General features: G+C 43.5%; 2 protein-coding genes and 1 pseudogene across 2 annotated transcripts; 2 read left to right on the top strand and 1 right to left on the bottom strand.

The window, feature by feature from the left end:
* Nucleotides 1-42844: 42844 nt before the first annotated feature.
* Nucleotides 42845-44358, bottom strand: LOC123440916 (glucan endo-1,3-beta-glucosidase GII-like). The gene is made up of 2 exons (XM_045117457.1): nucleotides 44250-44358; nucleotides 42845-44061 (listed from the first exon to the last, which is right to left on the bottom strand). Exons 1-2 carry the CDS (start codon nucleotides 44320-44322, stop codon nucleotides 43124-43126), a joined length of 1011 nt encoding a protein of 336 aa, XP_044973392.1. The 5' UTR covers nucleotides 44323-44358; the 3' UTR covers nucleotides 42845-43123.
* Nucleotides 44359-45598: 1240 nt separating this feature from the next.
* LOC123442158 lies at nucleotides 45599-47898 on the top strand (annotated as a pseudogene).
* Nucleotides 47899-51360: 3462 nt separating this feature from the next.
* LOC123445461 (lichenase-2-like) lies at nucleotides 51361-58498 on the top strand. Its single transcript, XM_045122444.1, has 2 exons — nucleotides 51361-51548; nucleotides 57446-58498. Exons 1-2 carry the CDS (start codon nucleotides 51497-51499, stop codon nucleotides 58387-58389), a joined length of 996 nt encoding a protein of 331 aa, XP_044978379.1. The 5' UTR covers nucleotides 51361-51496; the 3' UTR covers nucleotides 58390-58498.
* The last annotated feature ends 13591 nt before the right edge of the window (nucleotides 58499-72089 follow it).

Here is a 72089-nt window from a genome sequence, read left to right as displayed (position 1 = left end):
CGATCCAGTGAAGGATTGTCACAAGTACCTGCACAAACACAAAGAGCTTGCACCCAACGCTATGAAGGGGTTGTCAATCCCTTATAGATTGTTTGCAAAGTGAGAACTGAAAGCAAAAAGAAACAGAGCAAAGTAAAAGCGAAAGTGGAAACGATAGTCGTGAATAGACCCGGGGGCCGTAGTGTTCACTAGTGGCTTCTCTCATAAAAGCAAGTAGACGGTGGGTGAACGAATTACAATCGAGCAATTGATAGAACCGCGCAAAGTCATGACGTTATCTAAGGCAATGATTATATCTATAGGCATCACGTCCAAAACAAGTAGACCGATACTTTCTGCATCTACTACTATTACTCCACACATCGACCGCTATCCAGCATGCATCTAGTGTATTAAGTCCAAAAGAACAAAGTAACGCCTTAAGCAAGATGACATGATGTAGATGGACAATCTTATACCTACGATAAAAGCCCATCTTGTTACCCTTGATGGCAACAACACGATGCGTGCCTTGCTGCCCCTTCTGTCACTGGGAAAGGTCACCACACGGTATGAAACCGAAACCAAGCACTTCTCCCATTGCAAGAATCATAGATCTAGTTGGCCAAACAAAACCCAAGACTCGGAGAGACTTACAGGGATATCAAATCATGCATATAAGAAATCATCAAAGACTCAAATATATATCATAGATAATCTGATCACAAATCCACAATTCATCGGATCTCGACAAACACACCGCCAAAGAGGATTACATCGGATAGATCTCCATGAAGATCATGGAGAACTTTGTATTGAAGATCCAAGAGAGAGAAGAAGCCATCTAGCTACTAACTACGGACCCGTAGGTCTGAAGTGAACTACTCACGAGTCATTGGAGAGGCGATGATGTTGATGTAGAAGCCCTCCAACTCCAAAGTCCCCTCTGGCAGGGCACCGGGAAGGGTCTCCAGATGAGATCTCGCGGAAACGGAAGCTTGCGGCGGTGGAAAAGTGTTTTCGTGGATGCCCTGATTTTTTTCTAGATTTTAGGGATATATAGGCGAAAGAGCTAGGCAGGGGGGCTCCAGGGAGGCCACAAGCCTGGTAGGCGCCGCCCCCTGGTGGCGGCTACAGGGCTTGTGGGCCCCGTGTGGCTCTCCTGCCTTGGCCCTCAAGTCCCGTGATCTTCTTCCGTTCTGGAAAAATTTATTTCGGGGATTTTATTCCGTTTGGACTCCGTTCCAAAATCAGATCTGAAAAGAGTCAAAAACACAGAAAAAACAGGAACTGACACTTGGCACTGAATTAATAATTTAGTCCCAAAAAAGATATAAAAGGTACGTAAAACATCCAAAGTTGACAAGATAACAACATGAAACCATAAAAAATTATAGATACGTTTGAGACGTATCATCTCTCAATCATGGAAACACGCATAGCTTTCAAAGTTTCATCCATGTTGATTTTGGGAGAAGCACATCTAACTTTCAAAGCATCAACATCACTAGACATTCTATCAACGCTCTTAGCCAAATCGTCAATTTTGAGTAGTTTTTCCTCTATGGACGCATTGAAAATCTTTTGAGAGTTGATAAACTCTTTGATATTACTCACTAGATCAGAGGGTAAGCTGTTCTAATTTCCATGAGTATTGTTGTAGGAGTTGCCAAAATTACTAGAGGAGTTAATAGGAAAGGGCCTAGGAACATAGTTTCCAAAGCATTGTTGTTGCCAAAGTTATTCCTACCAACAAAATTAACGTCCAAGCTAGCGTTGCTACTCTCAATCAAAGAAGACAAGGGCATATAATTAGGATCCAAAGGAGCACTTCTACCAGCAACCAAATTCATTAACTCGTCCATCTTAGCACTCAACGAGTTAATTTCCTCTATAGCATGTACCTTCTTACTAGTAGGTGTCCTTTCAGTGTGCCACTGAGAGTAGTTTGTCATGATGTTGTCTAGGAGCTTTGTGGCTTCCCCTAACGTGATTTCCATGAACGTTCCACCTGAGGATGAGTCCAAGATATTTCTAGAAGCAAAATTCAAGCCAGCGTAAAAGATTTGTATAATCATCCAAAGACTCAAGCCATGAGCGGGACAATTTCTGATCATTAATTTCATTCTCTCCCAAGATTGTGCAACATGTTCATTACCAAGTTGCTTGAAATTCATGATATCATTACAGAGAGAGATGATCTTAGCCGATGGAAAATACTTGGATATATAAGCATCTTTGCAGTTATCTCAAGAATCGATACTATTTTTGGGCAAAGAAGAAAACCAAGTTTTTGCACGATCTCGCAACGAGAAAGGAAAACGCTTCAATTTAATCACGTCATTATCCACATCTCTCTTCTTCTGCATATCACAAATCTCAATGAAGGTATTTAGATGGGATGCGGCATCTTCAATAGGAAGGCCAGAGAATTCCTCTTTCATAACAAGATTCAGCAAAGCAGCATTGATTTCGTATGACTCCGCACTAGTGGTGGGAGCAATCGGAGTACTAATAAAATCATTATTATTAGTATTCGAGAAGTCACAAAGTTTGGTGTTTTCATTCATGGTGACTTCAGCAAGCAAACAAGCACACAAGCAAACAAAGAGCAGGTGAGAAAAAGGGCGAACGAAAAGGCAAACGAAAAAAGGCAAATTGGTGAAGTGGGGGAGAGGAAAACGAGAGGCAACTAGAAAACAAAGTAAATGCAAGAGATGAGTTTGCGACACCTACTTGGATGAGTTCTTTACTTGATCTTCCTCCCCAGCAACGGCGCTAGAAATCCTTCTGCTACTTCTCAAACAACAGCGCCAGAAATTGACACGTTGACGGAGACTGGGCTTGCGTTGGTTTTTTCTCTTGATAAGGAAAGGGTGATGCAGCACAGAAGCAGTAAGTATTTCCCTCAGTTTGAGAAGCAAGGTATCGATCCAGAAGGAGGGTCTCGTCAAGTCCAGAGTACCTGCGCAAACACAAACAAGCTTGCACCCAACGCTTCAAAGGGGTTGTCAATCCCTTCAAGATTGTTTGCAAAGTGAGATGTGAAGGCGGAAAGTGCAACGAAGTAAAAGTGTAAAGCTGGAAATATGGTGTGGAGTAGACCCGGAGGCCATAGTGTTCACTAGAGGCTTCTCTCAAAATAGCAAATATCATGGTGGGTGAACAAATTACTGCCGAGGAATTGATAGAACCGCGCAAAGTCATGACGATATCTAAGGCAATGATCATACATATAGGCATCACGTCCGAGACAAGTAGACCGATACTTTCTGCATCTACTACTATTACTCCACACATCGACCGCTATCTAGCATGCATCTAGTGTATTGAGTTCATGACGAACAGAGTAACGCCTTAAGCAAGATGACATGATGTAGAGGGATAATCTCAAACCAATGATGAAAACCCCATCTTTTTACCCTTGATGGCAACAACAAGATGCGTGCCTCGCTACCCCTTCTATCACTGGGTGAGGTCACCGCACGGTTTGAACCCAAAACCAAGCACTTCTCCCATTGCAAGAATCATAGATCTAGTTGGCCAGACAAAACCCACAACTGGAAGAGAATTACAAGGATGTGAAATCATATATAAGAGAGATCAGAAGAAACTCAAATAAGATTCATAGATAATCTGATCATAAATCCACAATTCATTGGATCTCGACAAACACACCGCAAAAGAAGATTACATCGGATAGATCTCCATGAAGATCATGGAGAACTTTGCATTGAAGATCCAAGAGAGAGAAGAAGCCATCTAGTTACTAGCTATGGACCCGTAGGTCTATGGTGAACTACTCACGCATCATCGGAGAGGTCATGGTGTTGATGAAGAAGCCCTCCGTATCCGAATCACCCCTCCGGCAGGGCACCAGAACATGCCCTAGATGGGATCTTGCGGAGACAGAAGCTTGCGGCGGCGGAAAAGTACTTTCGATGATCTCCTGATTTTTTTGGGATTTTTAGGGAATATATAGGCGTAACCCCTAGGGCATAGGGCCTCCAGGGGGGCACAAGCCTGTGGGCTGCGGCCTCCCCCGTGGACACGGGGTGAGAGCTTGTGGGGCCCCTGGGGCCCCGTGCCTTCGCTATCACGTCTCCTGATCTTCTTCTGTTACAGAAAAATTCTTTTCGGGGATTTTATTCCGTTTGGACTCCGTTTCAAAATCTCCTCTGAAAGGGGTAAAAAACATGGAAAAAACAGGAACTGGCACTTGGCACTGAGTTAATAAGTTAGTCCCAAAAAATATATAAAAGGCATGCAAAACATCCAAAGTTTGACAAGATAATAGCATGAAACCATAAAAAATTATAGATACGTTGGAGACGTATCACACCCTTCTCGGATTTCATCTCCATTTAGGACAGCTAGCACCTCCTCCACAACTTGTTCTCCCATCAGGGGCCAGTTCTTCTTATACAAAACAGAGGGCATTCCATCAGGGCCAGGGCCCTTTAAATCACCTAGATGATCGAGGGCTGCTTTAACTTCCTCTCTAGTGAATTCGGCGGTCATGAGATTGTTCATGTCATCGGTGACCCGTGGATGCCAACCAGCCCCCATATTTGATGTGAATAATTCCTCGAAAGAGGAGCAAACATAATTAGTTAAATCATCCCCTTCCATCACTGCCATACCATCCTCCCTCCTGAGCCCTTTGATTTTGTTCTTCTTCCTCCTAGCCGAAGCCACTGCCATAAAATAGTTCGTGTTCCTATTTCCATCTTTAAGCCAAGCTACATGGGATCTCTGTTTGCCTTTAGTGTTCTTCTTTTCCTCCAGATCATGCACCACACCCCGTAGTCTCTCCTCCTCCCGGATTTTTGGTTCAGAAACCGATGCACACATACACCTCTTCAGGTCTGCTCGGGCTATCTTTAGCCTTCCTGCCAATTCCCCTACCACCTCCTTATGCCAACTATGCATCTTGCTCGCCACCTTCCGAATGCATTGCACAATACTGCACCCTTCCTCCTTTCCTTCATCCCACGCCTCCTTAATGACCTCAGCACACCCTTCCTCCTGCAGCCACCATGCTTCAAACCTGAACCCCCGGTCACCTCCCCCTCCTCCTTTGCCGACATCTCCTTCCGTACTGACAACCAGCGGTGGATGATCCGAATGGCACGGTCGTTTATGCACCACTGAAAACCCTGGGAAAATCTCACACCAATCAGCATTAGCTGTGACTCGACCCAGTCTCTCACATATGTAAGATTGAACCTCTTTATTGTGATTCCTCCACGTGAATTTGTCCCCAGGATACCCCATGTCACGCAAGCCGGCATTATCTAGGGCCTCACGAAATCTGTCCATGCACGCCTGAGGTCTATGACCCCCTCCTAACTTTTCCTCATCCATAAGGATTTCGTTGAAGTTACCGAAGCACATCCATGGTCTCCCAGCCTCGTGTTGCTGCCCAAGCAATCTAATAGTGTGCCAAGTTTCTGTTTTACACACTGTCTCCGACTCCCCATAAACCTGAGTGAGCCTCCATATCGCACCATTGTCTTCCCTTACATCCACGTCAATATGTCTTCTGCCATATGACCCGAGGCTTACATTCACCTCCCTCCTCCAGAATAACACAATACCCCTGCTTCTCCCCACCGAACTCCATGCAACCATGTTACCTAGACCTAGCTTCCATTTGAACTTTTCTAGCTCCTTCTCTGTAAGCTTTGTTTCCGACAAGAATAGAATGTGAGGATCCTCCGTTCTCCCCAATTCGAGGAGACCTTGAACTGTCGGGCCATTCCCGAGCCCCCCGGTAGTTCCAACCGACGAGTTTCATTGCGCCCGGCGGGGCTACTCCAATAGCCCGACCGATATGTTCAAGTCTGACGCTGGGTCGGTGATGTCCTCCTCCTCCCTTTCTCCCTCCTCGCTGAGCTCCATTCTCCCTCTTTTCGTCTCCTCCCTATCCGCACTTCCCTCCCTCGCACGTTTGAGCCCCATCATTCTTCCATTACTTTGGTCTCCTTTGGCACACTCCCTGTTGTCTCTCCTGAACCTTTTAAATCTCCTCTGTCCAGGTTCTTTGTTCTGCACTCCAGTATCCTCGCCAGTCCTCTTGCCCTCCATATTCATAGTTAGTTGGTCCATCCGTATGCCGTCGGAGCTACCAAGAACCTTTGTAGGATTCTTCTCCATACACTCGACACGGGAGTTGCTATCGATCTTCACTGGATCATGTTTGTCTCCTGCTTCTTCCTGACTGTTCTCCACTCCCGCCCCTTCTCCCTGCCCTACCAGTAGAAGCTTCTTGGGGTGCCCTATCTCCCGTGTTTTCGATACTCTTTGTTTAGATGGACTAGTGACCTCCTCCCCCTTCTTCGTTTCCACGAGCTTCCCATCCATACTCCTGGAGCCGTCTTTACGCCATGAGAGACTACAGCTCCCACTCCCCGATCTCTCATAAGATCGATTTGTTCCATAGGGCTTTGCACCTCCTGAACCTCTCCCTCTCCCCTCCAGTTTCCTTCCTCTTCCCCATACAGCTTCCTACGACCCATGTCAGCGCGCAGCCATCCCCCAAACTGCGCCTTCTCTCATTTGTCCAGCTTCATATTGCACGCCTTCTCACTATGACCCACAAGTCCACGCTCCATCCTCCCCTTCACTAGCGCCATCTATGTTCATTTTCTTCTTCTGTTTCTGTCTAGACTCATGCTCCTCATCATCCAGCGTAAAGCCCCTCATGATAGGTTTATTGAGTTTCATCCTGATCTTCAATCTCATGAACTTACCCATAGCTATCCCATCCGCTCCAACATCCGCTTCCACAAAGTTACCAAAAATGGTTCCTATCTCCTCCGCCGAATCTGCATTCATCATACCCAATGGGAGGTTGAAGATCCTCACCCAGATAGGTGTCTCGTTGAACTCATAGTCCTCCGGCCTCTTCACCGGATCGTAGTCCTCCACCACCATCAGATCTTTCTCAAACATCCAAGATCCATCCTCTAATGCCCTTCTCTTCCCCGATTCCTGATTGAACGTGAACGCAAACAGATTCTCGCCCACCTCCTTGTTGTCGATGCCCTTGATCGGACACCACTCCCGCCCCAACGAGAACCGGATTGCATCTGGATGTGCCAGCGGCTCCGACAGAACCTTCCCCACCGCCTACGCCGCCAAAGACTTTCCCTTCTCCTTCATCGACACCTTGATCTTCACTCCTCTCACTAGTGGGGACAGGGCCTATAGCCCCGGTCCGTAAGGGGCTTTAGTCCCGGTTCACCAACCGGGACTAAAGAGGCGGGACTAAAGGCCTAACCTTTAGACCCGGCCCTGTTACAAGCCGGGATTAAAGGTGCTCCACGTGGGCGCCTCGTAGCGCCCCACGGGCAGGACCTTTAGTCCCGGTTCGTTACACGGTCCGGGACTAAAGATTTTCAGATTTTGCTGGTTTTTGGGGGTTTTTTTTGAATGAAATTATTTTTGGAATTTAGGGTTTTAGGGTTTAGGTGTTCGGGAGATTAACGTGATGCCTCGTTTGGTTTTCGAGAATTAGTTTTCATATAATTTAAACAGAAATAATTATGCGTATATATATAAGATTAACTTATCTTACAAGCGAGCATATATATACAATTATATGCAGATCTGAATTATTGGGACTAGAGCCCGTCTATTCGATTACATTGACGAACATCAGTAATGGCCCCTAGCTACACTAAATCGTCCTTTGTCATCTATAGCTTCCGTCCTCAGAAATCCCGCAAGCTCCTCTGCAACAGCAATCGCGCGTTGCTCTGGTAGGACCTTCGTCCTCATGGCCGTGTGCTATATAAGAAGAGGAAATGAATATGAATATCAATCATGATAACAAAGAATGACGGGTAAAAATAGAGGTGTGAATGTTCATTGCTTACGTCGAATCTGTGATCCTTGAGCTCAGAGGTAAACGTGCGACTGGTCTCGCAAACATAGTATCCGCATAGATGCGTTCCCCGTGGCTGCTGGTTGCACTTTACGAGAATAGAATATATATAATCAAAATAATAATCTAGCATCATAAATGTATTGAAAATTAATAGAAGTATATCATACTACTACTTACCTGAGCCGCTCTAAAGGTCAGCTTCTCAGGAAAGTTACCGGGAGTCACGCACTTGAACCGCTTCCAAACCCTGCCCGACAAGGATAATGATTTGCTAAGTTTTTCATTAATTGATATATCAGAAAATCATCGAAAGAGACCGATAGAGCGCAAGAATGATTAAAATTACCCTTGGAGCATGTCCTGCAGGCTTTGGAACTGTTCCAAGGGTCTCGATAATGGGTCGAAGGCATCAATTCTTCCCTTATCAATTTGAATGTCCAACAGAATCCAATGGAAGCTGCACATGTATATATATATATATATATATATATATATATATGTGTGTGTGTGTGTGTGTGTGTGTGTGTGTGTGTGTGTGTGTGTGTGTGTGTGTGTGTGTGTGTGTGTGTGTCAGTAACTTATCAATTACACTTATAAGTGAATGGACACAACAGAGTAAAGACCCTCACTTGAAGTTGTATGGAAACAGTATGTGGTCACAGAAATTTTGATCTCTTAGAAACATTATAAGGTTTCCTTCGTCTCCTTGGGATAATTAGTTAGCGTCGCTATATGTATTTTATCTGGGTCAATAAACCCAATATTTATGATGCTCTTACTTTTACAATCCAGAATCTTCATTCTGCATAATAGAGTACAAGTTATATATAGACAATGAATTGAAATAACTAAACAAGTTATATGTAGACAACGAATTGAAAAACTTACACACAATAGCAACTCATAAGCGATTTGTCGAGGGCGTCGCCATTGTACATCTGGAAGAGTTCATCAAAGTCGATATGGATTTCTTCGGGGCGGCCGTAGTACTCCCGTGGCACACTCAGCACGATCATCGTTCTCCCCTTCTTTGATTCACTTAAGTACCATGTATGCAAGAAACGCATATTTGTTGGGAGATCATCTTTGCTGACCAAAGGCTCACCCATGAAAAACTTTGGCTTAGGGGCTACCACAGCCTTGGGTATCTTGTCGTCTTGGGAAGACAACAATTCTTCAACCGAGATACCACATTGAGCCGCCAACTCCTTTGCTCTTTCTAAAGCTAGCCCCTGCACCGGAGGGGGAACATTCTCGGTTAACACCTTGAGGGGTGGGATCGACTGTTTGGCCTGTTGTCCAAGCTGAGGAACGTCTGATTTTTTCTTGCTTGTAGTTGAACTGCTCTTTTTCACTTCCTTCTGCAATGTGCGTGTATAGTCATCGGGCTTATGGTGTAAGTCATAAGGTCTGATAGGAAGATTAGCAGACATACCTTTGGGAGGGGCGACCGTTTGCGCTTTGGGGTGCTCTGTGGCTTAGGAATCATCGGCGGAGCGTTCTTGGTGGCACGTTCCCGCTTAGTATCCGGAGCGGGCGGCGGCGGAGACGGACGACCCAAGTCCGGCGGTGGTGATCGAGATCTTCTCTTTTTCACTTCCTTCTGCAATGTGCGTGTATAGTCATGAGGCTTATGGTATAAGTCATACTGTGATGGAAGGGCCGTGAAGTATTTTGCAAATGCTATTTGCTTCTAGGTGTATTCCGGGCAGGGATCGGGTTCCTTCTTTTTCATCTGCGCATCATGATGTTCCTTTGCTATCCTGGCGTTTTCCTCAGGGGTACGATCATAAGGTCCGATAGGAAGATTAGCATGACGTACCTTTCGGAGGGGCGACCGTTTGCGCTTTGGGGTGCTCTGTGGCTTAGGAATCGTCGGCGGAGCGTTCTTGGTGGCACGCTCCCGCTTTGTATCCATGGCAGGCTCAGGCTTTGTATCCGGAGCGGGCGGTGGCGTTGCGTTCTTGGTGGCACGCTCCCGCTTTGTATCCGTGGCAGGCTCAGGCTTTGTATCCGGAGCGGGCGGCGGCGGAGCGTTCTTGGTGGCACTCTCCCGCTTTGTATCCGTGGCAGGCTCAGGCTTTGTATCCGGAGCGGGCGGCGGCGTTGCGTTCTTGGTGGCACGCTCCCGCTTTGTATCCGTGGCAGGCTCAGGCTTTGTATCCGGAGCGGGCGGCGGCGGAGCGTTCTTGGTGGCACGCTCCCGCTTTGTATCCGTGGCAGGCTCAGGGTTTGTATCCGGAGCGGGCGGCGGCGGAGCGTTCTTGGTGGCACGCTCCCGCTTTGTATCCGTCGCAGGCTCAGGGTTTGTATCCAGAGCGGGCAGCGGCGAAGCGTTCTTGGTGGCACGCTCCCGCTTTGTATCCGTGGCAGGCTCAGGGTTTGTATCCGGAGCGGGCAGCGGCAGAGACGGACGACCCAAGTCCGGCGGCGGTGATCGAGATGGACTCGTGTTGTGCTGGCTGACGTCATGTGGAGGGCTTGGAGGTAATGGAGGTGTAGGTGACCTGCGACGACTCGGAGGCGGTGTTGTCTTTGGGGCCGAGCCTGGAAGCTTGATGTAGTTCTTGTCCCATAGGATGACTCCACCCAGTACTTCTCCGAGTGTCCTCTCATCTTCGGGTCCAGCTATGTCAAGCTCCATATCATTAAACCCCGTCATGATTTCATCCACCCCGACTTTAGCAAAGCCAGCTGGAATCTCACGGCCATGCCAGCATGCATTAGGGCCAGAAGGTAAAGCTTGTCCGACGGCCACCTTCATGGATATGTTCTTGAATTTCTGATGAAGTTCACATGATGTTGAATCCTTGATTCCATCCACGGGGTAGCCGGGACCGCCCTCTATCATTCTTCGTTCATCGGCGGGCGCGGCCTCAGATTCAGCCACGCTGCTTTTCCGCTTAGATGGGGCGCCGGTAATATCAAGTGCAGGATCTTCCTGGCACGGTACTCCTCTAAGCTCATCAATCTGCTTCTGTTGCTCGTTAATCCTGCCAAGCAACTGGTTGAACTTGTCATTCTCCTCATCCTGCTGCCGCTTCTTTGCTCTCTCTCGGCTTCTGTAAGTGTCTTGGTCTCTGGCAAACCCAAGCCACCACGGGTAATATGGACCGAAGCCTCGCGTTCGTCCTCCATGTTCGTCATTGCCGAGGACCCGTGTGAGCAAATCTTTATCTCTATCTGCAGTGAACTTTCTTTTTCCCTCCTTAATTTCTTTCACTATCATTTTCCAATTCTCCCTGGGTATCCTAAGATTGTCATTGCAGATGAGGTCCCCTATTTTTTCGTCGTACGACCCACCATGCGCAAGGAACCAATTTCTTGCTCTCAATTCCCACTCATCATGGAGTGGTTCAGGTACGATGCCTTTATCTATCAGATCATGCTCTTTCTTTTCCCACTTTGGGATGGCAGTCTCATAGCCCCCTGGCCCCAGCTTGTGGTGATATTTCTTCTTGTCGGCATTTATCTTGTTCTTTTCTGATAATGCCTGGGCATCTTCTGACTCCTTGTACTCTTGAAATTCCTTCAAGTGATTCGCCTGCTTGGCTAGATACCCCTCGAATATTGGCACTTTCTTTGTCTTCAGATAGTTTTTCCATAGCTTCTTCTTCCAGCTACGGAACAGTTCGACCATCTTCTTTAGAGTCCACTGCTTGACTTTGGCCCTCAGTTTGTCTGCGGCATCTTCATTCTCACATTCTGGTAGGTTGAAATGTGACATGAGATCATTCCAAAGATTATCTTTGTACCTTTCGGCGACATAGTCACTATCGGCTGCCCCTTTGCGCTTGTTCCACTCCCGAACGCTGATCGGGACGTGATCCCTAACAAGAACTCCGCATTGCTTCTTGAATGTGTCAGCAACATTCTTAGGAAGCTTGGGTTCACCCGTAGGCATTATCACCTCAAAGGTGTAATGCGTCCGTGCATCCAACTTTCTAGTCGGGCCTCGTTTCGTAGATTTGCTCGATGTGGAGGCTAAGAGGGAGAAACATTCGTCAAATGAATGTATATGTATACAATATAGAGCTATCTCCAATATTTTTCACATATTACAAGTGATTGTCGAACTTCATATGTATACCTCGTCGGACTTTATTATTTCTTCACCGGCTTCTCCACCGGCTTCTCCATCAGTGGAGCTATCACCTTCTCCATCATTGGACCTATCTCCTGCCCCATCGGCTTCATCTTCGTGTCGCTCGACCTCCATTCCATATCCGGAGTCGTTTAGATATGACGTCGGAGATTCAGCTGGTTCAACGTCGGGGCCGTCTTTGATTATATCTTCGAGAAGTTCTTACTCTTCGAGGTTCCTGATATGTGGATCCATAGTTGTGCAAAAAACGGACATTTGATTAACTAATAAACTAACAAACTATATAAGAGGGGTTGGAAACTTCGAAGGCTCGTTTTATATAGGAGTACCTTTAGTCCCGGGTCTTGGCTAGAACCTAAACTCTAAAATACCAGCCGGGCGGACCAGTCCCGGACACTTAAGCATATACAATAGCAAAATTAAACTAGTACTATTAATTTTCTTGCTAAAAATAAACTATTAACACTTAAGCATATACAATAGAAAAATTAAACTATTAACACTTAAGCATATACAATAGCAAAATTAAGCAATAATCTAAGAAACACTATTAACACTTAAGCATATACACTATACAATAGGAAAATTAAATGACAAAAAAATAGTTCTTCTTCTTGTAACCCTAAACTAATTTTTCCTCTTCTTCTATTTTTCCTCTTCTTCTCCTATCCTCCTCTTCTTATTCTCCTTTTTCTTCTTTTCTTCTCCTCCTCTTCTTATTCTCCTTTTTCTTCCTTTCTTCTCCTTTTTCTTCCTTTCTTCTATTTTTCTTCCTTTCTTCTCCTTTTTCTTCCTTTCTTCTCCTTTTTCTTCTTTTCTTCTCCTTTTCTTCCTTTCTTCTCATTTTTCTTCTTTTCTTCCCCTTTTTCTTCCTTTCTTCTCCTTTTTCTTCTTTTCTTCTCTTTTTTCTTCCTTTCTTCTCCTTTTTCTTCCTTTATTCTCCTTTTTCTTCTTTGCTTGTGCTGGCCGGAGTGTTGGGGAGGAGGGGGCGTGGGGCTTACCGGCCGGAGGTGTCGACGACGCGCGGCGAGGAGGACGGCGGCGAGCGGCGAGGAGGACGGCGGCGTGCGGCGAGGAGGGCGGCGCGCGGCGAGGAGGACGACGGCGACGGTGAGGAGGACGGCATGCGGCGGCGAGCAGGACGGCGGGCAGCCTGACGAAGTCGTCGAGTTCGTCGCTTGCTACGCCGGGCAGGAGAACGAGAGGAAGAAGAAGAGAAATGGACGATTTGGGTTCGAAATTTTCTAACTCCCGCTTATACAGGTGGATCTTTAGTCCCGGTTCGTGGCTTGATCCGGGACTAAAGACCCTTTAGTCCCGGGTGGAGCCACGAACCGGAACTAAAGGCCCTTTTTCGGCTGACCAGAAGGCGGGAAGCAGGGGCCTTTAGTCCCGGGGCGTGGCTCGAACCGGGACTAAAGACACCCCTTTAGTCCCGGGTGGAGCCACAACCCGGGACTAAAGGCCCTTTTTCGGCTGACTAGAAGGCGGGAAGCAGGGGCCTTTATTCCCGGGGCGTGGAAAGAACCGGGACTAAAGTTTTGCCTATATAAACCCTCGCCCCTGCCCACCATATCCCCTGTTTTTTGGTTGTTGAAGTGTGACCATGCCATGCTCTTGCCACACTAGTTCATGCACATGACGTGTTCGATGAAATGCCCGAGCCACTCTACTTAAGCTTTCTCCTCTCCAAGCTCGACCTCCAAGCTCCATTTTCCTTAATATTTGTCTAGGTTTGGCGTGCACCAACTGCGAGCACCACCGTGGTGAGCCTCTTGTTCTTATCTTCTTTTTAAAATTAAAAAAATCTTACTTGTATGATTTACATACATACTTGTATAAATTACTCACTTTCATTATTTTTTGTTATTATATGGTGCGATGGTTTTGGTATCCGCCTCCGTCGGCCCTCGTCGTGTCTATGATTCGGATGTGGTATATATTATCTTTTATAACTATTTGTTTTATTTAGTGTTTATGACAATTATGACATATATTTTTTTAATCTAGGAGGTATGTGAACCGGAAATTCCAACCCACATAAAAATTCTTGTCGAGAAGTTAAATTTGGTTGAAAAAGAAAACAAATACTTGAAGAAAAAATTGAAAATAATTGAGGATAAGAATATGGAACTGGAGTTGCATGTCGCCGATGTCATCGATGATCGCAAGATGAAGATCGATGCAATGCGCTTGAAGATGGATGAAATGCGCTTGAAGATTAGGAATATTAGAAAATATGCCATTGATAAAGAGGCTTGGTATCATTATGTTGTTGGGTCAATTGTTACCTTAGTTGCGATTTTGATCGCGTTTGTTGTTGCATTTAAATGTTTTACATAGTTGTATGTTGTTTTATGAGAGAACTTTATGTATTTATTTTTTGCAATAATAACATTTGATCACTACTGTTCTTTGGCTTTAATGTGCTGATGAACTTGTATTAATTTGGTCATATGTTCTGCAATGGTTTTTTGATATATTTGATTTCATAATAGAGATGAATCGCCAATGATAATATTTAATTTCATAATATGGTTTTTTGAACTCCATACTTTTTTACTTCATTTGGTATATTTCGTGGATTTACTTATTTTTTTGAGCTAGTTGACCCTGATATTGAAAAGTACTACAAATGAACTCTGAAAATGTTGAAAGTTGGCATGTTATCATCATTTCACCCACATAGCAAAAGTTGAGAGGGCTACAACAAAAACTGGATGCACTTCGTGTACAAAACGGACAATCTCTCTCGAAGTATCAGGGTTTCAAACGAGAACTCATCTCTTACAAAGGGATTTCATTTTTGTGAACTTATTTGAACTCCATACTTTTTGTGTGTTCAAAATGCACCACTCAAAGGCACAACACAAAATTTCAACAATTTCTGACTTCATTTGGTATATTTCGTGGATTTACTTTTTTTTTTTGAGCTAGTTGACCCTGAAATTGAAAAGCACTACAAATGAACTCTGAAAATGTTGAAAGTTGGCATGCTATCATCATTTCACCCACATAGCATGTGCTAAAAAGTTGAGAGGGCTACGACAAAAACTGGATGCACTTCGTGTACAAAACGGACAATCTCTCTCGAAGTATCAGGGTTTCGAACGAGAACTCATCTCTTGCAAAGGGATTTCATTTTTGTGAACTTATTTGAACTCCATACTTTTTGTGTGTTCAAAATGCACCATTCAAAGGCACAACACAAAATTTCAACAATTTCTGACTTCATTTGGTATATTTCGTGGATTTACTTTTTTTTTTGAGCTAGTTGACCCTGAAATTGAAAAGCACTACAAATGAACTCTGAAAATGTTGAAAGTTGGCATGCTATCATCATTTCACCCACATAGCATGTGCTAAAAAGTTGAGAGGGCTACGACAAAAACTGGATGCACTTCGTGTACAAAACGAACAATCTCTCTCGAAGTATCAGGGTTTCGAACGAGAACTCATCTCTTACAAAGGGATTTCATTTTTGTGAACTTATTTGAACTCCATACTTTTTGTGTGTTCAAAATGCACCATTCAAAGGCATAGCACGAAATTTCAACAATTTCTGACTTCATTTGGTATATTTCGTGGATTTATTTTTTTTGAGCTAGTTGACCCTGAAATTGAAAAGCACTACAAATGAACTATGAAAATGTTGAAAGTTGGCATGCTATCATCATTTCACCCACATAGCATGTGTTAAAAAGTTGAGAGGGCTACGACAAAAACTGGATGCACTTCGTGTACAAAACGGACAATCTCTCTCGAAGTATTAGGGTTTCGAACGAGAACTCATCTCTTACAAAGGGATTTCATTTTTGTGAACTTATTTGAACTCCATACTTTTTGTGTGTTCAAAATGGACCATTCAAAGGCACAACACAAAATTTCAACAATTTCTGACTTCATTTGGTATATTTCGTGGATTTACTTATTTGTTTTGAGCTAGTTGACCCTGAAATTGAAAAGCACTACAAATGAACTCTGAAAATGTTGAAAGTTGGCATGCTATCATCATTTCACCCACATAGCATGTGCTAAAAAGTTGAGAGGGCTACGACAAAAACTGGATGCACTTCGTGTACAAAACGGACAATCTCTCTCGAAGTATCAGGGTTTCGAACTAGAACTCATCTCTTACATGGATAATATGAAAATGAAAAGTGTTTGAAATTTAGTACGTTCCATACATGCATTACATAAAAAGTTTAATACATTATTACATTATTGCACCAATATTCCTATCTATTATTTCTGTTTTCTTCTCGGTCGTAGCCATGGAGAATCTTCATCATTCAGTAGGATGCTTGGGTCAGTTTTCACTTTGAAGGACGGAATTTCATGAAACTTATTATAATCTTCTGACATGTATGTCTTGTCATCTACTCCCACGATGTTTCTTTTCCCTGAAAGAACTATGTGGCGTTTTGGCTCATCGGATGATATCTTCTTTTGCTGATTTCTTTTTCTCGTTAATGTAGACATGTCCTTCACATAGAAAACCTGAGCGACATCATTGGCTAGGACAAATGGTTCGTCCATGTACGCAAGATTGTTAAGATCCACTGTTGTCCTGCCGTACTTTTGGTCTACAACTAACCCGCCTCCTGTCAGCTTCACCCATTTGCACCGAAATAAAGGGATCATAAAAGTAGGTCCATAGTCAAGTTCCCATATCTCCTCTATGTACCCGTAATATGTTTCCAAACAGTGTCCATTCTCGTCTGTTGCATCAAAGCGGACACCACTATTTTGGTTGGTGCTCTTTTTATCTTGGGCAACCGTGTAAAATGTATTCCCATTTATCTCATACCCTTGGAAAGTACTTATAGTCGAAGATGGTGGCCTGGCCAAACAGTACAGCTCATCTCCAACAGTGTCGTCATTCATGAGATGTGTCTGCAACCAACTGCCGAAAGTCTTCTCGTGTTCCCCTTTAATCCAAGAGTCAGCCTTCCCCGGGTTTTCGGAGCGTAGAATATTCTTGTGTCTCACGATATACGGAGCCACCACGGTGGAATTGTGTAGAACTGTGTAGTGTGCTTGAAAGAAAGAATGCCCGACCATACATACTTTTGCTTTCCTTCCTAGTGTGCCTTTTCCTGTCAGCCTACCCTCATACCGAGATTCAGGAACACCAATCGGCTTAAGGTCAGGAAGAAAGTCCACACAAAACTCAATGACCTCCTCTGTTCCATAGCCCTTGGAGATGCTTCCTTCTGGCCTAGCACGGTTACGAACATATTTCTTTAAGACTCCCATGAACCTCTCGAAGGGGAACATATTGTGTAGAAACACAGGACCGAGAATTCTATTCTCTTCGACTAGGTGAACTAGGAGGTGTGTCATTATATTGAAGAAGGATGGCGGGAACAACAACTCAAAGCTGACCAGACATTGGACCACATCAATCTGTAACCCTGATAGACTTTCTCGATCGATTACCTTCTGAGAAATTGCATTGAGGAATGCACATACCTTCACAATTGCAAGGCGAACATTTTCCGGTAGAATTCCCCTCAATGCAACCGGAAGCAATTGCGTCATAAGCACGTGGCAGTAATGAGACTTTAGGTTTTGGAATTTTTTGTCTTTCATATTTACGATTCCCTTTATATTCGACGAGAAGCCAGTCGGGACCTTGATACTCAAAAGGACTTCAAAGAAGATTTCCTTCTCTTCCTTAGTAAGAGCGTAGCTGGCACGCCCTTGAAACTGCCCTGGATGCATGCCATCTCTTCCTTTATGACGTTCCTGGTCCTCCCGTGCTTCCGGTGTATCTTTTGACTTCCCATACAAGCCCAGGAAGCCTAGAATATTCACGCAGAGATTCTTCGTCAGGTGCATCACGTCGATTGCCAAGCGGACCTCATGGACTTCCCAGTAGGGTAGCTCCCAAAATATAGATTTCTTCTTCCACATGGGTACGCGCTTATCAGGGCTGTTAGGAACAGGTTGGCTGCCAGGACCCTTTCCAAAGATTACTTTTAAATCTTTGACCATATCAAATACTTCAGCACCAGTACGGATGACAGGCTTCCCTCGGGGTTCTGCCTTGCCATTGAAATGCTTGCCTTTTTTCTTTAAGGGATGCTTGGGTGGAAGAAAACAGCGATTGTACGGATACACATTCTTCCTACAGTTGTCGAGATATATACTTTCTCTCTGATCCAAACAGTGCGTGCATGCATTGTATCCCTTGTTTGACTGTCCTGAAATGTTACTAAGAGCAGGCCAATCATTGATGGTTACGAAAAGCAACGCTCGAAGGTCAAATTCCTCTTGTTTGTGCTCGTCCCACACACGTACACCTGGTTCGGCCCACAGCTGTAAAATTTCATCAACTAATGGCCTTAGGTACACATCAATATCGTTGCCGGGTTGCTTTGGACCTTGTATAAGCAGTGGCATCATAATGAACTTCCGCTTCATGCACAACCAAGGAGGAAGGTTGTAGATACATAGAGTAACGGGCTAGGTACTGTGACTGCAACTCTGCTCCCCAAAAGGATTGATGCTATCTGTACTCAGACCTAACCATAAGTTCCTTGCGTCAGCTGCAAATCTCGGGAACTCTCTCTCGATTTTTCTTCATTGCCGACCATCAGCGGTGTGCCTCAACTTATCGTCTTTCATACGATCTTCCATGTGCCATCACAACAACTTCGCATGATCTTTATTTCTGAACAGACGTTTCAACCGTGGTATTATAGGAGCATACCACATCACCTTGGCAGGAACCCTCTTCCTGGGTGGCTCGCCCTCAATATCACCAGGGTCATCTTTTCTGATCTTATACCGCAATGCAGTGCATACCGGGCATTTATCCATATTCTCGTACTTCTCACCGCGGTAGAGGATGCAGTCATTAGGGCATGCATGTATCTTCTGCACGTCTAATCCTAGAGGGCAGACAAGCTTCTTTGCTTCGTACGTGCTGGCGGGCAATTCGTTCTTTCTTGGAAGCATCTTCTTCATCAGTACCAGCAACTTTTCGAATGACGAGTCAGTCACACCGGTCTCTGCCTTCCACTTCAGCAATTCCAGTGTGCTATCCAGCTTCTTCTGGCCATCTTCACAAGTTGGGCACAACAATTTGTTGTGGTCCTGTAACATCTACTCGAACTGTAACCTCTCCTTTTCTGTGTCGCAACCTCGCCGTGCATCAGAAATTACCCGGCCAAGATCATCGGCGGGCTCATCTGGTTCCCGTTCTTCATCCTGATCTTCTTCTTCATTGTCTTCCATTGCGGTATCAGCATACTCAGGGAACATAGATCGGTAGTTGTCATCATCGTTCTCTTCTTCTTCATCGTCGTCTTCCATCATAACCCCTCTTTCTCCGTGCTTGGTCCAAACATTATAGCCCGACATAAAACCGGACCGAAGCAGGTGGCTCTGAATGACTCTTGAGGAAGTGTAATCCTTCTCATTTCGACATTCAACACATGGACAAAACATATAGCCACCACCATGCTTGTTCGCATCGGCTGCATCTCGAAAAGAATGCACACCTTCTCTGTAAGCGGTTGTGCGTCGATCACCGTACATCCATGGATGGCTCATCTCTGCGTTATACGACAGTATATCAAATACAATCACGATCCTAAAAATTAGTACCGCACGGTCTAAACGAGGAAATATAGTTGCTAACCTTCTAGAATAAGTAGAAATAAAGAGGAAGAGGTTTAAGCGTGGCTCGGGCATCTCATATCGTAGTTGTGTTCGGTGAACTGAAGCGGCATCGCTCTAACACACATTTCAACAAACACCTCTAGTGCATCAAAAAAGTGGAGAGCAAGCACCCACCCACAATCCTCCATCCAAGAAAAATGCAACGAAGAGGGGAGAGGGGGGCTGTGCTATATATAGGCAGAGGACTTTAGTCCCGGTTTGAGACACAAACCGGGACTAAAGGTGGCGCACATGCGGGCTGCCCACCGCGTAGCCCTTTAGTCCCGGCTTGGGACACGAACCGGGACTAAAGGCTCCTTACGGGCCGGGACTAAAGCCTCGAGGGAGGATATGAGAATTGGGGCGACGTGGCCGGGCCTTTAGTCCCGGCCCAGTCCAGGCCAAAGGCCCGTTTTCTACTAGTGTCTACGTTCCTCCTCCGACAGCTTCAGCCCCCGCATCATCCCTGCAACCGCCTCCATCACCACCTCCCTCCACGCTGATGTCTATTTGAACAAGGGTTTTAGGTGTTTTACAACCGTGCGACCCTGGAACACACAGAAGGCCTTGGGGTGGATGGAATCTACTCTCAAGGAATTGCAGATGGTTAATCAGGCTCCTACGACGACGACCGGCGCTCACGACGACGACCAAACCAGACCGAGGCCGAACCCTAACCCTCGTCGCCTCCGTAATCTACAAAGCACTCTTAACCGCCACAACCGACGACCAAACCAGACCGAGGCCCGTTATCTATTTTTGTTTGTGCATAACTTGTGTTCGGCAGTTGTGCTTGGGTGTGTTGTGCTTTTATAGTTTTTGACTTTGACTAGATGGACCTGACGTCGTTTCGTCAGTGTACTGTGCAAAGTGGGAAGAATCAAGGCAAGCCTTTATATACTCCGCGTGAGCTTTTTTTCCTTCATTTCGCCACTCGCTCTCTCAAATCTGAGTGTCTACATTTTTTCTTAAAAAAAATTCGCATTGTTTCATTTTCCTTAACATTTTAAAATTTTATAGTTTCGTTTTTCTTTCCTTTGTTTGTCTTTAATTTTTGGTTATTGTATTTCTTTTATTTTATAACTTGAGTTTGAACTATGCCTTATTTGCGCCGTCAACCGTCAGATTGATTTATGTCAGGATTCATCTAACTTGTCCAATGAACGTTACTTGCGGCCCGTTGTGACCCGCTTTTTCATGTTTCTTTTTTACTTCATTGTCCATTAACAGAGCTGACGACCCATGATGCCTTGTCCTCTTTTTTTCATATAATCTGGATCGACGAGTAGCGGTTGTTCATTCGTCTTCTTCCTATCTATAAGTGGGGATCAGAATTGCATTTTTTTTTCAGGTAGTAGTTTTTTATGAGGATTGAAACTAACATTTTTTTAAGTCGGTCGCAATTGCAAGTTTCTCTAGGGTAGTGGTAATTGTAAATTTTCATGGTTGGTCGCAACGCAAGTTTCCCTAAGGTAGTCGCGATGGCAAGTTTTAGGCCGGTCGCAACTACAAGTTTCTTTAGGGCAGCCGTGGTTGCATGTTTTGGAAAGCCGGCCGCAACTCCAAGTTTCTCTAGCGTAGTTGTGATTGTAAGCTTTTGAAGATCGGTCGCAACTGCAAGTTTCTCTATAGTACTCGCAATTGCAAGTTTTTGAAGGCCGGTCGCAACTGCAAGTTTCTCTTGGATAGTCGTAATTGCAAGCTTTTGAAGACCGGTCGCAATTGCATGTTTAGTTAGGGTAGTTGCAATTACAAGCTTTCGAAACCTGGTTGCAACTGCAAGTTTCATTAGGTAGTCGCAATTGCAACTTTTCAATATCGTTCGCAAGTGTAGGTTTCTCTAGGGTAGTCACAACTGCAATTTTTTAAGGCCAGTCGCAACTATAAGTTTTTTTAGAGTAGCCGCAATTGCAACTTTTCAAGGGAGGTCACAACTGCACGTGCTCTTCCTTTTCTTTTTCCTTTTCCTATTATTTTTCTAACCTTTTAAATTTTCCTCTTCTTTTTTCATTTTTTTCATTTTTAAACAATGTTCATGATTTTCCTAAAATGTTTCTAAATTTCAATGAAGGTGATTGTTTTTCATAAATTGTTAAAACTTTAAAAATGTTCATTTCTTCAATTTTATTCGTGAATTCAGAAATTTCTATGAATTTAGAATATGATCGGTCTTTTTTAAACTTTGCTCACAATTTAAAAAAATGTTCCTGTTTTCAAATGTTATTCACAAAGTAAAAAAATGTCAGAGAATTTCAAAATATGTTCATCTTTATTTGAAATACGTTCACAAGTACAAAAAATATTGATGTTTTCAAATTTTAATGTAAGTTCAGAAAAAATCTAGGGATTTCAAAAGATTTTTTTATCTGTCACGGTAGATAGTTATTTGAAGTTTCGTGGTGTTTCATAATCACCATTGCCAATCAGCTGAGTTGCTTGCAACATGCAGTCAACACTGTTAGGTCGTTAGTTCGAGATCCCATGCGAGAGCTTCTTTTTGGGTGATTTTTTTATGACCCACGTGATACAAGCTTCGCGTTTGTCAAAGGGCCACCTATTTTTAACACACGACTTGTAAACATGTCCAAAACCCAAACGGGCTGTGCGGGAATCCTATATAGATAGTGACAACCCAATATACACGCCACTACTGCGTTCGAACGAACAAAGCCTGGTTCGGTTTGAAGTAATAAAGCCTGGTTCGGTTTGAAGGAATAATAACCGGAAACAGGTTGGGACTACTATCGGATGACGTGAGCTTGGTCAGGTGAATGAGACGTTTTAGGCACACCCTTATTCATATGATGATGATATCACCACCGACACTAGTAAAAAAAGGGTCGGGCCGAAAGACCATTAGTCCCAGTTCAAATCAAAACCGGGACCAATGCCAGACATTGGTCTCTGTTCGATTCACCTCATAAGTCCCGGTTCGGGACAAAATTCGGGACTAAAGATCCAACGACTGTCACGTGGCGTGCCGCGGATCATTAGTCCTGGTTTATGACATGATATATGAGAAAAGAAGAATGTCGACTGTTGTTGTGGGTCGCTTTTCCTTCTTCTCCTTGTGCTAGATATTTGTTATGCACTAGGGAAAGAAGGAATAACGACCATCAAGGACGGTCGAAAAATTAGGTGAGGGAGTGGCCATCATATATGAGAGAAGAAGAATGCTGACTGTTGTTGTGGGGGTCGCTTCTCCTTCTTCTATTTGTGCTAGATATTTGTTATGCACTAGGGGAAGAAGGAGTAGCGACCATCATCGACGGTCGAAAAATCAGATGAGGGAGTGTCCACCTTATATGAGAGAAGAAGAATGCCGACTGTTGTTGTGGGGTCGCTTTTCCTTCTTCTCCTTGTGCTAGATATTTGTTATGCACTAGGGGAAGAAGGAATAACGACCATCAACGACAGTCGAAAAATTAGGTGAGGGAGTGTCCATCATATATGAGAGAAGAAGAATGCCGACTGTTGTTGTGGGGTCGCTTCTCCTTCTTCTCCTTGTGCTAGATATTTGTAATGCACTAGGGGAAGAAGGAGTAGCGACCATCATCGATGGTCGAAAAATGAGGTGGGTGAAATGATGATACCATGACAATTTTCAACATTTTCAAAGTTTATTCGTAGTGCTTTTCAATTTCAGGGTCAACTAGCTCAAAAAAATATAAGTAAATGCATGAAAAAATACCAAATGAAGTTAGAAATTATTGAAATTTGTGATGTGGCTTTGAATGGCTCATTTTCAACACACAAAAAGTATGGAGTTCAAAAAAATGAAATTTCTTTGTAACAGATAAGTTTTCGTTCGAACCGTGATACTTGGAGAGATTGTCCGTTTGGTACACGAAGTGGATCCAGTTTTTGTCGTAACAGTTTCAACTTTTTAGCACATGCTATGTGGGTGAAATGATGATACAATGTCAACTTTCAACATTTTCAGAGTTCATTTGTAGTGATTTTTAATTTCAGGGTCAACTAGCTAAAAACAAATATGTAAATGCACAAAAAATACCAAATGAAGTCAGAGATTGTTGAAAATTTGTGATGTGTCTTTGAATGGTGTATTTTCAACACACAAAAAGTATGGAGTTCAAATAAGTTAAAAAAATTAAATTCCTTTTGTAACAAATGAGTTCTCGTTCGAAACCGTGATACTTCGAGAGATTGTCCGTTTTGTACACGAAGTGCATCCAGTTGTTGTCGTAACCCTCTCAACTTTTTAGGGTGTGTTTGGTTGGAGAACCAACTGTCATGGAATGGAATGGTTCCATTCCAGAGGAACGGGTCGGTTCCATTCCTGTGTTTGGTACGAGCAAAAAAGTGGAACAGGATGGTTCCGTTCCAGTGTTTGGTTGGGAGGCATAGAATGAAAAATGGAATAACAAAAATTCACAATTTCAACAGCATTGGGGGTTAGCCCTAGTGGGGGTTACCCCATAGCTTAAACACGAGTCGTTTGGGGCTAGCTGAGGCCATGGCCAAGGCCGAAGGGGGCACTGGGGTGCGGCCAATGGGGCCGCGCTGGCAGCAGCAACCAGCGGACAGGGTGGAGGCAGCCCGGTGGCCGGAGGTGCCGGGCAGAGCGCAGCGTGGCAGCGTACGCAAGCGGGCACGAGTGCGGGGCGAAGGCGGCACAGGAGGGCGGTGGCGGCCCGGTGTCTCGCAACGGCCGGCGCGAGAGCAGCCATGGGGGGCTTGCCAGAGGGGCGGGGGCTCGCGGCGGTGCGGTGGTAGAAGGGGACGGTGCGACGGCCGGAGTGAGAGTGGGATACGGCAGCTGCGGGCACAGGGAAGGGGGTGCAGCGGTGGCTCAGGCACTGGGCCGGTCACTGGCGGCGCGACGCATAGAGAGGGAGGGGCCGGCGGCGCGGCAGGGAGAGGGCCGGCGGCGCGGCAGAGAGGGAGAGAGAGGGTCGGCGGCGCACGTGGGGAAGGAGGATACGAGGATAGGGTTGCACGAGAGGAGAGGCTCGTTCCGTGTGATTCCGTGGATTTCCTGATACTAGCACGTTCCGGATCTGAGTGGAATATTCCCTAAAGTGGAATGAGTGGGTTCTGTTCCGGTTGGTAAACCAAAGGCAGGAACGAGGACTAGGAACGGGTCCGACCCGTGACATTCCAGCCCATGACAACAACCAAACACACCCTTAGCACATGCTATGTGGTTGAAATGATGATATGATGCCAACTTTCAACATTTTTAGAGTTAATTTGTAGTCCTTTTAAATTTCAGGGTTAACTAGCTCAAAAAAATAAGTAAATATACGAAAAATAACAAATGAAGTCAGAAATTGTTGAATTTTTTTTGATGTGCGTTTGAATGGTGCATTTTCAACACACAAAAAGAATGGAGTTTAAATAAATTTAAAAAAATGAAATCCGTTTGTAACAAATGAGTTCTCGTTCGAAACCGTGATACTTGGAGAGAGATTGTCCATTTTGGACACGAAGTGCATACAGTTTTTGTCGTAACACTCTCAACTTTTTAGCACATGCTATGTGGATAAAATGATGATACAATGTCAACTTTCAACATTTTTAGAGTTCATTTGTAGTGATTTTTAATTTCAGGGTCAACTAGCTAAAAACAAATATGTAAATGCACAAAAAATATCAAATGAAGTCAGAAATTGTTGAAAATTTGTGATGTGTCTTTGAATGGTGCATTTTCAACACACAAAAAGTATGAAGTTCAAATAAGTTAAAAAAATAAAATTCTTTTTGTAACACATGAGTTCTCGTTCGAAACCCTCATAGTTCGAGAAAGATTGTCCGTTTTGTACACGAAGTGCATCCAGTTTTTGTCGTAACCCTTTTAACTTTTTAACACATGCTATGTGGGTAAAATGATGATACAATGTCAACCTTCAATATTTTCAGAGTTCATTTGTAATGATTTTTAATTTCAGGGTCAACTAGCTAAAAACAAATATGTAATGCACAAAAAATACCAAATGAAGTGAGAAATTGTTGAAAATTTGTGATGTGTCTTTGAATGGTGCATTTTCAACACACAAAAATTATGGAGTTCAAATAAGTTAAAAAAATGAAATTCTTTTTGTAACAGATGAGTTCTCGTTCGTAACCCTGATACTTTGAGAGAAATTGTCCGTTTTTACACGAAGTGCATCTAATTTTTTTCGTAACCCTCTCAACTTTTTAGCACATGCTATGTGGGTGAAATGATGATACGATGCCAACTTTCAACATTCTCAGAGTTAATTTCTAGTGTTTTTCAATTTCAGGGTCAACTAGCTCAAAAAATAAGTAAATGTTCGAAAAATAACAAATGAAGTGAGAAATTGTTGAAATGTTTTTGATATGCCTTTGAATGGTGCATTTTCAACACACAAAAAGAATGGAGTTCAAATAAGTTCAAAAAAATGAAATTCCATTGTAACAAATGAGTTTTCGTTCGAAACCTGATACTTCGAGAGAGATTGTCCGTTTTATACACGAAATGCATTCAGTTTTTGTCGTAACCGTCTCAACTCTTTAGCACATGCTATGTGGGTAAATGATGATACCATGCCAACTTTCAACATTTTCAGAGTTCATTTGTAGTGCTAGCTCAAAAAAATAAGTAAAACATTAACTAGGGTCAACTAGCTAAAAACAATAAGTAAATGCATGCAAAATACTAAATGATGTGAGAAATTGTTGAAAATTTGTGAAAATATTTAATAGAAAACAACAAAAAGAGTCAACTAAAAAGAATCAACTAAAACATTAACTAAAATGAATTATGTAATATAATCAACTAAAATTATCAAAGTGCTTATTTGTTAAAAAGAATCAAGTAAAACATTAACTAAAAAGAAAAAAAATCAACTCAAAATAATTTTCATAAAGTTTTTTGGTTAAAATCTTTAATAGAAAACTAAAATAGAAGAGAAAAAAAAATCTTTAACAGCAAAAAAATGAAAGTAAAGTTATTCACAAATTTTCAGGGAATTCAAATTTGAAAACTAATTATTTAGTTGTATGTAGAAAAAACAAAATAAATAAAGAAAAGAACAAAATAAAAATAATGGAAAAAATTGAAACTATATGAGAATTTATAGAGAAAATTCAACCTAAATTCAAAGTGAGCTCACTTTTAATTTAGGTTGAATTTTGGTTTTAATTTCACATATATTTTCAATTTTTAAGTTTACAGTGCGTTTAGGCCCGTAAGCGTGCTTTAGAGAGGAGCTCGACACGGTTGGGGCAGCGTGGCTTGTAAACCAGTCACGGCTCCTCTCGACAAGCGATGTGGGACTAAACTTTGAAATGCCGCCAGCCCAAGGTCTTTAGTCCCAGGTCGTGGCTCGAACCGAGCCTAAAGACCATCTTTAGTCCCAGGTCGAGCTACGACCCGGGACTAAAGACCCTCAAAACCCTCGTTTCCGGCCACTCCGCCTGCCCAAAAGGGGTCTTTAGTCCCGGGTCGTGGCTCGGCCCGGGACTAAAGGTGGTCTTTAGTCCCGTTATTTGGAAATTCACAACTAGCCCGTAAACCTCAACCTAAATTTGCTTGCTAAATTGTGCTAAGTTTTGTCGGAATGTCCGAGTGCTCTAGAGAGCCTATGGAGAGAGGGGGGCGAGTGACATGAGAGAGGAGGGATTTGGGGGAGGAGATGGGGATTTTATACCCCCGCAATGAAGACCACTTAGCAGTAGCACTTTTTTATACCCCGCGCTACTAGTAAGTGGTAGTAGCGAGTGGTAAAAACCCACACTACTCCTATCCACTTAGCAGTAGCGCTTGTTTTATAACCCACACTACTAGTATAGCTTGTCAGGGGGGCACAGTGAACACCACTTAGCAGTAGCGCTTTTTTATACCCCGCGCTACTACTATCAACTTAGCAGTAGCAAGTGATAAAAACTTACGCTACTAGTAAGTACCAGTAGCATGTGGTAAAAACCAGCGCTACTAGTAAGCGTCTATCTATAAGGTTTTACCTACTAGTGGCCGGGACGGGAAGGGCCGCCGCGTGGGAAGCACTAGTAGAAAACGGGCCTTTGGCCTGGACCATTTAGTCCCGGCCTGCCTCTGGGCCGGGACTAAAGGCCCGGCCACGTCGCCCCAATTCTCAATGCCTCCCTCGAGGCTTTAGTCCCGGTTCGTGTCACAAACCGGGACTAAAGGGCTACGCGGCGGGCAGTGGTGGTGGCAACCGTTCGTATCCCCCTTTAGTCCCGGTTGGTGGCTCAACCCGGGACTAAAGGACTAACACGTGGCCTGCCGTAGTGGTGGCGACCGTTGGTATACCTCTTTAGTCCCGGTTGGTGGCTCAACCCGGGACTAAAAGCCGAACATGTGGCCTGCCGTAGTGGTGGCAACCGTTTGGTATACCTCTTTAGTCCCGGTTGGTGGCTCAACCCGGGATTAAAGGCCCAAACGGTTTGCATCCCGCGTCGTTTCGGGCAATGAAAAGCACGAACCGAAGCGTACAGTCGCCATTTCTCTGTTCTTCTTCTCTCTCGCGTCGCCCTCTCTGTTCTTCTCCTCTCTTCTTCCCTTCTCTTCTTCCACCATGCCAACTAGCTTTCATGAGGTGGTCGCGCATGGCACGACCAAGCTCCGTGTCGTGTACACGAACCTGAGCAGGGAGGTGCCGTTTTTTCTTCAACAGTTGAAGGAACGATGGTTTGACCACGCAGCGGATCATGAGAAGTTCTTGGGGCTTGATCTGGAGTACACGGTCGATCAACGCGGTGTTGCCGTGATCCAGCTATGCTTTGCACGCCATGTCTTGATCTTCCAATGGGCGAGGTAAGTTTTGAGGCTTTCTTTGATCCAAGATAATGACATTGTAAGTTTATTTGTTTCAATCATAGTTGGTTCCCTTCAAATAGTTGTAGTGAAACAATTTTGATTAGTTGAAGGGGAGCACAATCTAATTGGAATAGTGTTCCATAATCTGAAAAATCGTATTAGAATCAACTAGTGTTTAATATGTTCCATTGGAATCATAGTTGGTTCCCTTGAAATAGTTGTAGTGAAACAATTTTGATTAGTTGAAGGGGAGCACAATCTAATTGGAATAGTGTTCCATAATCTGAAAAATCGTATTAGAATCAACTAGTGTATAATATGTTCCATTGGAATCATAGTTGGTTCCCTTCAAATAGTTGTAGTGAAACAATTTTGATTAGTTGAAGGGGGGCACAATCTAATTGGAATAGTGTTCCATAATCTGAAAAATCGTATTAGAATCAACTAGTGTTTAATATGTTCCATTGGAATCATAGTTGGTTCCCTTCAAATAGTTGTAGTGAAACAATTTTGATTAGTTGAAGGGGAGCACAATCTGATTGGAATAGTGTTCCATAATCTGAAAAATCGTATTAGAATCAACTAGTGTTTAATATGTTCCATTGGAATCATAGTTGGTTCCCTTCAAATAGTTGTAGTGAAAGAATTTTGATTAGTTGAAGGGGAGCACAATCTGATTGGAATAGTGTTCCATAATTTGAAAAATCGTATTAGAATCAACTAGTGTTTAACCATTGGAATCATAGTTGGTTCCTTTCAAATAGTTGTAGTGAAACAATTTTGATTAGTTGAAGGGGAACACAACCTGATTGGAATAGTGTTCCATAATCTGAAAAATCGTATTAGAATGAACTAGTGTTTAATATGTTCCATTGGAATCATAGTTGGTTCGCTTCAAATAGTTGTAGTGAAACAATTTTGATTAGTTGAAGGGAACACAATCTGATTGGAATAGTGTTCCATAATATGAAAAATCTGATTGGTTCAATATGTTCCATTGAAATCATAGTTGTAGTGATACAATTTTATGCGGTGTTCTTTGATCCAAGGTTATGAAAATTGAATATAGCTAGTGATCTCTCTAGGTTCCATTGGATAGCAATATGATATGTCATAGTCATGAAAATTGCATATAGCTAGTGATCTCTCTAGGTTCCATTGGATAGCTATAGTGATCTCTCTAGGTTCCATTGCATATGTTCTATTTGAATACTAAAGATAAGTTTCTCTTTAGTTGTAGTGAAACATGTTTCCTTATTGCAGCAGTATGTAACATTTGTTCCATTTTAATTTGTTTCTGTTGCAGGAGTGACAAGCATTGTCCAGAACTCATGGAGTTCCTTCGCAGCGGCATCACTTTTGCTTCCGTTGACATAAGGAACGACAGGCTGAAGATGAGGCACAGCTTCGGTATTGAGATACCAGTTGGTTGCCTCGTTGATCTCCAAACGATATTCAGGCTTCGACATGACAGGAATTCGATGGCTCATATGGCAGTTGCCTTGATCGACGAGTCATATGGTGATATGAAGACCAGTTTCCCAAAGTATCAGCACAAACTTTGGGAGAAGGGCCCACGTGATGATATCAACATTGAGTATGCAGCAAAAGATGCATACGTTTCATACGAGTTGTACCGCAAGATTTGAGTCGTCAACTATGGCCAGCGTCACCTCGAGGAACGTGGACATTCTGATTTAGATGATTCAGACGAGTAGTGTTCTGAACGTCGAACACTTGTATATATATCTATGGTAGCTATTATTATGTACTGTTTGGGCTAGTATCATGTACTTCTTGGACCAATTTATATATGTCTAGTTTCTGTTTGTGCCATTATAGTTGCCAAATTTGAATGGTTTAGCCCTTTCTAACTTCATTTGCTACTTTTGAATGGTTTAGCCCCTTCTAACTTCATGGTATCATGCATTTCGACCACATATATATACAAAAAGTCTTCAGTTCAAATAAGTTCAAAAAATGAAATCCCTTTTGTAACAGATCTGTTTTTGATTAAAACAATCATTTAAATAACTAAATGCACGAAATATACCAAATGAAGTCAGAAATTGTTGAAATTTTGTGATGTGCCTTTGAATGGTGCATTTTGAAAACACAAAAAGTATGGAGTTCAAATAAGTTCAAAAAAAATGAAATCCCGATGAGTTCTCATTCGAAACCCTCCTACTTCGAGAGAGATTGTCAGTTTTGTACACGAACTGCATCCAGTTTTTGTCGTAGCCCTCTCAACTTTTTAACACATGCTATGTGGGTGAAATGATGATAGCATGCCAACTTTCAACATTTTCAGAGTTCATTTGTAGTGCTTTTCAATTTCAGGGTCAACTAGCTCAAAAAAAATAAGTAAATGCACGAAATATACCAAATGAAGTCAGAAATTGTTGAAATTTTGTGATGTGCCTTTGAATGGTGCATTTTGAAAACACAAAAAGTATGGAGTTCACATAAGTTCAAAAAAAAATGAAATCCCGATGAGTTCTCATTCGAAACCCTCCTACTTCGAGAGAGATTGTCAGTTTTGTACACGAACTGCATCCAGTTTTTGTAGTACCCCTCTCAACTTTTTAACACATGCTATGTGGGTGAAATGATGATAGCATGCCAACTTTCAACATTTTCAGAGTTCATTTGTAGTGCTTTTCAATTTCAGGGTCAACTAGCTCAAAAAAAAAAGTAAACGCACGAAATATACCAAATGAAGTCAGAAATTGTTGAAATTTTGTGATGTGCCTTTGAACGGTGCATTTTGAACACACAAAAAGTATGGAGTTCCAATAAGTTAAAAAAATGAAATCCCTTTGTAAGAGATGAGTTCTCGTTCGAAACCCTACTACTTCGAGAGAGATTGTCAGTTTTGTACACGAACTGCATCCAGTTTTTGTCGTAGCCCTCTCAACTTTTTAACACATGCTATGTGGGTGAAATGATGATAGCATGCCAACTTTCAACATTTTCGGAGTTCATTTGTAGTGCTTTTCAATTTCAGGGTTAACTAGCTCAAAAAAAAAAGTAAATGCACGAAGAATACCAAATGAAGTCAGAAATTGTTGATATTTTGTAATGTGCCTTTGAATGGTGCATTTTTAACACACAAAAAGTATGGAGTTCTAATAAGTTCAAAAAAAATGAAATTCCTTTGTAAGAGATGAGTTCTCGTTCGAAACCCTCCTACTTCGAGAGAGATTGTCAGTTTTGTACACGAACTGCATCCAGTTTTTGTCGTAGCCCTCTCAACTTTTTAACACATGCTATGTGGGTGAAATGATGATAGCATGCCAACTTTCAACATTTTCAGAGTTCATTTGTAGTACTTTTCAATTTCAGGGTCAACTAGCTCAAAAAAAATAAGTAAATGCACGAAATATACCAAATGAAGTCAAAATAACAAAATAGATAATAGTTTGGATAGTCAAAATTATTAATTATGAAAATAAAAAATAGTTTTGCATTATTTATTCAATTTGAAACACTTTTCATTATCATAGTTTTGTCAAATTCTCAAATATGCAAAAAGAATTTTTAATAAACATAGTTTTTAATTGAAAATAACAAAATAGATAATAGTTTGGATAGTCAAAATTATTAATTATGAAAATAAAAAATAGTTTTGCATTGTTTATTCAATTTGAAACACTTTTCATTATCATAGTTTTGTCAAATTCTCAAATATGCAAAAATATTTTTTAATAAAAATAATTTTTAATTGAAAATAACAAAATAGATAATAGTGTGGATAGTCAAAATTATTAATTATGAAAATAGAAAATAGTTTTGCAATATTTATTCAATTTGAAACACTTTTCATTATCATAGTTTTGTCAAATTCTCAAATATGCAAAAGGAATTTTTAATAAACATAGTTTTTAATTGAAAATAACAAAATAGATAATAGTTTGGATAGTCAAAATTATTAATTATGAAAATAGAAAATAGTTTTGAATTATTTATTCAATTTCAAACACTTTCCATTATCATAGTTTTGTCAAATTCTCAAATATGCAAAAAGAATATTTAATAAACATAGTTTTTAATTGAAAATAACAAAATAAGTTAATAGTTTGGATAGTCAAAATAATTAATTTTGAAAATAGAAAAAAATTGAAACTATATGAGAAATCATGGACAAAATTCGACCTGAATTCACTTTGAATTCAGATTGAATTTTATCCACAATGTCGAATATAGTTCCAATTTTCAGTAAGTTTAGGCCCCTAAGCCTGCTTTAGAGAGGAACTCGATGGACAAGCTGCGACGGGGCTTATAAACAAGTGTTAGTCCCCTTCGCTGGGCGAGGTGGGACTAAACTTATCGTGCAGCCGAGGAGGGGCTTTAGTCCCGGGTGGAGCCACGCCCCGGGACTAAAGACACCCTTTAGTCCCGGCTGGAGCCACGCACCGGGACTAAAGACCCCCTGCTTCCCGCCTCTTGGTCTGCCCGAAAAGAGGCCTTTAGTACCGGGTCGTGGCTCCACCCGGGACTAAAGGGGGTCTTTAGTCCCGGCCCGAGCCACGCACCGGGACTATAGATCCACCTATATAAGCGGGACTTCGAAAATTTCCAACCCAATTCGTCCATTTCTCTTCTTCTTCCTCTCGTTCTCCTGCCCCGCGCGGCACAGCGACGAACTAACCGACGCCGTCAGGCTGCCCGCCGTCCTGCTCGCCGACGCCTGCCGTCCTCCTCGCCGTCGGCCGTCCTCCACGCCGCCGCTCCGTCCTCCATGCCGCCGCGCCGTCCTCCTCGCCGCGCGCCGTCGACACCTCCGGCCGGTAAGCCCCCTGCCCCCTCCTCCCCAACACTCCGGCCAGTATATATAGAAGAAAGGAAGAAAAAGTAGAAGAAAAGAACAAAAAGGAGAAGAAAAGAAGAAAAAGAAAAAGATTTTTTTTGTCATTTCATTCCTATTGTTATTAGGTTTGTGCAAGATTATTACGGTTAGTAATATTTAGAATTAGGTTAGGGTTACAAGAAGAAGAAATATGAACAAAAATAAGAAAATAAGAATAGGAAAAATGAAAATAAGAAGAGGAGGAGAAGAAAAGAAGAAAAAGTGTACATTGTATTGTGTATATGCTTAAGTATATAGTGTATATAGTGTATAGTGTATAAGGAGAGGAGGAATTTTGCTATAGTGTATATAGTGTATAGTGTATAAGAAAAGAAGAAAAGAAGAGGAGGAGAAGAGAAGAAAAGAAGAGGAGGAGAAGAAAAATGAAAATAAGAAGAGGAGGAATTTTGCTATTGTATACTGTATATGCTTATGTGTTAATAGTGTTTCTTAGATTATTGCTTAATTTTGCTATTATTAATAGTTTAATTTTGCTATTGTATATGCTTAAGTGTTAATAGTTTATTTTTAGCAAGAAAATTAATAGAACTAGTTTATTTTTTTAGTTCATTTTATGATGCCTATCCCGCATCCTCGTCGTCGACTCGGCGGAGGACACCTGCTTGATCAGAGTGGCCCTGTCCGGGACTGGGCACCGCTCGGCTGGTATTGGGAGGTACTACCTTCCGGGGGGCGTAGGTTGGTGAGGAGCCAGCCCGTCGTTGACTCGATCCTTGTTTGGTGGCGGTCGCGCGGGCCAGTGAGGGTGTCGAGGCTTCCGGACTCCGCGGAGGTGGTACGTCACCGTGTCAGCGAGGAGGATGGGCACGTCCGTCGCTACATGGTTGCGTTGGAGGGCAGGTTCGAGCATACCTGGCAGGTTCTTCGGGGATCTCACTGGAGCTATGATCCTGTGATGGTTCTTTCTCTTTGGGTGTCCAACGCCCGCGCCGATACCCGTCGGGCGCTACGGTTCTAGATGTATTAGTGATGCTATATGTATGATAGTATTCGAGGAGTATTAGTGATAATATTCGACGATGTACGGACAAAAGTGATGATGTATTAGCTTATAATTGAATGCATGCTAATTTGAATACTGCTTTATTTTACGATTTGGTTTTGCTTATTGAATGCTCAAATTGGAAAAGTACTCCTACTTTGAATTCTATGCAGAAATCTAGGAGTCTCAAATTGGAAAAGTACTCCTACTTTGGTTTTTGGTACAAAGGTTAAGAGAATCCGTTTTTTGCAGAACTATGGATCCACATATCAGGAACCTCGAAGAGGAAGAACTTCTGGAAGACATAATCAAAGACGGCCCTGACGTTGAACCAACTGAATCTCCGTCGTCATATCTAAACCAGGACGTTGGAATGGAGGTCGAGCGACACGAAGATGAAGCCGATGGGGCAGGAGATAGGTCCAATGACGGAGAAGGTGATAGCTCCACTGATGGAGAAGCCGGTGAAGAGGAGAAGTCCGACGAGGTATACATATGAAGTTCGACAATCACTTGTAATATGTGAAAAATATTGGCGATAGCTCTATATTGTATACATATACATTCATTTGACGAATGTTTCTCCCTCTTAGGCCTCCACATCGAGAAAAACTACGAAACGAGGCCCGACTAGAAAGTTGGATGCACGGACGCATTACACATTTGAGGTGATATTTCCTACGGGGAACCCAAGCTTCCTAAGAATGCTGCTGACACATTCAAGAAGCAATGCGGAGTTCTCGTTAGGGATCACGTTCCGATCAGCGTTCGGGAGTGGAACAAGCGCGAAGGGGCAGCCGATAGTGACTATGTCGCCGAAAGGTACAAAGATAATCTTTGGAATGATCTCATGTCACATTTCAACCTGCCAGAATGTGAGAATGAAGACGCCGCAGACAAACTGAGGGCCAAAGTCAAGCAGTGGACTCTGAAGAAGATGGCCGAACTGTTCCGTAGCTGGAAGAAGAAGCTATGGAAAAATTATTTGAAGACACAGAAAGTGCCAGTATTCGAGGGGTATCCAGCCAAGCAGGCGAATCTCTGGAAGGCATTTCAAGAGTACAAGGAGTCAGAAGATGCCTAGGCATTATCAGAAAAGAACAAGATAAATGCCGACAAGAAGAAATATCACCACAAGCTGGGGCTAGGGGGCTATGAGACTGCCATCCCAAAGTGGGATAAGAAAGAGCAAGATCTGATAGATAAAGGCGTCGTACCTGAACCACTCCGTGATGAGTGGGAATTGAGAGCAAGAAATTGGTTCCTTGCGCATGGTGGGTCGTACGACGAAACAACAGGGGACCTCATCTGCAATGACAATCTTAGGATACCCAGGGAGAATTGGAAAAGGATAGTGAAAGAAATTAAGGAGGGACAAAGAAAGTTCACTGCAGATAGAGATAAAGATTTGCTCACACTGGTCCTCGGCAATGACGAACATGGAGGACGAACGCGAGTCTTCGGTCCTTCTTACCCGTGGTGGCTTGGGTTTGCCAGAGACCAAGACACTTACAGAAGCCGAGAGAGAGCAAAGAAGCGGCAGCAGGATGAGGAGAATGACAAGTTCAACCAGTTTCTTGCCAGGATTAACGAGCAACAGAAGTAGATTGATGAGCTTAGAGGAGTACCGCGCCAGGAAGATCCTGAAGTTGATATTACCGACGCCCCATCTAAGCGGAAAAGCAGCATGGCTGAATCTGAGGCCCCGCCCCACGATGAACGAAGAATGATAGAGGGCGGTCCCGGCTACCCCGTGGATGGAATCAAGGAGTCAACATCATGTGAACTCCATCAGAAATTCAAGAACATATCCATGAAGGTGGCCGTCGGACAAGCTTTACCTTCTGGCCCTGATGCACGCTCGCATGGCCGTGAGATTCCAGTTGGCTTTGCTAAAGTCGGGGTGGATGAAATCATGACGGGGTTTAATGATATGGAGCTCGACATAGCTGGACCCGAAGATGAGAGGACACTCGGAGAAGTACTGGGTGGAGTCATCCTATGGGACAAGAACTACATCAAGCTTCCAGGCTCGGCCCCAAGGACAACACCGCCTCCGAGTCGTCGCAGGTCACCTACACCTCCATTACCTCCAAGCCCTCCACATGACGTCGGCCAGCACAAAACGAGTCCATCTTGATCACCGCCGCCGGACTTGGGTCGTCCGTCTCCGCCGCCGCCCGCACATGATACTAAGCGGAAGCGTGCCAGCAAGAACGCTTCGTCGATGATTTCTAAGGGATGGAGCTCCCCAAAGCGCAAACTGTCGCCCCTCCCAAAGGTACCTCATGCTAATCTTTCTATCATACCTCATGATCGTACCCCCGAGGAAAACGCCAGGATAGCAAAGGAACAGCATGATGCGCAGATGAAAAGGAAGGAACCCGAGCCCCGCCCGAAATACACCGAGAAGAACATAGCATGGGCAAAAGACTTCATAACCACTCCATCACAGTATGACTTATACTATAAGCCTGATGACTATACACACACATTGCAGAAATAAGTGAAAAAGAGCAGGTCACATGCAAGTGCAAGTAGGAGCAAATCAAGTTCAACTACAAGCAAGAAAAAATCAAACGTTCCTCGGCTTGGACAACAGGTCAAACAGGCAAACGAGTTGGCGGATGAATGTGGTATCTCGGTTGAAGATTTGTTGGCTTCCCAAGACGACAGGATACCCAAGGCTGTGGTAGCCCCTAAGCCACAGTTTGTCATGGGAGAGCCTTTGGTCAGCAAAGATGATCTCCCAACAAATATGTGTTACTTGCATAAATGGTACTTAAGTGAATCAAAGAATGGGAGAACGATGATCGTGCTGAGTGTCCCACAGGAGTACTACGGCCGCTCCGAAGAAATCCATATCGACTTTGATGAACTCTTCCAGATGTACAATGGCGACGCCCTCGACAAATCGCTTATGAGTTGCTATTGTCTGTAAGTTTTTCAATTCGTTGTCTACATATAACTTGTTTAGTTATTTCAATTCATTGTCTATATATAACTTGTACTCTATTATGCAGAATGAAGATTCTGGAGTGTAAAAGTAAGAGCATCCTAAATATTGAGTTTATTGATGCAGATAAAATACATATAGCGACGCTAACTAATTATCCCAAGGAGACGGAGGAAAACCTTCTAAGGTTTCTAAGAGATCAAAATTTCTGTGACCACATACTGTTTCCATACAACTTCAGGTGAGGGTATTTACTCTGTTGTGTCCATTCACTTATAAGTGTATATTCGGGCGCAGAGGACATATACTCCGAATGAATGCTGATAGGAATCTAGAATCTTAGTGTATATTGATATGAAATATCAATTATATGGGCAGGGAATACCCCCCCTCAAAAATAATAATAATAAATAAATAATTAAAAAAAATGCAGCATATATGCGTACGCATATCAATAGCCAATGCACACACATGTGCTTGTTTCCAGCCAAGTATGCCCGCATACACATATCAGCAGGCAGTGTACGGGCACATGCATATCCAAAAATTGTAATATTCCTGAAGATTAAAGTCCAAGACAAAATCATGACGAAGAAGAAAATCAAAAAAGAAGACAATGCCACCTCCATTGGCAGCCAAGACACGGTGTGCAAACCTCTCCAACATGCACTCAATACCCTAGAAAGAAGGGCTCTAATGGCTACAAAGCCTATAAAGCCTAGAAGGCCTAAAAACTAGCTGCATGATGGACAAGGAGAAAGAAGGAGGAAATAATAGAGGAGCCTTCTCCCGGAAGCCATCCAAGAGGTGCTCTCTTGCCTATAAAAGGAGGAGCCTTGCTGCGAAGAGGGACACCAGACGAAGAAGAACCAGCCACAGATAGAGCACAGAGTTGCAACTCACCTAGCAAGCTCTTTGCTCAGTAGTAGTAGTAGTAGTAGTAGTAGTAGTAGTACTTCCTCATCGTGTAATAAAGAGCTACAATATTTAGAGCATTTGTAAGCTCGCGAAGGTAGTTAGAAGGTAATTTCTTTACCCTTGTGTAAACCCTTCGGGGGTTCCCGAAAGGGAAAACCATATGTAAATTATGTTGTAGAAATGATGTAGTTTCGTGTTTTCACTTGGTATTTTATTTTTGAATTTATGAAACGAGTTCTTATGCTAGGGATCATATAGGAGAAAACTCTGCCGGTAGTTCTCTGTGTAGCCTTTTATGGCATTTGAATGAGAACCTTATGGCCGTAGAGAAGTGTTCCCTTTGGGTGGAACTGCCTGGGAAGACAATAGGAATTTACTCCATAAATTTGCAACTAAAACATCAAGTGAACGAACTTAGCTACATCTGAAACAACATAATGATAAATATGGTGAGTACTAAGTAGGATATTACACCACTGCGTACACCTCAGTCGTCTTGTTGGCCTCGACAGCCCCTCAAAGATCCTGCAATATAAGTGAAATAATTTAAAAACACTTCGTATTAAAAATAATATAAAATAAATAAATAAGTTTGTATTTACTCGTATACGTAATCACGTATATCAACATTAAAACCTGAATTTATAACTTAATATAGTTTAGATTTATTATAAATATATATATATACATGTGCAGCTTCCATTGGATTCTGTTGGACATTCAAATTGATAAGGGAAGAGTTGGTGCCTTCGACCCATTATCGAGACCCTTGGAACAGTTCCAAAGCCTGCAGGACATGCTCCAAGGGTAATTTTAATCATTCTTGCGCTCTATCGGTCTCTTTCGATGATTTTCTGATATATCAATTAATGAAAAACTTAGCAAATCATTATCCTTGTCGGGCAGGGTTTGGAATCGGTTCAAGTGCGTGACTCCCGGTAACTTTCCTGAGAAGCTGACCTTTAGAGCGGCTCAGGTAAGTAGTAGTATGATATACTTCTATTAATTTTCAATACATTTATGATGCTAGATTATTATTTTGATTATATATATTCTATTCTCGTAAAGTGCGACCAGCAGCCACAGGGAACGCATCTATGCGTATACTATGTTTGCGAGACCATTCGCACGTTTACCTCTGAGTTGAAGGATCACAGATTCGACGTAAGCAATGAACATTCACACCTCTATTTTTACCCGTCATTCTTTGTTATCATGATTGATATTCATATTCATCTCCTCTTCTTATATAGCACACGACCATGAGGACGAAGGTCCTACCAGAGCAACGCGCGATTGCTGTTGCAGAGGAGCTTGCGGGATTTCTGAGGACGGAAGCTATAGAAGACAAATGACGATTTAGTGTAGCTAAGGGTCATTACTGATGTTCGTCCATGTAATCGAATAGACGGGCTCTAGTCCCGGTAATTCAGATCTCCATATAATTGTATATATATGATCGCTTGTAAGATAAGTTAATCTTATATATATATATGCATAATTATTTCTATTTCAAATTATATGAAAACTAATTCCCGAACACCAAACGAGGCATCACGTTAATCTCCTGAACACCTAAACCCTAAAACCCTAAAACCAAAAAATAATTTCATTCAAAAAAAAACCCAAAAGCCAGCAAAATCTGAAAATCTTTAGTCCCGGACCGTGTAACAAACCGGGACTAAAGGGCCTGCCCCTGGGGCGCTACGAGGCGTGTTGGGGAACGTCGCATGGGAAACAAAAATTTTCCTACGCGCACGAAGACCTATCATGGTGATGTCCATCTACGAGAGGGGATATTCGATCTACGTACCCTTGTAGACCGCACAGCAGAAGCGTTAAGTAACACGGTTGATGTAGTGGAACGCCCTCACGTCCCTCGATCCACCCCGCGAACCGTCCCGCGATCAGTCCCACGATCTAGTGCCGAACAGACGGCACCTCCGCGTTCAGCACACGTACAGCTCGACGATGATCTCGGCCTTCTTGATCCGGCAAGAGAGACGGAGAGGTAGATGAGCTCTCCGGCAGCGTGACCGCGCTTCGGAGGTTGGTGATGATCTTATCTCAGCAGGGCTCCGCCCGATCTCCGCAGAAACGCGATCTAGAGGTAAAACCGTGGAGATATGTGGTCGGGCTGCCGTGGCAAAGTTGTCTCAAATCAGCCCTAAAACCTCCGCATATATAGGGGGAAGAGGGGGAGCCTTGCCTTGGGGTCCAAGGACCCCCAAGGGGTTCGGCCGAGCCAAGGGGGTGCAACCCTCCCCTTCCAAACCGAGTCCAACTAGGTTTGGAAGGAGGAGTCCTTCCCCCTTTTCCCACCTCCTCTTTTTTTTCTTTCTTTTCTCTTTGATTTTCTTCCTATGGCGCATAGGGCCTTCTTGGGCTGTCCCACCAGCCCACTAAGGGCTGGTGCGCCACCCCCAAGGCCTATGGGCTTCCCCGAGGTGGGTTGCCCCCCCCCCCCCCCGGTGAACACCCGGAACCCATTCGTCATTCCCGGTACATTCCCGGTAACTCCGAAAACCTTCCGGTAATCAAATGAGGTCATCCTATATATCAATCTTTGTTTCCGGACCATTCCGGAAACCCTCGTGACGTCCGTGATCTCATCCAGGACTCCGAACAACATTCGGTAACCAACCATATAACTCAAACACGCATAAAACAACGTCGAACCTTAAGTGTGCAGACCCTGCGGGTTCGAGAACTATGTAGACATGACCCGAGAGACTCCTCGATCAATATCCAATAGCGGGACCTGGATGCCCATATTGGATCCTACATATTCTACTAAGATCTTATCGTTTGAACCTCAGTGCCAAGGATTCATATAATCCCCTATGTCATTCCCTTTGTCCTTCGGTATGTTACTTGCCCGAGATTCGATCGTCAGTATCCTCATACCTATTTCAATCTCGTTTACCGGCAAGTCTCTTTACTCGTTCCGTGATACAAGATCCCGCAACTTATACTAAGTCACATTGCTTGCAAGGCTTGTGTGTGATGTTGTATTACCGAGTGGGCCCCGAGATACCTCTCCGTTGCACGGAGTGACAAATCCCAGTCTCGATCCATACTAACTCAACGAACACCTTCGGAGATACCTGCAGAGCATCTTTATAGTCACCCAGTTACGTTGCGACGTTTGATACACACAAAGCATTCCTCCGGTGTCAGTGAGTTATATGATATCATGGTCATAGGAACAAATACTTGACACGCAGAAAACAGTAGCAACAAAATGACACGATCAATATGCTACGTCTATTAGTTTGGGTCTAGTCCATCACGTGATTTTCCTAATGACGTGATCCAGTTATCAAGCAACAACACCTTGTTCATAATCAGAAGACCCTGACTATCTTTGATCAACTGGCTAGCCAACTAGAGGCTTGCTAGGGACAGTGTTTTGTCTATGTATCCACACATGTATATAAGTCTTCATTCAATACAATTATAGCATGGATAATAAACGATTATCTTGATATAGGAATTATAATAATAACTATATTTATTATTGCCTCTAGGGCATAATTCCAACAAGGCGCCCACGTGGAGCACCTTTAGTCCCGGCGTGTAAGAGGGTCGGGACGAAAAGGTTAGGCCTTTAGTCCCGCCCCTTTAGTCCCGGTTGGTGAACCGGGACTAAAGCCCCTTACGGGCCGGGGCTATAGGCCATGTCCCCACTAGTGAAGGGCCGGGACCGGGAAGGCCGCCACGTGGTGTGGGCCGCGTGGGGAGTGCCGGGACGGGGAGGGCCACTGGAATGCAGGAGCGACGTCTACGCGAGGGAGATAGTAATGGATCCCAAGGAGAGAGTGAGGAGTGAGGGTGGGGGAAGAAGGGGATAAATGTATGACCTAACAATAGCGCTTGTTGGAGATGGGCGCTACTTAGCAGTAGCGCTGGTAGCCTGCCACCAGTACTGCTAAGAAATTAGTAGTAGCGTTGCCTATTCACCACCACTACTATTACAGGTAGCCCCTGTCGATGGTGATGGGATCACTTAGTAGTAGCATGGTCTTGACATGCCGCACTACTGCTACTTAGATACCTGTAGTGTCGGTAGCTGAGCCGCGTTACTACTACTTAGCAGTAGCGTGTCTCGATAATATCACGTTACTGTTAAAATTCTATCTATAAGCTTTCTCCTCGTAGTGATATAGTGTGTGTTCTAGGGTCTCCTTAAAGATAGCCTTATGCTTGTTCGGATGCCCCCTCTCGAATGGTCTCCACCAACTCGCACCAAACATGCAAGTCATACCTTGTACTCCCTTTGTTTCTCAATAATTATCTAGTTGAAAAGAGTAGACCCTGATTCGTGTGGCCGACGCGGGTGACGTACGGCAAATTCAGACGGCGCGTGCCTGGCTCGCCAAGACGTCGACATCATGTCGTCGCGATTGCTGTTGGTTCCGTCGTCAGCTCGTGGAAAATAATTCCAGGAAGGAAACGGTGAGAGTGAGACCCATCGATCACGTACGTGGGTGAGCACGCTCGCAACGGAAGTCAGGAGCATGTGTGCACCACTTGACGTATGCTCGCAACCCATTTGACCCGACGGAACGGAAGGGCGCCGTCCGCGCCATCGAGTGGCCGGTATATAGTGGACACATCGTGGCCAAGGCAGGCGCACATTACGCACGGGATGATGCGTAAGTCCATCAGCATGCTTGGTTGCTGCATGGCTGGAAGCATATGGTTCACAAATTCATAACTGCTTCCATATCTTTATTCATATATCATGATAGATGATGTATCACCACCAGGGTTTCACTCTCCCATGGATCGATGAACGTATACGTGTGACGTGTCAAACCTGTGTACGTACGTATGCCCGTTGGCCGTTGCACTTGCACTTGGCTGCCGCCGTATTACGTACGTGCAGCTTATTTAGGCTGAAGAAGACCTAGGTACGTGTAGCCCGCAAAAAAAAAAAAAAAGATCTACGTACGTGTAAGCTAGCTAGCTAGCTAGACTAAGACTGGAACCGGATGGGGTACGCCGGCGACTTGTCCGGGTTGAACAGCCCGAAGTGCTTCTCGACGAGCTCCCCCCTCTTCAAGTTCTCATTGAACATGGCGAAGATGTACGTCTCCAGCGCGCCACGCCTCTTGGGCGTGCCCCCGCCGACGTGGTCGATCAGCCCCTGGTTGTACGCCCTCGCGTTGTCCGCCGTCGCCGCGAACCCGCTCATCGACGGCCACCCGCTCTCCGACACCACCACCCTCACCCCCGGCGCGCCGGCCCTCTCCAGCGCCGCCACCACGGCGTCCACCATGGCGTCGAACAGGCACGTGTAGGTCAGCCCGTTCTTGTCGTCCCGCACCGTAGGGCCCGGCTGGAAGGTCGCGTAGTTGAGCTTGATATTCTGCGGGTCACGCTTGTAGGCGAAGTAGGGGTAGACGTTGGCCAGCAGCGGCGCGCCGGTGCTCGCCAGGAGCCGGGCCACGTCCCTCATGTAGGCGTTCTTGAACACGCCGTCGGAGGGCGGGAAGGACTTGTCCACCTCGTCGAACCGGATGGAGGTCGACACCTTGATGGCGCCGAGCCCAGCGGCCGAGAGGGCCGCGTTGAGGTTGCGCATGGCCGGCACGACGCTCTGCGTGGCGCCGCCCTGCACCTCGTTGCCGGCGGCGATGTACTTGATGTTCACGGCCGGGTAGTATGGCCGGACGTTTCTCTGCACCCAGGACGCCGCGTTGGATGTGCTCGCAGCGAGGCTGGCTAGCTGGTCGTTGCCGACGTCGAGGATGAGGCTGATGCCGGAGTTGCGGAGCGCGGAGAGGGCCTTGGCGTCGGCGAAGTAGATGCGCATGCCGGTGATGCCATTGGACCTGTAGAACTGCACCACCTCGTTCGCCGGCGGGAGGTTGTTGGCGATCACGCCGTAGCACACGCCGATGGATTCCACACCTGCATCCGTTCAGGTTTAGCTGTCGTAGGCGTTGACGGGGAAGATTATGCATGTGAATCGTAGGCATGTGAATCGTAGGTTATAAGTTATCTACAAGTTGCAGTACATGCATCTCACAGTAGGTGCATGCATGCAAAGTACTGTAGGAGTAAGAAGTAGATACAAGAACATGAGAGAATGTAGGTACTTGTAGGAACAGAAGCGAATGCTCCGATGAAGAGAGCAACGGCAAACATGGAAGCAACATCCTCCCTGGTCATTGCTACCAAATGCTAATAGAGCTGGTGTATGCCTATGCAGCTGCACCACCTACCCCTTTTATACACAGGTCCTCCGCCCGCCTGTCTACTTGGTCGCGTTGTGACTTTGACTCCGCCAAAACCGAAGAAGATGCACGGCATGCCGGTTGTGGACGTCACTCTCCCTCGTCTTTCTTCCACGGAAAAGTCCGGGGGTTGTGGAAACGGCCTCCGTTTTCTGAGCTAGCTGGCCATGCTTTGTCGTGGTAACACTAATCCTGGTCCACTCCCATTTGCACAGATGGGATGGTGATACGTTGAACAGGACAAAGAATACTAGCCTTAGAAAAGCACATAAAGACTTAGGTGTGTTTGGTTTGAGGACCAAAAGTCATGGAATGTCATGGTTCCGTCCCGAAGTCATGGGTTGGTTCCATCCTTGTGTTCAGTTGATGATAAAAAAAAGTCATGGATTGGTTCCGTCCCGGTGTTTAGTCGGAGAGATGAAATGAGAAGAATCTGATACCACTCACCTCTTCGATATAAATGGTGAGATTACATATCTGAACAAATAGAGTTATTTGCATTTAACAAGCCTATAATTTAAGTTTTCAGCAATATTTTTTTTTCTATTTTCAACACATGCAAATAAAAATATATGATCCTGGGTACATATCAAATATTTACGAAAAATAATCACGAAAATGAAAAAATAACCACGAAAAAAATTAATCACGAAAATGAGAAAAAATAACCACGAAAAAATAACCACAAAAAAATAACCACGAAAACTTTTGTTCGGGTGCGGGGGTGAACGCGGTGAGAATTGCTTGGTTATTTCTTTATTTCTTTGCTTTCTCAGACGAATAACGAGTCGATTCCTCCAAATCGGTGGAATCACTTGGTGAAGCATCTGGAGGGAATATTCCCTGCATGCGGATGATCCAATTCCGATTTTTAACCCAACTAAACACGAGAACGGCTGCTAGGGATGGAACCAACCCGTCCGATTCCACCTCATCCTGAAACCAAACACACCCTTAGGGAAGTCACTAGCTAGAGGGACTTGGCGTCACAAAATATTCACAAACACAGAGAGCTGGTCGCTAAAGTTGAAGAGCTCTTAGGGTATTTCTAACCGGTTCCCGGTTAGTGAAGTAAAAAGATTTATTTTACTCCACTACCCGAACCCGGCATCTAGCCGATTCCCTATCCGTTGTTAGTGAAGTATATTTTTACTTCGACCCCAAAAAGTTTTCCTATTTTTACTCTACCGATTGATTGGCGGTTCAGTAAAATGTTGCGTCTTTCTCTCACGCCCGCATTTCCTCCGCATCTTTTCCAGCGCGCCTCCCGCCGGCCCTTCCTCGTCCCCGCCGTTACCTCGTTCCATCCCTTGCCCTCCGCTGCTGTTCTGCCTGTCGGCCAGCCCGTTCAGTCGCCGTTGCCTTTGAAAATGTTTTCCGGAGTGGACATCCCCGCCGTCAGCACTGCTGGAGTGATCCATGGACCAAGAGGGCCTGTCACGAACGTCCAATACAAGACACACGACGACAGGCGCATATCATTCCACAAGGCGGGCTGGCAGGAGTTCATCAAGGAAAAGAGATAATTAAGGGTGGACACCCTTGTGGTGATCATTATAAGGAAGAGCAACCACAAGGTCTATCAGATGATGGTTGTTGTTGACCATGTTTAGAACTATCAATTGGAGAACTGTTAGTTAATTAATTAGTATGTTAAGATGAATGTGATATATTGATGTTATTTGTTTCTTAAGTTGAACAACTTTCAAGTGATCTTGATGGTTATTATTATTACAATTGTTATGATGATTGGCTATTTTAGGGACCGTTCATCCATTCCGATCGAACAGTGAAGAAATAAAAGTTACAAGGAGTTACGAGAATAAAATTATATGAAAGTACAAATAACGGTGGGACCATTACAAAATTAAGATGGGGCTAGTTATTCTCCAGAAGGGCAGATCCGTTATTTCGCATGCAATCTTAGTCACATGTCTTTTTTTTTAAATGGATAGAGCGTCAAAATTCATGACTAATTATTCTGCAGGTTGGTCATTGAAAAGAGAAATAAAATTCAGAAAGACCAGAAGAGCGTGAGGCGAGGCTGCTAGAGCCACTTAAATAGTGGGCAGCGGCTTGACCACTTGAGCCGCGGCCACCTCGCCCTGGCTTCTCCTTCTCGTCCCCCCTCCTCTACTCCCACCTCTCTTCCACTGCCAGCTCCGGCGGCCTTACCCCGTCCGGATCCAAACACTCATGGTACTTTGACAATCCCACCAGTGCTAGCTACCGTCCGGCGGAGTGTACATAACGGAAGCACGGAACGGATCGAGAATGGAAACCGAGGACTACGCCGCGGGTGTTGCTTCTCCCTCATGTGCCAGGAGGACGGCGGCAAGCTGCTGCTGATGTACAGTGCCGACGACGACAACGACGGGGAGGGGTACATGGACCACCTCGTGTCCAAGGAGAGCAGCTTCTGCTCCGCCGATCCGTCGCCTTCCATGGCCTCGCGGCGCGACACCGTCAGGTGGATCCTTGAGGTGGACGATCCTCCATCTATCTGCATCCATTGGTTTCTTAATTGATGGAACAGAGCCCCTGACATCTCGCCGGGGCCACTGCATACGCGCGGGCACTTCGGCCGGGTTTTGCCATCGCACAGCGTACGTGGCGATTGCCTACTTTGACCGCTTCTCCCTCCGGCATCCATTGATCCCCTCTTAGCTTCCTCTGTTTCTTGAACGACGCGGGGAATGGTCACTGATTTTTTTTGGTGCGTGTGCGTGCGTGCAGAGGTCGGTGATGCCGTGGGCGGCGCGGCTGTTGGCCATCGCGTGCGTGTCGCTGGCGGCGAAGATGGATGAGTGCCAGGCGTCGGCGCTGTCGGAGTTCCGCGCCGACGACGACTACGATTAATTTCAGCTGCGACTCCATCCGCCGCATGGAGGTGCTCGTGCTCTCCACGCTCGAGTGGAGGATGGGCGCGGTCATGCCCTTCCACTACCTCCCCTGCCTCTCCTCCAGGCTCCGGCGATTCAACGGCGCCGGCCGCGGTGGTGGCGGCGGCCTCATCGCCGTCAAGGCCGCCGCCGAAGGTTGGCTACTTGATAACCACATCTATCCATGGACCGTGCTCTGCTTCTATCAACTGACCGTGCTCTATTCTTGCAGTGGCGAGCGTGCTCGACTACCGGCCGTCCACCGTGGCCGCCGTCGCCGTCTTGGCAGCAACCCACGGCGTGCTCACGAAAGAGCCCCTGGAATCCAAGATCAGCAGCCTCTCCCCGACCTGCCCCCAGGTCCTCGCGCCAGCGGCGTTGCCTCCAGGTCCTCACGCGCGCCGGCAGCGTTGTCTGTTGATCGGAACTCGGAACGGCGCAAAGGGCGGCGGCGGCGATGTCGGCTATCCTATCTCTTATGTGAAACTGTTACAAACATGTTTACCATTCTACCCTTTTAATCAAAAAATAAATCAATAATTCATTTCTCAGATCTGACGGTCAGAAAAAAAATCAGACGAGAAGTTACACGAAATTACAACTCGTAACTTTCAAGTGATCTTGATGGTTATTATTATATATTGAACATGACGCTGTTGTGTAATGGTTCTATCATTGCTATATGTATAGCAGCTAGGATGGAGTTGAATGAAAAGCATAAAATAGAATGATAAACAAATAAATAAAGGGAAAAACACAATATAAAATCCCAAAGCCTCGCAGCTGCTTAGGCGTGGCTGTCTTTTAGTCCCGGTCGGTGTTACAAACCGGGACTAAAGATCCCTCTACCAGGCGTCCCACGACGGCCACGTGAAGCTTCTTCAGTCCCGGTTAGTAAGCAAACCGGGACTAAAAGTTTTAAACATTAGTACCGATAGTTTTGTTCCAGTTGCAAAACCGGGACCAAATGCCCTCTGAAACCGGGACTAGTGCCCTGTTTTCCACTAGTGTAAATTATTCAACCAGAATCGGCAGTAGGCTCCAAGTGATTCTTTGAACCCACATCATTAAAGGTATAGGATGGAGATAATTGAAATCTGGAATACAAAAATTGGAAAATCTGTAATAATAATCGATATGGCACATCAGGAATGTTAGCTCAAAATGATGGACATGGGTAAGGGATAATGAACAGAAAATAAAAGAAAACGAAGTCTCTCCAACACTTCGAACCAACTTGATTGTTCTGGATACATGCATGTTTATTCACTTTCTTTCATTTTCGACCTCCTCTTTTCATGGGTAACATAGGTTGCCCATAATACAGAGGGCAAGGCTGTTTAGTTTAGGGTACATACTTGTATATATGTTTACTCATCAGATTATGACACTTGTTTAGAGATCAGTTGGATGCAGACGAAAAAATAGAAATTATTTGAAAATTAATAATGCCCGGTCTTCATTTTTTTTTTCTGCTGCACAAAGTTTTGGTTGTTCTCATGTCTGGTTCAGAAAAGGGGGAAACTGACAGTTCTTCTTAGGTTTTCTAGCTTGTCATACTATTTGGTCACGCTGCGGGTGCCGAGCAATTTGGTGCGCCTAATGTGTGATGTGTGACTTCATCGGTGGTTATGGTTAAAGCATGCATGCAGTACGTTGTATGGCTTTAACATAGAACGCCAAGATATGTAGCCTTTTTTCTCCAACAAACATTTGTTGAACAATTAGGCATAATTTTCATGATTAATTCCAAAATATAAAGCATGACTATACCAGCTACTAACATGTGAAACTCTAACATACTAGATGCAGCAGACAACATGCAGCAAGACCGTATAGCAAAACATGTACGCATCTAACATGGTCATCAGGCTAACGGGAACACGGCGTAAGTACCGAACGTTTGTAGAGGAAGCATATGTATTCGGTGCAGCTACATTGTTGACGATGATGTTGGCGACAACGGGACGAAGTAGACGATGCTTGAGGCGGCGGTACGCAGCACCACCCGATTTGCTTGGTAGACGATGCTTGGGAGTCACGCAAAGCGCTTCCCAAAAACCTATTTCGCCCTCTCCCGTACAGGATCGCAAAGACGACTGGTTCCGAAGACCTGCTCTCCCGTTCGCCGTTGTCGTGACCACGTCTCAAACCGACTTGTCTGCCAAGAGATAAAAAATAAAACGGCAAAAGGTAGCCGCGCCCCCGCAAGGCATCGGACCGGAATTTGGCGGACCATTCACGCGCATGTCGCACGTACGCGCCGCCCTGCCAGGCCAGGCCAGGCCAGGCCAGGCGAGACGAGCGAGCGAGCGAGCGCGCGCGTGTGGTTCTCTCCTTTCTCTTCTCAACACACACTTAGAGTGGTGGGGGAGAACTCACTATATAAAGAGGTCCAACACTTCCTCCACTAGCGGTATGAGACTAAACTTTAGCACCACCACTTGCCATTTTATTCATGGGCTCAATTTGAGATTTCAGAATTTTGTAGATGGGCCAAGCCCATTTAATTCCAACATGAAATCCTAGCCATCGGGGGCTCTCCTTCTTCCCTTCGTCTCCGCCACAGGACCCCGGAGGACTAAAGCCCGGGGGCCGACAACAGTGGCGGGGACCACACTCTCTTCTGTGCCATGCATGAGGGTGATGCAGATCCTCGCGGCATGAGGGGCTGGGCTGATCTAGCCTTGGCGGCACGGCGGGCGTCCATGCCTTGGGCCACGGCGGCGCAATGAGCGGCAAAGGTTCTGGGCGCGGCGGACGACCTTGCCTCGGGCAGCGGAGAAGGTTGTGGGCGCGGCGGACGACCTTGCCTCGGGAGCGGCGTTAGCTGTATTCTGCGGTGGTGGCATGGAAGGCCTGGTGGACGAGTCGGCGTCATGTGTGGTCTTGCCTTCAGTTAGATCTTATCTGCCCGGTGCGGCTTGCTTGCTGCGCGGTGGCTCGGATCGGTGTCGACCCGTGAACACGATGCTAGATGGAGATTCGTCGAGTGGATCCGAGTGAAAACCATGTTCTTGGCTTGTTGCCAAGACCAGCGATGGTGAAATTCTTTTGTGTCGTTCCATTATTGAAGGCATCACCGTGCATCACCGTGGAAAAGCTCCAGACTTATATCCTCTACCTTCGGTAGGAACTCTAGATCAGTCGATCGAAGGATGAAGGCGCTCTTGTGTCATTACCTCCTTGGGGGCGTCATTCTTGGAGGTGTGCGTAGACTCGAGGGACCAGTGGATGGCTTATGCGGTGAAGCGGTGGTTCGTGTAACGCATCGACAACGTGGAGTCTCGATGGCGTGGTGTTGCAGGGTCTTGACGATGGATGTGTGATGATGGACGTGCGTAGGGTGGTGGTGTTGTGTGACGCCATGATAGCATCTACGACAGGTCTGGCAAGGTGGATGCGTCAGTGCCTGCTCTAAAGATGGATCGGTGAAGGACAGTGGTGACATTCCCTACAGCATCCGCATGTGATGTCCGCTTACAGTGCATCGGATTGGTGTGTGATCCGAGCAATTCGGCTTGGTTGAAGCCTCTGGCTTTAGATGTTGTGCTTTGATATGAGGATTGGGTATGCGGCTTGGACAATTTGTACCCCTTCGTCTTCGTCAAGTGGATAGGATAGCTACAGATGTTGTCAAGATGATGCCTTCATACATATTGATGTTTTATTATTAGTTGAATAATTAATAAAATGGTTGTATAGATCATAAACTTGAAGTAATATTGAGTAATTAGCTAGGTTCATACGAACAGTTCACCAAGTATATTGTCCGCTCGCTTGATAACAAGTGCAAAATGTCATTTTTCAAGTATTTCAACGGATGTTAGGCGCGAACAAACCGGTGAGTGAAGACCCTCGCTTTAAATCTGGTCTTGGCAAGGACGACGAGTGCGCATGTACCGTCGATCGATCGGCCGGTTGTTGTCGCGGCCGTGGATTGACACGCGCCAGCTGACGCATCAATCTCTGACCAGCGAAGACCGTATCCACCCATGCTGGTCGGTCTCGGGCCAAACATCCATGCGTACCATCGACCGGCTCTCTGTGATCCTCTCCATATATAACCAGCAAGCGGAAACGATTTCTTCAGGTACTTCTTGTTACTACTCCTTGCTAACCGATTGATAATCAGCTGAAAGAGCAGCCTTTGATCAGATCATCGTTGTGGCAAGAGAAGACGGCAACGGCGCAAGGCGGCACATCTGGAGGAGTTGCTTCTTCTATATGCTCCACATGGCGTTGCTCCTCGGAATCGTCTTCGCCTCCATCCTTACAAGTTAGTCATCTCTCTCGCTCTCTCTCTCTCGTAGTACGTACGTCCCGCCTTCAAAATCGGGCTGCAGCGCCTAAGCATTAACTTGTCGATCCGTAGAAGTAACTACTGTCTGCACATACTTAAAGGGAAAAACACTGAACCCTTTCCCATAAAATCCACCATGCACATTGATTATTCATCTCAAAATGACAAGTGCATGCGCCATTAACATATAATGCAAGTGTAATTCTGGGCCTTTTGCATCTCTTGATTCATGCATGCAACCAAATTTCACAAGACGAAGCAGGAAAATTTCAACAGAAGCCAAATAAAGTTTGAAAGATATAATATTTCAGAGATTCAGAGAGCACAAGCCTCCACACATGCCATGGCGAAGAGAGCTCGTCCACATCCACTTGATATATCCAATCACCCTAAAGCTGCGAGAACGGCCTCCCACCACCCGTGCTTCCTTTCTTTGTCCAAGAAAGGATTAAGATATTTTTCATATTTTTATGGGATATTTTCAGTCAACGGTCTCATCTACAATATTATCTTGTAAAGCCTTTGTAATGCAAGAACATTCTGATTTTGAGGAACATTTCAACTTTTTACAGTTTTACTTATAACCAGCCAACTGTTATTAGTCAACGCATTATGCACCGCGAGAGGGGGAAATTGTTCATTTTATCTTGCGGCAGAAACTTTACAACAATGATAATGTGAACATACTCCACCACACATGTCACACCTACACGAGCAAACCTCCCAACCACCCGCTAGAGGAGACGAACCATGGACACAAAACATGAATGTTGCTTAGTTAACGAACACTATCCACAAGCAAATTTGAGCATCGAGATTCAGCCCCTAGTTGACCGAGTCATGCCTCTCACATCTTCAACCCACCAAAGAGGTGGTTCTAGGGAACAAATATGTTGGCAGTTCTAGAAACTACTTCCTCCGTTTCATAATATAAGAGTGTTTTCTAAGAGTGTAGAAAAAGCTCTTATATTATGAAATGGAGGGAGTAGTTATTTTCAAGTCAATCTTTCGGGACTCAATTCACTAAAAAGGGTAAAAGAGAGTTGCCAATTAATATGTGAAAAACTAGGTGAAAACCGTTGTAATACATCCACAAGATAGGGCACCTCGGTCGATTTGGTTAGAGCATCTATAGCCATGATAGGCAAATCTGGTTCCTATACGTCCGCGGACACGCCAGGATGCGTCCACAGACAGTGACTAGGCGAGCCTCAAATTTTCTCGTTTACAACCGTAAACCATATTTTCAAAACACCTAATACATGTAAAGACATGCATGCCCTTCATTTTGGCCGGATGTTATAGTCCGTTTTGGATTGGCACGGTTCTGTAAATACCAAAAAATGTCAATAAAAGATTTTGTTTATAGAAACATTGTGTTAGGGGTGTGTTTTCGGGTTTCTAGTCCCACCTCACAGCCAGCACTGCGTAAATAACCGTATCAGGCAAAAGTGTTAAGCTATCCTTTCTTAATAGGGGATATCAATGCGAAAAAATGCCAATGGACGCCGAGATCCATGCAACTCGGTATTTTGAAGATAATAATCAAAAATCATATTTCAAAGTTTCAAAACAAATCATACAAAATTCATGGAAACTTATACGTTTTCCACACACACGTGTGGAAAAGCATTTGAACTTTTTGTGATTCGTGGGTTGTACAAATACAACAATATTTGGACCGAACAACAACAGAAATCGGCCCATTTTAGAAATATGTTTTTGTTTATTCTGTACGTTGTGTGTGAAAGTATAAGGTTATGAAATTTATTCACATACATAATACACATGTGTGTGAATGTTTACAATATTTTTTAGAAAATCAGGTTGTCAAATTCATTTATTCAAAACGAGCTCCCTCGAGCTCGGCCTCCAAAAGCCCACACTCTTACCAATGCTCGCTTTGTGAAGGAGCTTATATCCTTCACAAGGCGAGCATTGACGGCCGCTACAAACCGTGAGAGTCTCTTAAGTATGAGAAGTTTTTTTAACCATTCTTATCAAGCTCCTATGAAAAATCACAAAAAAGCTAGTTAGACAATGTGTCAGATATATACAGAGCAAGGTCAGCCCAACTGAAACTGGATAGATCGGGTGGATTTAGTGGAATTTGGGGTGGGGTAGGCCTGTCTTGTCCGACATGATAGATATGCCCAGTCGCGTTCGAACTTCCTCATATTTGCCCTATATTTGTATTGGATATGAGTGGTGCCGGTCAGACCGTTCAAGGCTGGTTTAAGGCACCTGTCTAGGTCGTGTTTTTTGACCGTATTTTCCGCCCAAACGGTTGAGTGAGGTTTGAGGCGCCCGACTAGATGCTATTATGCACAAGACCCTCCCCCCTCCCCCGGCACACACACACACCTCCGCAAAATGGACACAATCAGTCAATGTTGTCTATGATGCCATCATTATCATTTTTCTTTGAGCAAGAGACTTTGACTTTACCATGAATGGCCTACTAAAACCACACAGAAAAAACAACATTCAAGAACCATGGCGGTTTATGCCAAAACAATCGGCCAAATATATCAAGGATTGAGCAACTCCGACTTTGGTCATGGGCCTAGCAACAGAAAGGAGCAAACCTTTGCACCAACGTTGTCCAACTTGCCCATGACAACGAATCATTGTCGCAACATCATAACGCGATGCTACAACTCTAACTTCACTCTCAAAGGCAATGGCAGATGATCGACGATGAAGGATATGCAACAACCCTCCTATGCGTGCCACCATTATTGTTGTCACCCAAGAGCTTCTTCAATAGACGCGTCACTTTAGCGCCGTGCATCTTAATTACGCGTGCAGCCGTTTCGGGCGCTCCAGTGGACGCGCAAAAAAGTCACGCGCGGTATAGTTGGTTCAACGCGGAGCAAAACGGCATCACGTGTTTTTTATTTGATGCGCTCGTTTACGCGTGCAGCAAACTCTGGACTGCTGCAGTTGAGGACGCTGGATTGGGCGCCACGCGTCTGTTGGAGATGCTCTGGTCCCGCAGATAAAAAATGCTACAGTAACACATTAAATTTTTTATTGAACGTGAAATTTTTATGTGACTGTTTGAGATGCTGCAAGTGCACGATTTTTTGAGACACAAGATGCAAACAACATAGAAGTACACAAATTGGAAACGCCTTTCCAAATCCGTAGAACTGAATTAAAGAGTACGCACAGTTGCACCAGCTTGGACACAAACTTGCATGATTCGTGACAACCTAGCTGACACGTACCATCACCCTGGCTGGATATGTTATATAGGCGGCGGCTATGTCAATTGCCTTCAATTAGGTGAACCATGCAGTACATACATATATACGTTCATATCAGCTTGGCATTTTGCATATGTAGCGAACGTGTTGCCAGGATGGACAGGAGGACGAAGTTGACTATGTAGCGAACGTGTTGCAGACGTTGGAACAGAAACTTTGATGGCATTTCCGAATTTTCAATACACATGCATGCATGGTTCTTTTTTATTTTTTTATTTTTCAGGACCATGCTTGGTTCTTCATTTAACGTGCAACTTTTGTACCGTTAGTGAAATATTATATATTTTCCGGACAAAAAATATTGTGAAATATTTTTTTCTTTGGCCAAAAAAGGCCACTGGCTAATATGCAATCCCTTTATTTGGATATTAGAGCATCTACAACCAGATCCTTTATAGTTGTCTCAAACATCCGGGCAGCCCGTACGATTAGTGCCCGGGCATTAAAAAGTGACTCAGACGGACGTCCTAAATGGGTCGTAAATGACCGGATTGACCGACACCTCTTATATCTAGCTCAAATATTGGGCGGATATGGGACAACCCGAGCACGCCCGCCTGACAGACCCGACCCATCCACGACTCCGCGAAAAAGCCGCATCCGGCTCATCGGTGTGAAACCCTAGCTCACTCAATATCCACTCTCGCTCGGTCGTCTCCTCTCCCCGCACCAAATCCGGTCGAATCCGATGAAATGTCGACCTCCGGCAGCCGCTTCAACGACAACCTGGATCGGGAGTATCAGCTTGCCCTCCGCATCGCCTTGGAGCGGACCAAAGTGGAGACCAGGAGTAGCTTCGGATCGACAGCCTCACCGCTTCCCCTCCAGCGTAGCTCGGACACTGGTGTTGGCCCCTCTCGGTCCGTGCGTAGCTCCGGCAGGCGACCTGCGCAATTCGTGCCTCCTCTGCGCAGTCCCCTAGCACCGCCGATTGCTTCCCAACATGGGCAGCGGTGGGTGCTTGTGCTTGTGCCCGTCGCGGGATGGAGGCGGAGCCTGACTAGGACGCGTGGCTCCTCGAATGGATCTACCATTAGTCGCTTACGACCGCAGAGACAGACGTGTGGCGACTCCGGCGGAAGAATGCGAACCGTTCAGCAGTCCGAGCGCGAGGCAACAGAGGCAGCGGCTCAGCTCGCCAAGCTCAAGCAGGAGCAGAACAGGGAGGTCCGACGGCTAAAAGGGCTTGTCATCCTCTCCGACGACGACGATGACGACCATGTCTCCTCGTCCGACGACTCGATCGATTCCCCACCAGTCGTCGACTCCTACATATTTTACTGATGTTTAGCTAGTTCGTAGTTAGCATTTGCCGATGAACTCCAATAAACTATGCGTTGATCTATTTTTACGTAGCGTTGCATGTGTTGTATGATTTTGAAGGTGTCAATATGAAGGATGCGGATGTGAAAGGCAACAAATAAAACATGTCCGGTGGGATCCGCAGACACGTCCAGAAGAGTCCGTGGACGTTTGAGGGATCGGATTTTCAAGATGCGGCTATAGATGCTCTTAGTCAAGAACTGCATACCGAGTGGGCCGTAAACCACTATTAGTACAGTCAAGTAGTCAACCCATTATGTTTTCCAACAACGCGTAAAACATTCCTCCAAAAAACAAAAGGTGAGCTAATTACCAATCAAAGGGTTCGACGATACAATTAATGAAAAAATCGGCACAAATTAGGAACTAATGTAGCGCAGGTGTACATCCAAAGTGTGAGTGATGGCGCCTGCGTCCAAACTAAAAGCATCTCCACTTGTTGGCCCTCCCAGGAGTCAATTTTTCAGCTAGGTGGGGTCATGTCGGCAAAAAATTTAACATGAGGAAAGTTTTTCAGCCATGTCCCCACCTAACAATAGAAGACAAGAAAGAGATGAGAGGAAAAAGAGATAAAGTGGATGAGAGGCGTGCACATGGGTGGGTCTGTTGCATGCAACAAAGAAAGAGAAGAAAGGGGGTGGAAGGCTGACTGTTGGCCTGTTGTATGCAAGTAATAGCGTCGGCGCTTCCGGCAACGCTGGGTTCGGTTTGGGATCGTCGGGATCAATTTCGACACTAATCGATGAAAGAGGGACTTCTAGAGACGCGATTAAGATGTTTTTTCTTCGTCGGTAATAAAAAATCGTCTGAAAGAGCCTGTTGGGGATGCGGTGGAAGATGCTCTAAGCGGAGAATAGGTCAAAAAGAAATTTGGAACCGTGTCGACCTTCCCGCCATTTTGTCCTGCAACAGTCTGCATGCATGCTTGGTGAACAATCCAACGTCTGTATCGCACCATTTTTCAATCAGAATGATAGCTAACAATCAAAGCTAACGGATCCTTCTACGCGATGCCAATCAATCAAAGTTACGGTACATAATATTATGATGATTGTTTCTTCCTTGATTCTCTCTGCACGCTACTGCTACACATACACGGTTTGGGTTTTCATTGATCTTCATAAATCAAGAGAGCAACGATCGATCAATTCATCCACGCATACAGTAGTGCACTGCACACATTGATCTTCATTCTTCAACAGTGGTTACAGAGTGGGCCGTTCTCTTACATCGTACATACAAACCTGTAACGTACCATGGGGTCTACTACCTGTGCAGGAGCTGCGTCGGTGGGCGTGTGCTACGGCATGAGCGCCAACAACCTACCGCCGGCGACCACCGTCGTCGGCATGCTACGTGACAACGGCTTCAACTCCGTTCGCCTCTACGCTCCAGACAGCGAAGCGTTGGCGGCACTCCCCGGCACCGGCATCGGCGTCATCGTCGGCGCGCCCAACTACGTGCTCCCCGAGCTGGCCGCCAGCGCGTCAGCGGCGGCCGCTTGGGTCCGCGCCAACATCGCAGCACACCCGGATGTCTCATTCCGGTACATCACCGTGGGCAACGAGGTCGCCGGCAGCGACACGCAGTACCTGGTCCCAGCGATGGAGAACGTGCATGGCGCTCTGGCCGCGGCCGGGCTGGGCGACGCCGTCAAGGTTACGACGGCGATATCGCAGGCCACCATCGCCGTCCACGTGCCGCCGTCCGCCGGCGAGTTCGCGGGCGAGTCCAAGCCGTTCCTGCTCCCCGTGCTGCAGTTCCTGGAGCGCACCGGCGCGCCGCTCCTCGCCAACCTATACCCGTACTTCGCCTACACGTACAAGGCTGCCGGCGACATGGACGTCAGCTTCATGCTGTTCACGGCGCCGGGGACGGTGGTGCAGGACGGCGAGTACGGGTACCAGAACATGTTCGACGCGAGCGTGGACGCCGTGCACGCGGCGGTGGAGCGGCTCGGTGTGAGCGGCGTGGACGTGGTGGTGTCCGAGACCGGGTGGCCGTCGGCGGGCGGCGAGGAGGCGTCGGTGGATAACGCGAGGACGTACAACCAGAACCTGGTGAGCCATGTCGGGAAGGGCACGCCGCGGCGGCCGGGGAAGGTGGAGACGTACGTGTTCTCCATGTTCAATGAGAACCTCAAGGAGGCCGGCGTGGAGCAGAACTGGGGGCTCTTCTACCCTACCACCGATAAGGTCTACCCCATCACCTTCGGCAGGTGAACTTGATTCAGTTCATCATGCGTCCTCCATGCATCCATGTACGTACGCGGCCATGCATGGTCATAGACGTGTATATATACTGTATAAATATATTCATTGAGTGTGTGTTTGTGTGGCTTATTTTTAACATTTTATTTGGTTGAAATACCGACTATTCTTTTTCCTCCACACACTATAATCCAAATCCCCTAATTAAGAACACACGCACACACGTCCTACCTCTCCTATGAGCACCTCCAAAAAACTAAGTTGGCACAAATAAGCTTAGGTGAACTGTAAATTCGAAAAATACTAAAGCTATTAGAACATTATAATAGTTTGTTGTAAAAAATTCAGATTTTTTTGAAGATTTTTAAAATTTAATATTCACCCGAACTCATTTGAACTCGGATATAGAAGAGCACTTTCCCTGTCATTCTAACCATCGAATCACAAGTTGATTTACATCAACTGTACTTTTAGAGTCGTTGCATATTATAAAAATGGACTCGCTCTGTCCGGAATTACTTTTCGCATAAATGAACAGAAATGGATGTATTTATAACTAAAATACATCTAGATACATTCATTTCTAGGGAGTACATTCCAAGGGAGGAAGTTATTATTTATAATGGTGCCATGGGACCGTGCCAAACTCACCATGCTTCCTCAAATGCTTGATTCCAGCTTCACATGTGGGATACCAGGTTTCTCCTGTGTAGATTACTTTCAGTACTAGTACATCTTTATAAAGCAAAATAGAGGCAACAAATGTGTGTGTGTCTATATATATATATATATATATATATATATATATATATATATATATATATATATATATATATATATATATATATATATATATATATATATATATATATAGGTAAATTGTATATATATAAAAGAAAACTCCAGAGTGTATGAGAACATAAGTATGTAACGCGCTAGCAGCTTAAAATCTAACAATTAGCACGTGTATACAATCTGCATGGAGTAGAGTAGAAAAACATGCAATTCTTGAAGTAGATAATTACCACTTCACCAGCAACAAGATTTATGCCTGCATAATCATTTATATTTGCAACGTCTCCTGGAGCTGCTGCGGTTGCTTTTACGTTGGCATCCGCCTCTAGGATCATATACACACCATCTTTATCATTCAACTCCTTATCATGAGTTCAGATTCTGCAATGGATAACATCCACACAAAAAAGAGATAAAGGGATTGATTATTTCAACGACAGCACCTACCAGCAACATTGACATGAGGAGATAAAAGCATAAAGGCTAGCCATTACATATACATGAGTCTCAATTTCAGAAGGAGGAACAATATAACTGAACATCACAAACATGAACACCATCTGAACAACATTGATAATTTTACATGATCATCCACATGAGAAAATCAAATGAAATCAAAGAATAAATACTAGTGACATACATGAAAAAAAAATCTGAACAACATTGACATGAACTGTCACAAAACATGAACTCATGTACATAGGCATTGATTGGTTAATGCACTCATGCATGCACATATATAAGAGAAGATTTAACTTGCTCACCTCCAACTGCCATGTCGAGCACTCGAAGAGGGCAATAGGTGGCGACCAACGTGGAAGAGGATGGGAGGTGGTGAAGAAATGATAACAGTTGCACCAGTCGTCGGGATGTGGAGCACGGCTAGTGGATGGCAACGCAATGCATGCCTGTTAGCTGCTTGGGACGGTGGTCTTCACCCCTCAGAGCCGCGACTCTAGGAGTCGGACTTCAGCGCCTCATCAGTCATGGGCACGCGTCACAGCTCACGGGCACCGTGCTATAGTGGCGGCTAGGGTTCTTTTTTTTGGGGGGGGGGGGGGGGGAGGGGGTAGACGAGCATATATACAGTATATATATTTGTGTGTCCTTTTTTAACATTTTCTTAAATTTATATGGCGGCTATTTCTTTTGGAACCCATAGGCAGACGGACATACACACTTATACTTATCCCTATGAATGCACGCACACACACTCTACCTTATGAACACCTTCGAGAGACTGTCGATACATCATCTTAGATTGATGAAGTCGTCATGGACGCCTTTGTAGTCCATGAAAACATCTCCTTCACTAAACGCATATTGTTGAAAGGCCTAAAATAAACTCAGAAAATGTGAGCGCCAATGTCTAGTATGGGACTTGACTAGTGTGCATAAAAAGTGTTGTAAGTTTAAGAAAATTCACATTTAAAAATAAAGTCTACGTATTTTATTTTTTTGTAAATTTGAGATAAGTTCATGAATTCGAATAAAGTTCATGAATTGTGGAAAAAATCATGAGTTTTAAAAATAATGAAAATAAAATATTGATAAATAAAAACAAAAATATGATAAGAAAACCGTAGTGCTAACCTGATGAGCCGGCCCACTTATAGGAATGGGAATGGCTTAGACCGAAACTAGTTCGGTCCTACAGTTTTGCACACATATTTCTATTTTTCCTTTCATGTTCGGTCTTTACGAGTCTGGTCGCAGTCTCTCTGGGTTTAGTTTTTATGTCCAGGTTAACGACTATGTGTCGACCACATCTAGTTGGCATGGGAGCTATCTTGCTTATACAAGATGTATGCTGGAGCTCCTACATGGCACTCATTGTGGTATGGAGCCCTGCGCCGCACAGGGACGACCTGACTGGGCCGGCCCAGCTTCATTTCCGTTTTATTTTCTGTTACTTTTCCGTTTTCTGTTTATTTCCTTTTTTGTTCGTTTTTACTTTCCCTTTTCCTTTTATTTTTGTACTTGATGTAAAAAAATCGACTTTGAAGAACAATTTTGAAAAATCGCGAACAAATATGGAAGCGCGAATAATTTTTGGAAAAACAAATATTCTTTGAATCGCGAGAATAACATTTCGAAAAAGAGAACAATTTTAAAAACACCAAACAAATTCGAAAGCTAGAACAAATTTTAAAGAACAAACATTTTTTGAATTTCAGATCAAAATTTTAAACTGAGAACAGTTTTGGAAAATCTTGAACAAATTTGGAAGTGCGAACAATTTTGTAAAGTACAAACTTTTTTGAATCTTGAGAAAAGTTTTCAAACCGAGAATTTTCTAGTAAAATGCTGAAGAAATTTGGAAGTGCGAACAATTTTTAAAGCGCGAGCATTTTTTGAATCTTGAGAACAAAATTTTGAAACAGAAAACAATTTTGAAAAACGCCAAAAAAAATTGGAAGCACGAATATTTTTTGAATCTTGAGAAAGAAATTTTGAAAAGGAGAACAATTTTTAAAAACCCCGAACAATTTTGAAACCGAGATCAATTTTGAAAAATCTTAGACAAATTTTGAAGCGCGAACAATTCTAAAAGAACCGGAACATATTACTAATTGTCGAACAAACTTTTAAAATTCCGATTAGTTTTTTGAAAATGAGAGCATTTTTTGAAACATGAACAATTTTTGAATCTGCAAACACATTTTGAAACCGCAAACATTTTTCAAATTCTGCACAAAATTTTCAAACATGAATAAATTTAAACTTCGTGAACATAATTATAAAAATATGATTTTTTAAGTTGTGAACAAATTTTGTAAGAACGGGAACATATTTCTAATTCACAAATAAAATTTTAAAATTGTGATTGGTTTTTTGAAAATGAGGGCATTTTCTGAAAACAGGATCATTTTTTGAAATTTCAGAAACAAAAATTGATAATGGATACAATTTTCGTATCTGCGAAGAAATTTCGAAAATTCTAGACCATTTTTTGAAAATCTAGATCATTTTTTGGAAAATCAAAAAATATCAAATTTAAAAAACCTTGTTTTAAAATACTGAATATTTTATAAAATTATAGAACATTTTATGAAAATAGAGAATGTTTCTAATAATACAGATCATTGTTTAAAATGTAAAAAATTTCTTCTAATTTGGAGAACATTTTTTAAAAATCCAGAACATTTTTTATAAAAGAAAAAAATATATTTCGAATTTGAGGGACAATTTATTAAAAATACAGAAATTTTTTTGAAAAAAAAAGAAACAGAAAAGAAAAATGGAACATGAAAGAATAAAGAAAGAAGAAAACATTAAGGTTTTCAAAACCGGAGGTGTTGGAGCTATATGGGTAATTCGATGCGGCAAGTTCAGTACTATAGTTTTTTTATATTATTTTTCTTTTCCGGGATTTCACTATATGGGTCTAATTTTTTTTTTTTCGATTAGATTTTTCGTTTTATTTTTCATTTCTTTTCTTTGATTTTATTTTCCCTTTTTCCGTTTTACTCAATTCATGTTTTTTATTTTTCCTTTTTCCAGCACAGGAAAAATGTATAAACATAGTACATATTTTGTACGTATCAGGAATATTTATTTATGAATATTTCAAAATTTCAAGGACATGATTAAATTTTTAATATATATTTTGGTATCTACTTTTTCATATACATTGTACATTTGTTATACACATAAGCAACTTTTGTTATACAGGTTGAGCATTTATTAAATACATTATGAATATTTTTTTCAGATATATATTTTTATGTCTATTTTTCATACATATTTGTACATTTCTTTTTTAAATGAAGAATATTTTGATACATGTTTAACAGTTTATAAATACATCACTAATTAAAATTAATTTCATATAAATTTTTGAATGTCATAACATGTCTTTTCAATGCTATCAACATTTTTGTGAATGAATATTGCAATTATTTTACATTCTATTATCTTTTTGTAATAATTTTTAAATTGTGTTATCATATTTTTATATTTAAATTTTATTTTTATAATTAATTTATGTTTTGGAATATATTTATTTGCAATATTTCAGAAAATAAGTAGGAAAGATGAAATAAGAATAAAGGAAAAAAACAGAGAAAAGGTCAAACTAACCTGAAACCTACTTGGGTGTAATTTATAATAATGGATTGACGCGAGGGCATGCCCCGTCTATGTCACGTGATGCATAGTCAATCCTATAGTTGGAAGAAGCCGAGATCAATAATTAATTGATAACCATTGAAGGATCAGTGTCACCTTCTCAAGGATTGAGAAGTGACACATTGCATGTGCATCACTTGTCGCAACAAAATTTTTTTGGAATCGTTTATTCATACGTCTTATCTTTTAGATTGTGTGTTCAAATACCATATGGTTTTCATTGTTGGATTTCTGTGGTCAATATCTTTCAGACTAGTCTAGTATGCGACACATATTATTCTTGAGAGCTTCGAACTTTCTAGATAGTTAGGTGTCAATTTCTTTAGAGACCAAGAGTGACTGTTGTTCTCGAGAAAGTCCATAAAGGTTCGGAGATCATCTTGAGAATCTACCATGTGTAATTGACATTGGTTGACAAACCAATTGTGGAGGAGAATAGAGCAAAGAGAGTATATCTTTCGTATTAAGTCACAACGCCTCCAACTAGACGTAGTCCTTTTGGAGAAGGGCGAACTAGTTTATCAAATTCCTTGTCACCACCGAGCATCACTGGTCATCTCTGCACTTGTTTTCATTCATTCTGTGTTTTGTGGTAAATCTTAATCGTGTGATTCTCTTTGATGCATGCATTTAATTCGTGTTCGCAAATTACCATTCGTTAGATGTAGTCTATTTTTATTCGCTGCGTTGCTGGGTTCCGATATTTTTAGAGTTTATGAAGAAATTTGAAGACTCCATCCCCCGCAGCCCGGCTTTGATAGATATACTTTGTTCCTACACAAACCAATATATCGAAGCGTTAACCTGATGGGTCAGCCCACTTAGGAAATCATTGTACGTTGTGGGTGTGTGCCACCTACCCATTTTGCCTATAAATGATGCAAAGGGCAGCTAATAGGAATCCAGATTGATTAGACGTAACTAGTTCGGTCCTACCACTACTAGGAGAATGCTTATAAATAGGATTTTAGCAGTAGCATCGGTTAAAAGAACAACACTACTGGTAAGTAGTAGTAGCGCGGGCGGCGACATGCGCTACAGGTATCCAGTTAGCAGTAGCGCTGGATGTCCAATAGGCGCTACTGCTAATCGGTCCCATCACGACCGACAAGGGCCACCTGTAGTAGCAGCGGTTGTCAGAGAGCAATGCTACTGCTAAAGCCATAGGAGTAGCGCCCTTCTCGGCCCCGTGCCACTACTAATTAGCGCCCTCGTGGGCTTATCATCTTCCCCGCGCATGCCTTTAACTCTCTCCCTCTCTCCATCCCCACTCCCTCCCTCGCGTCACCGCCGGTCCTCCCAACGCGATCACGGGCGACTCTCTGCTACCCCCGGTGACTCTCTGCTGCCCGGCGACCCCGACCCCAACCCACTCTGCTGCAACGGCGACCTCGGCCTCTGCTTCTCCTCCGGCCGTCTCCTTCTCGGGTTAGACATCCCGACGCCTCCTCCGCCCGTTTGCTTCCTAGGGTTTCGATGGATTGCTAGGGTTATTGCTAGGACATTGTTAGGGCTGCTTGCTAGGGTTCTTGCTAGGATTTTTGCTAGGACATTGTTTCTGAAATTGTTTGTGAAATTAGATAGTTAATAATGAAACCGAGTCAAAATGAGTTTCAGAAATTAAGCATTTTTTAAATAGCAAAACTAGGTCAAAAATGAGTCAGTAAAATGATTTTGATGCCCAAATTCAAATGAGATGCTTGCTGCCCAAATGAAAATTAGTATTAATTTGGCATGTAGTACTAACTTGGACATGTTTTATATAATGTTTTTTATGAGAAAAAGAATATGTTCGCATATTTCTAAGAAGATAACCAGAAAGTAAAACATTAAACGATAAGAAAATGTTCTCATAGGAATTTGTTCTCGATGTCGATGATGCCCGGCCCGCATCCTCGTCGGGATCTCGTTGTCCGGGCTCGCAGTGGGAGGTGCCATCTTCCGGGGCGCGGAACTTGGTGAGGAATCGGGGTCTCGTCGTTGACCCGGATCTTATTTGGTGGCGGTCGCGTGAGCCAATATCGATGCGGAGGGAGCGGGCCACCACGGAGGTGGTACATCGTCGTGTCAGGGAGGAGGACGAGCACGTCCGTTGCTACATGGCTGCGTTGAACGCCAGGTTCTTCAATACATGGCAGGTTCTTCAGGGATCTCAACCGAGTTATGATTCTGTGATGGTTCCTTCTCTTTGGGTGTCCACTATCCACGGCTCAGGAACCGCGAGTCAACTAGATTATTTAGTTTTTGTTTTGTTTTGTTTTGAGAGGGGGGTTTAGGGTTTTGGAGGGTCGTGTTTCATTTTATGTTTTCCTTTTCTTTTTTATGTTTATCATTCAAATTGTTTTCTTTCAGAATTTTTATTTTATTATATGTTTTTCATTCAACTCGACACTAGTACATTTAGGGCTGCTCAGACTGCGGAGAACACACGACTTTTCAACTTAGAGCACCCCAATCAAGTAACTTCGAGCACACCTTTCCAAGAGAAAGAGAAAAAAAAAAGAGAAAGAGTTCGGCGATTCAGGCCCTCCTGATAAAGCAGTTCAAGCAATCCGGATTACCAAGGATATACCAAGAGATTTGTCTGCCATTGTTGCCTCTCTTGCTTTGTTTGGTGGTGCATGTTTCTACTGCCTTATGCTTTTAAAATTTTCTCCACATTGGTAGGCACACATTAGTTGTTAGTGATTTAAAGTCACGATCTTGCGCAGGATATAAGATGTTATTAGTATGCGCAGGCGTAGCTGTACCACCCGGGTCAACTAGCCTAGACCCAAGAAGATTTGTCACTTCGAGATTTATGGTTGTGGAATTTGATAAGTACAGAAATCTTGATGATAAAATGAGGGTTGGTGCTGCTAAATTGCTAATCGTCATAATTCAATTTTGTTTTGTTTCCTCAAGCTAATTGTGATCATGAAGTGCTCATATACTGCTTTTATCGCTCTAGATTGATGTGTGCCTTCCAGATATATAATACGCATATCGATTGGTTCTTGGGGGTATATGATGGTGATATTGCTATTGTCACCTCCCATGATGATACCCCATATGGTGTTTGTCCTGTAGATCTTGACCATCAGGCATCTCTACCTTGTGATGGTCAGATAATAGCAGCTGCTCGTGCCTTCCGATCAGGCCGTTTGATGGTCACGCCTGTGCTTTTGACTGAAGATGGTCATGCAAGCTGGACACAAATCACAGAGGGACGGTATGTTTATATGTTTCTTAATTTTTGGCATGATTGAAGATTTGAAACTTACAAATAATTGCATTATTTACCTTTGTAATACCTATGACTTGTTCTAGGCGTGGCTGCACTTGGAGGGCCAATCGTCGATCATGATGGGAAGTTTCTTGGGGTGAATGAATTTCACGCCAGATTTCATACAACACTACAACACCCTTTAAAATGTACCGCCTAGGCTTGAAAGCAGCCTGAGTCGGCTAAACCAGAATATGTGTAATCTGTGTGAGGCGATGAGTACCCACTTTGATAAAAATAAAAGAAAGCTAACATTGAGGAAATAAATCGGTCTGAATTAGTCAATGGAAACAACCTCCTCCTTCGACAACAAAGTAATTGTTTCAAAGTTAAGTTTGAATAGTTGAAACTGGCCATTAAAAAGAAGTGTTGGGCACCTCAGTCTCATTGGCTATGTTTGATGATTTGTATGCTGGTAATATCCAACTATTTCATTTGAATTTTGGTACTATTACGTTGATACCAAAGAAGGAAGGAGCGTCTCGTATTGAACAGTTTCGCCCGATTTGTTTGCTTAATGTTAGTTTCAAAATTTTCACAAAGGTTGAAACGGATAGACTAACGAAGATGGCACACTCTGTCGTGCTATCTTCGCAAACAACGTTTATGCCTGGGCGTAATATACTTGAAGGGGTAGTGGTTCTACATGAGACTCTGCACGAAATGCACTCTAAGAAACTAGATGGAGTTATCTTTAAAGTGGATTTTGAAAAGGCATATGACAAAGTCAAATGGTCGTTCTTGCAACAAACATTGCGGATGAAGGGGTTCGATGAGGTTTGGAGAAAACACATAAATTCCTTTATCACAAGAGGGAGTGTTGGGATCAAGGTCAATGATGATATTGGTCACTTCTTCCAGACACTAAAGGGACTAAGACAAGGTGACCCTATGTCTCCCATTCTCTTCAATATCGTTGCGGATATGTTGGCTCTGTTGATCAAGAGAGCTAACGAAAAAAACCTTGTTTCTGGATTAGTACCTCATCTGGTGGATGGGGGAGTTTCAATTCTACAATATGCGGATGATACGATTCTCTTTATGGAGCACGATTTACTCAAAGCCAAAAACCTCAAACTCATCTTGTGCCTTTTTGAACAGTTATCTGGGTTGAAAATTAACTTTAATAAAAGTGAGTTGTTTTGTTTTGGGGAAGCCAAAAAGCAACAACACATATATAACCAGTTGTTCGGATGTGTGGCAGGGGAATTTCCTTTTACGTACTTAGGAATCCCCATTCACCATCGTAAACTATCTAATGCGGAGTGGAAATGTATTGAGGAACGGTTTGAAAAGAAACTTACTACTTGGAAAGGCAAGCTTCTTTCTTATGGAGGCAGATTAGTCTTGGTGAATTCGGTATTAACAAGTATGCCTATGTTCCTCCTATCCTTTTTTGAAATACCTGTTGGGGTACGTAAAAGATTGGATTTCTACCGCTCTCGCTTTTTCTGGTAGAGTGATGAGGTTAAGACTAAATATAGATTGGCGAAATGGGATATTATTTGTCGTCCTAAAGATCAAGGAGGATTAGGTATTGAAAATTTGGAAACTAAAAATAAATGTCTGCTCAGCAAGTGGCTATATAGACTGTCAATGGAAACCGATGGAATGTGGGTGGAAATTCTCTCAAACAAGTACATGCACTCCAAATCCTTATCGCAGGTAGAAGCGAGACCTTTTGACTCGCCATTTTGGAAGGGTCTAATGCGGGTAAAAAGTTCATTCTACCACAGATCGAGGTTCATCATTGGAAATGGGGAATTGGCTAGATTCTGGGAAGACACCTGGTTAGGAGAATCGCCTCTGGTAGTTCAATACCCGCGGTTGTACCATATCGCCCAACGTCGACAAGTGACAGTTGCGGCGGTGTTGCGGGAGATTCCCCTTAATATTCAATTCCGCAGATCTTTAGTTGGGGATAGATGGGTTTCATGGTTGCATCTAGTTAGAAGATTAATGGAGGTTAATATTTCTGCTAGGTGTGATCGTATCTCCTGGAGATTAACACCAAATGGGCTGTTTACGGTTAAGTCCATGTATTCCGATCTCATTGACTCAGTACCAATTCCAAAATCAATACATATTTGGAAGGTTAGGGTCCCTCTTAGAATTAAAGTTTTCTTGTGGTTTGTTCACAAGGGAGTTATTTTAATAAGGATAATTTGGCCAAACGGAATTGGAAAGGAAGTTCTAGATGTTCTTTCTGTCCAAGCCTAGAAAGTATTCACCACCTCTTTCTCGACTGTCCTTTGGCTAAAATTGTTTGGCGATCAATTCACATTGCTTTTAACATCGCTCCTCCTGTTGACTTGAACTCGTTATTTGGAACGTGGTTACAGGGAGTTGATGTTCAATTGGCTAAATCTATTCGTGTCGGAGCATGTGCTCTTCTTTGGGCTTTATGGAATAGCAGAAATGATTTGGTTTTTAACAGAACTCGTGATATCCAATTCTTGCAGGTTATCTACCGAATTACCGCACTGATCCGCACATGGTAGTTACTAACTCCTGTGGCAGCCAGGGAGCTTATGGTTACTGGGTGTGCCCGCTGGGAGATGGTAGTACAGGGTATCTTCAACCGGTTTGGATGGCGGCATATTAATAAGATAGGTGTTTAGTCATCTTCATCTTTTAGCCATTCCAGGCTGCGGCGCGATGTTCGCCATGTATCTCCTTTTTCCTTTTTTATATTTTCTGTACTTATTGGATACTTATTTGGATTAATATATGGCTGTATGCATCACTCGATGCAGAGGCCGGGGCAAGGCCTCCTTTTCGAAAAAAAAAACCTCAGTCTCATTGGCACCGAGTTGTGGGATATCCTTAGCAGCCCCTCATGTAGGGACACAAAATTCTCAATTAGGGCACCCAAAGAGTTGTTTATGAAAATTCGAGATATACAATTTAAGGTTTTCGTGCCCCATAATTGTGCCCTCATTTTTTTAAGTTGAATAACTTTTTTCTTTTTCTATGTTTTCCATTCAGAACTGTGGATAGATGCTCCATATGAATTTGTGAACTTACCATGCCATGCTTTTTCAATCTGGCACAAGGATTTTTTTCTCTAATATCTTGTATTTCTTTCATTTTTCTCGATCAGGCAAGGCAATGCATGTCTGTCACTACCGAACCTATAAGTTTTTGCTTGAGGCTGTTCGTTTTCAGGATGATCGAGCTCGGAAACAACAATTGCACACCCTAGTTAATCGTGTGTTGGAATCACAAATTTATGCATAGCTCGTGCCACCGATTTATGTTACTAGCCGTCAACCCGTGCGACGGCACGGGCTAGCACTATATCAAAATTTGTAGTATGATCCTTATTTTATAATATAATATAGGATACTTCATATATAAGGTTTCGATGGATGGAACTTTCTTTGGTTGCACCTTTGGGAGACAATTATCGTGTTTTCATATTTCGGAAAATTCTGATTGAATGTTTGTCATGTTCTCCTATTATACAGAAAATTTTATCTTCCATTGTCCCTTATTATTTAGGAAATAACCAATATCCCTTTGAGATGGCTATCGACTGGTATTTATATCTTCTTTATGAAAGGTATTTAGATCAATGAAGAAAACTAATCATCTTTATGACGTGGAACTATGATTACACACACGTTGTGTGGTCCGACACCTCTGTACATCCTTCGTATTAGGACTATGAAAATCTATGCATGGTGCAATTGCACTTCCATCGAAATGTTTCTATGAAATAAAACGTATACAGAACAAATGCTAATTTTCTCGAATCTAGCCAAATTCTTGACAGTCAATACTATAAACAGATGTTTAACACTTGACATCTGCTAGTTTTAACTTTCACACCCCATAATTTATACTTAGGTTCGCCAAACAAAAAATTGTTGAAATATTGGTAAGATATAATGTCACCACGTTAATTAGATGGAAACATTTGGTACTATATAATAATGTTGTACGTAAAATAAAATAGTATAATTAGGTGCACGCAATGCTAGAGATTAATCGATTGGACTTACATAGTCGATGCGTCACCCAACGTCATGGATATTCTTCACACTGTCATGTTTAGTTTAGTATGAATTATATAGTTTCTTCGGTTGGTATTATATATGTAAGCTTAAAACACTATTTTTTTTTGAAAGATAATCACTATACGGGAGAAAATTACTTTACTTATTTACCAACATGACTTGTCAAGACAAACAATTTTACCATTACCTAACATTATTGCATCAAGGCCTTAGTTCGCTTGACATGGTAGCTAAAATGAATATTTTTCATCCCAACAAATGATAACAAAACATAATCTTTTTCATTACCTTCTGTAGGTTCTACTGTTATCTCCATCATCGTGGAGATAATAGTTAAATATTTTTCATTAGAACTGATTATTTCAATGCTTTCTTTCCTAGAAGAGGCATCTACCAACCTTGGAGTACACATGAATACCTGATGCGATGCTATGTCGTGACGTCCGTGCTCCACAACAACATTATCTTTCATATAAACTTGTCAACTCCCTCACCCGATACAATAACACGTTAGAGATAAATTTCTTTCATGTTGGTGCATGCATTGTTGCCCATGACAGGATGTCGACATGTATGCACGCATAGCTAGTGAGGCTATTGCTGATGGAGCAATGCTTTCACGATTCATGCATGTTATATTATCGAAGACGACAGCTCGGCGTATCATTATGCAAAGGTTGAGAAGCTGGTACCGACGGCCAAATACCTAAAGGCCGCACCTTGAACACAGCAGCCTGAGTACTAAGTATGTTTACATAAATTTGCAATCCTACTCGGCCATTGAAATTATCAAAGAATTAACGCAAGGGCTCTTATGATGTCTCTTATACTATTATTAATAAATAATAATATAAGAAAATCAATTAGACATAGTTTTTTTTTTCTAAACATGAGGCTTCAGGAGCATTTATTTGTTTCTGCCTTTTTTTTTCAATTAAACATGTACATGGTATGTTTTGAGGAATTTGGGACGTGTTCCCTTTTTCTAGCGTGGGGTTAGATGATTTTTCACTTGTGCTTACTTTTTCTATTAAGGGAGAAGGCAAAGTGGATTTTTAATGGCCAAAACTTAACGTGTGCATTGAGGACTCTTACTTACGTGGTAGATTTAACCTTTTTGTGCTAATGGCGATGGTGGCCCTATCCTCAATTTTGTTTTATCAATTGATGATGTCCATGATGGCTAGGCGTCTTGACCATAAAGAAAAGACTACGTAAAAATATGAGTTTGTGTGGCGTACGATTCATCCCATGCATGTAAAAAAAGTCTAAACATGGCAATCTATATGGATTAGTCTGCACCGTAATAATTATGGGTCCTCAAATTAACGGCTCCTATTTTCTAATTAACGTGGTAATTCTTTGGAAGTATTTAATTAATATAGTAGTAATAGATAGATAGATAGATGAAGCTAGTTCTCGTCGTGGTCGCGGGAAGCCCAGGCCATGCACTCCTCCAACATCTGTTTCATCGTTGTTGTCGTCGTCCTATCACAATT

The sequence above is a fragment of the Hordeum vulgare genome, chromosome 3H, assembly GCF_904849725.1.
Source record: "Hordeum vulgare subsp. vulgare chromosome 3H, MorexV3_pseudomolecules_assembly, whole genome shotgun sequence".
NCBI lineage: Eukaryota > Viridiplantae > Streptophyta > Magnoliopsida > Poales > Poaceae > Hordeum > Hordeum vulgare.
This window is presented reverse-complemented; position numbering and strand designations above follow the sequence as displayed.

Excerpts from the sequence above, each read along its gene's own strand:
- LOC123440916 (XM_045117457.1), bottom strand. The coding sequence starts at position 44,322 with ATGACCAGGGAGGATGTTGCTTCCATGTTTGCCGTTGCTCTCTTCATC. Across the intron at positions 44,062-44,249 it reads ATTCGCTTCTGTTCCTACAA|GTGTGGAATCCATCGGCGTG; the intron begins GTACCTACATTC and ends GAACGGATGCAG.
- LOC123445461 (XM_045122444.1), top strand. The coding sequence starts at position 51,497 with ATGCTCCACATGGCGTTGCTCCTCGGAATCGTCTTCGCCTCCATCCTT. Across the intron at positions 51,549-57,445 it reads CTTCGCCTCCATCCTTACAA|GAGCTGCGTCGGTGGGCGTG; the intron begins GTTAGTCATCTC and ends CTACCTGTGCAG.